Source organism: Schistocerca piceifrons, chromosome 8 (assembly GCF_021461385.2).
Source record: "Schistocerca piceifrons isolate TAMUIC-IGC-003096 chromosome 8, iqSchPice1.1, whole genome shotgun sequence".
NCBI lineage: Eukaryota > Metazoa > Arthropoda > Insecta > Orthoptera > Acrididae > Schistocerca > Schistocerca piceifrons.
This window is the reverse complement of record NC_060145.1, coordinates 125744580-125805527: the sequence shown is the minus strand read 5'-3', so window position 1 is coordinate 125805527 and position 60948 is coordinate 125744580. Positions and strand designations below refer to the sequence as shown.

The 60948-nt window shown below is 41.9% G+C and overlaps 1 protein-coding gene across 1 annotated transcript; it reads right to left on the bottom strand.

Annotated features, from left to right (window-relative positions):
* Positions 1 to 5420: 5420 nt before the first annotated feature.
* Positions 5421 to 35720, bottom strand: LOC124712503. Its single transcript, XM_047242802.1, has 3 exons — positions 35596 to 35720; positions 11864 to 12156; positions 5421 to 5854 (listed from the first exon to the last, which is right to left on the bottom strand). Coding segments are annotated over exons 1-3 (726 nt in total). The 5' UTR covers positions 35597 to 35720; the 3' UTR covers positions 5421 to 5422.
* Between the last annotated feature and the right edge of the window lie 25228 nt (positions 35721 to 60948).

The following is a 60948-nucleotide window of genomic DNA, read 5'->3' as shown; positions in this document are numbered from 1 at the left end:
CCACAGTGCCTGTTCGTTTGCACATGCATGCATGCGGTACTCGAACCCGGATTTTTCGCTTATCGCAAGCCGTCGCCTTACCATTTGGCTACCCGTGCAAAACTCACGGCCAGGCATGCATATCCAAAGTAACTTTGCATCGTAATCAGAATGACACAGGCACAGCAACAACGTAAACCTAGCGGTATTCAGGTAACGTTTACAACAAATTTTTTAAAGACAGAATTAGTATAGTCGTTGTGTAAGAATCCACATAATTTTAGTGACATTCTACGCATTCATTAAAGCCTGTACTAAGCTGTACGGAAAAATTCGCGTGGTTAGCTGCATAACATAGCACACACCTGTACTGTGCACACTAGAGGTGAGTCGTTTGCGAGGGAACGGGTCAAAAGAAACGTTTCAGTCAACTGAACGGGAGGACTGAGGACTGAGAATGAATGATCGCCTGCGGCCTCTTCAAGTCGGTTTCGTTCTCGCATCGGCGTCTTTCGGTCGGTCTCGTTCTTTCTCTGATGGTCACACATTCCTCATTGCAGTCCCACCGTTTCTCGTTTCCGTCTCGAGACAAATCCTCCGTCGTTCACTGCGTTATCACTTCCCGTTCAGCTGCGAACCGTACACCAAATACCGATTTCTAGTTCTTTGTGTACGCCGGTTAGCGTCCAAGACCGGTATAACTCTGTTATACCGGGTGATCAAATAGTCAGTATAAATTTTGGAAACTGAATAAATCACGGAATAATGTAGATAGGCACACATGCTTGGAATGACATGGGGTTTTATTAGAACCAAAATAAAATACAAAAGTTCAAAAAATGTCCGGCAGATAGCACTTCATCTGATCGGAATAGCAATAATTAGCATAACAAAGTAAGACAAACAAAGATGATGTTCTTCACAGGAAATGCTCAATATGTTCACCATCATTGCTCAACAATAGCTGTAGTCGAGGAATAATGTGGTGAACAGCACTGTAAAGCATGTCCGGAGTTATGGTGAGGTATTGGCGTCGGATGTTGTCTTTCAGCATCCCTAGAGATGTCGGTCGATCACGATACACTTGCGACTTCAGGTAACCCCAAAGCCAATAATCGCAGGGACTGAGGTCTGGGGACCTGGGAGGCCAAGCATGACGAAAGTGGCGGCTGAGCACACGATCGTCACCAAACGACGCGCTAGAGATCTATCACGCGTCTAGCAATATGGAGAGGAGCGCCATCCTGCATAAACATCGTACGTTCCAGCAGGTTTTATCAGCCAGGCTGGGGATGATGCGATTCTGTAACATATCGGCGTACCTCTCACCCGTCACGGTAGCAGTTACAAAACCAGAATTACGCATTTCCTCGAAGAAAAAAGGCCCGATAACAGTAGATGTGGTAAATACAACCCATAGCGTGACTTTCTCGTCGTGCAGTAGAGTTCCCACGATAGTTCTAGGATTTTCGGTAGCCAAAATCCTGCAGTTGTGGGCGTTGACAGACCCTCGGAGCGTGAAATGAGCTTCGTCGGTCCACAACACGTTAATCAATCAATCGTCATCTTCCGCCATCTTTTGAAACGCCCACGCCGCGAATGCCCTCCACTGCACTAAATCGCCAGGTAACAGTTAATGATGCCAATGGATTTTGTACGGATAGCATCAGAGGGTACGCCTAAGTGCCAACCAAACAGTATTGTATGGAATGGCGGTGCGACGTGCGACTGCACGAGCGCTGACTTCCCCGTGCATAGACGAACCCGCTACAGTCTCCACTTCTTCTTGAACTGTCTCAGCAGCATTACGCCTTGTGCTCGGTCGGCCACTACGGGGTCTATCGTCTAAACAACCCGTGGCTTCGAACTTCGAAATCATTCCCGCCACAGCTGCATTTGTCAACGGACCTTTACCCGTTCGAATCCACTTCTTATGGCGATAGGATCGTAACGCTGAACTAGTACATTCCCCATTCTGATAATACAGCTTCACTAAAAGCGCCTTTTCAGGCGTCAACATGCTGCGACTGCTGGCGCATCTGATTCTGTCTCTCATTAAAGCTCCTTTTATATACAATTGTCATGCGCAGTGACTAACGTTTTGCTGTCCAGCGCCATCTGTCGGACATTTTGTCAACTTTTTTTTTTTTTTTTGTTTCTAATAAAACCCCACGTCATTCCAAGCATCTGTGTCAATTTTTACCTCTCTATCTACATTATTGCGTGGTTTATTAAGTTTTCAAACTTATACTGACTTTTTGATCACCCGGTACTGTGATTCTTTATTAAAATTGCGAGGGCGTGCTGATAATTGGTGTCTCCGAATTTTTCATGTGCAAACTCTTACAGCTTCTTATATATAACAAACAGTATTAATATTCTACTTCTTTATTGTTCATTTCCACATATTTATTTTTCAACATAGTCACCTTGGCGTCGAACGCTTGTTTCCCAGTGAGAGCTCCCAACAAGAGGCCCCTATTGTTGATATCATCACTGTAGAATGTTAGGCTTTGTTGGCAAGGCATCTGATTGTTGCAGATGACGCAGCGCTCGTGCGGTTGGCATTGTCATGCTGAAGGAGAGGATGTCCCACATTTGGACGAACAAACTCTTTGAATTCGAAACTGGATTACAGTACTCCGTTTCTGACACACCACCATAGTTATGTCACACGTCGCCATGTTACACAATACAGTTCGAAGCCCTCCAGCAGCAGAGGACTGCAAATACGTAGACATGAAAAATAATAATGAAGACTGTTGACAACGTTCGTTTTACTTAAAAAGCTTTAAGAGTTTTCATATAAAAAATTCAGGGCCATTACTTTTCAGCACGTCCTCGTGAAACAGAAAGTCTCGATTTACTCGAACTCGCTTATCGACATGCTAGTCCATGTTTCTGAAAACAATGTGCCCATGATTTCCGCTTCAGCTTTCACAAATAATATTTATCAAACCACTCACTTCGCAGCACAGTGGAAGGTGCATTCTGGAATATTTATCAATGACAACGTTTAAATTAGTGCAAAATTGTTCCTCGAATTGCTTAAAAAGTAAAATTTTAAAATGGAATAAAATTAATTTATCAAAACATTTCCCAGATCCATTTTCACTTTCCAGCTACTGAGGCACCGTTTGTAATTCTGTGAAGGGATTAGAGGGCGGTCTGAGTACCTGGAGTTAATTCTGTTTCGTTCGTTCAGGTCACCAACTGTTTCTATTCGAGTTTTGAAAATTTCTGATTCCAGTTGAATTTTACGTATGTACAGTATTTCTCTAAATATCTCAATTTTTAAAAAGACTACCTTTTTGCTATCGACATACGGTTTTTTTAACATCTACATCTACATCTACATGATTACTCTGCAGTTGACACTTAAGTGCCTGACGGAGGGTTCATCGAACCATTTTTGTACTACTTCTCTATCATTCCACTCTCGAATGGCGCGTGGGAAAAAGGAACACCTAAACCTTTCCGTTCGAGCTCTGAGTTCTTTTATTTTATTATGATGATCATTTCTCCCTGCGTAGGTGGGTGTTAACAAAATATTTATGCATTCGGAAGAGAAAGTAGGTGATTGAAATTTCGTAAATAGAACTCGCCGCAAAGAAAACCGCCTTTGTTTCAATGACTGCCACCCGAACTCGCGTATCATATCAGTGACACTGTAACCCCTATTGCGCATAACACGAAACGAGCTGCCCTTCTTCGCACTTTTTCGATGTGCTCCGTGAATCCTACCTGGTAAGGATCCCATACCGCGCATCAGTATTCCAGCAGAGGACGGACAAGTGTAATGTAGGCTGTCTCTTTAGTGGGTTTGTCGCATCTTCTGAGTGCTCTGCCAACAAAGAGCAGTCTTTATTTCGCCTTCCCCACAATATTATCTACGTGGTCTTTCCGATTTAAGTTGCTCGTAATTGTAATTCCTAGGTATTTAGTCGAATTGACAGCCCTTAGATTTGTGTGATTTATCGTATACCAAAAATTTATCGGATTTCTTTTAGTACCCATGTGGATGACTTCGCACTTTTCTTTGTTTAGTGCTAATTGCCACTTTTCGCACCATACAGGAATTCTCTCTAGATCATTTTGTAATTGGAATTGATCGTCTGATGATTTTACTAGAGGGCAAATTAAAGCGTCATCTGCAAACAATCTAAGGGGGCTGCTCAAATGCCAGATATCACTTCTGTTCTACTCGATTGATTTACCGTCCATCACTACGAACTGTGACCTCTCTGAGAGGAAATCACGAATCCAGTGGCACAACTTAGACGATACTCCATATGCAAGCAATTTGATTAATAGTCGCTTGTGAGGAACGGTTTCAAAAGCCTTCTGGAAATCTAGGAATATGGAGTCGATCTGAGATCCCTTGTCGACAGCACTCATTACTTCACGGGAATAAACAAGAACGATATTTTCTGAAACCGTGTTGGTTATGTATCAATAAATCATTTTCTTCAAGGTGATTCATAATGTTCGAGTACAGTATATGCACCAAAATCCTACTGCAAATTGAGGTCAGTGATATGGGTCTGTAATTCAATGAGTGTACTTGCCTCGAGAGAAAGAGTTTTCAACTTTTATGAACTTCATTTTTTTTAAAATTCTGCTATAATTGTTATCCGACATTCAGGATTCACCACGAAAGTAGTATGAAATGCCCCAAACCATGCCCACCTCGTCCCCCTCCATTGTTCAGAGTCTTGGCTCTCTTTTGTTAGGATATGATACTCCCAGTTTTCATTTTCACTTTTTTTTAAGACCCCTACAGCAATACGAACTCAGGTAAAATAAAAAGAACAGTGAAGAAGTAAAAATAAATGGGTCTGTAAAAGAGCCGATCACCAGTGAACTAGTTCTCAAAGATGAACTAGTTCAGCCGTCTCTAGCTCGCACATGGCGTCGAGTTCTAAGAAGTAATCAAAAGTTCTTGCTTTTTCTGCAGCCATTGCATCTAATGCCGTCACAGTGATCAAAACTAAGAAGAAAAATGGTGATTATGGGCGAAGTAAAGGATGATCAGATGGAAGAAAGGTGAAAGCTTTACATTTCTTCAGAAAGAATTGTTACAGGACTAATATTAGTTTTGAACTAAATTGAGGACGTGCAAGAATAATTACCGGTTCATACTGGAACTGCTGCAATGGAAATTAAGGAATTAGCTCTCTGTGACAGGAAATGCAGTTATTCCTTTCGAGAAGTAATCCATTACTCTATGAGTCCTTACCACCCGTAGACACTACCAAAATATGGAATATTGGCTTCTGGTATCAAAAGCAACATTACGCCATGTGATACGTAAAGGTTTTGATACTTTTGACACACGGTAGAAGCCCTTAAGAACGATTATTTGAAAATGAGTGAAAGAAAACCATAAAAAAGATTACTGAAGTGATAATAATTATTATTATGTGACCACTACCCCACAAAATTACAGACTTTGTTCCAGTGCATCAGAATATGTCGTATATACAATATCCTGTGATGACTGGAAGTAGGTTACGTCTTCTTTAGGTGTTATTGTTGCAGGTGAAGCTTGAACTGTAGAGACCAATCTGTGGGCTGTACTTGGACCAGGTGGGCAGAGAGTAGACGATGAATTTTGACAGCCGGTTTGTGAGACTGTCTTGAGGCTCAGAGCTGACTGCTTCCGCATTCCCTCCGTTAATGCCAACATAATATTGGCCTTTGTTTCCTGGCGTACTTCACAGCACATTTGCCGCAGTTCTGATGCAACAAATTTGCAAAATAGATCTTCAGCACTCATAGTGCCACTGTCTGTGATGCTATTAGCATATTGTGATGCTCCTCGTGCGTCATCGAGCAAAGGTTCTTTGCTGCGCTTCTTTTTTCGAGGCTGCACCTGGTAACAAAAGATCATACTGTTGAGACATAACTGATACGCTTGTTGTTATCCTAATACAGTGTAATGGGTTTCCTTTAATTTACGTCTATGGTCACAATCTTTTCTGTTTAACAGATTACCGGTTTCGGTCTTTAATGACCATCATCAGATCTGTCTCATAACAACGAAGTCCTAATGCACTGTAGCCATATTGGCATTAGTGCATTAGGACTTTGTTTTTATGAGACAGATCTGATGATGGTCATTAAAGACCGAAACCGGTAATCTGTTAAACAGAAAAGATTGTGACCACAGACGTAAATTAAAGGAAACTTATTACGTACACGGGTCATTAAAGACCGAAACCGGTAATCTGTTAAACAGAAAAGATTGTGACCACAGACGTAAATTAAAGGAAACTTATTACATATACGGGTCACTGTGTCTTTTCGCGACGATGTCGCAGCTTGTGAAACAGTGTAATGGTTTCAGAAAGGATGTCTGGACAAATATTACAGAAGCGTATTCTAATGCACGGAGGCAGTTCCCCCAGCGTTTTTGGGCCTTGCATGAAACGCGTATCACATGCAATGGTCTATAGAGGGGGATGGATCGGTTTATTTCAACTACAAGGGAATGAACAACACAGTTTTATTAGCCTCAGTTGATGCACATTATAGATTTCTGTATACTGAAGTACGTTGTTGTGCTAGAACTACGAAATGTAGGAATATTTAGAAGCAGCGACTTGACATATCCCTTGTGAAAAACGCTGATCGGTATTTTGCAGCAAATAAAACTATTGGAGACTACAGAAAAGTATTGTAAGTAGGCTGTTTAGGTTTTTATGTTGGTAACGCCACGTAGCGCTCTGTATGAAAATCAGTGGCTGTGCTGTGTGCAGTCTGTGGCTGGGTGGCATTGTCGGAATATTCGCTATTGTAGTGTTGGGCAGTTGGAACACTATTAAGGTAAATACATTGTCTGTTCTCCATCAAAATCTTTCCTTTGCTAACTATGCCTATCAGTAATTAGTGCCTTCAGTAGAATCTTTTATTTAGCTGGCAATATTGGCGCTCGCTGTATTGCAGTAGTTTGAGTAACGACGATTTTTGTGAGGTAAGTGACTCATGAAAGGTATAGGTTATTGTTAGTCAGGGCCATTTTTTTGTAGGGATTGTTGAAAGTCAGATTGCGTTGCGCTAAAAAAAATATTGTGTGTCAGCTTAGTGTTGATCAGAATAAGTAAAGAGAGAAATGTTCAGTTTTGCTCATCTGTTTGAAAAGCAAATAACGCAGAGGTTTTCCAGCACTGTCATTTATAAATTTTTCTAAGGGGGTGTCTCAGTATCTCACACTGAAAGGCGTCTGCTGCCAGACTCTGTTCATGTTGTGCATTCACGCGCATGTCGACAGGCACTTATGTGTCTCAAGAATTTAATCGTGTGCTAGGGTAGTACAATCTTTGGCTGAAAACCGTAAAACATATCTCAGCGAGTCGCATTTTTCTGTTTTCTTTTTTTGGGTAAGGCAGTCAACAGGAAAGCTTTGGGCAGTTTGCGCTGTGGAGGAGGGCAAAACCATTCGTTTCAGTGATCAGATCAGGAATGGAATCGCTCTTTTTCGTGACTCAACACTCGCCATTCACTTACAAAAATAAAGATAGGAAGGTACCTTGCCCTTTCAACTTCCAGTCACTCTTTTGAAGTAACATGGGAGAAGTAATAAGTTTCCTATGACGCTATTAGTTTTTAGATTTAAAGGTTCTGCATTGCATCTGCTGTAAAAATTAAAGATACTACGGCAAAATTCTATATTTTTTATGAAATAGAGGAATTTTAAAAATAAGGCTAATTTCTGTTGTGGTTTCATACTTTTATTGGAAATAAAATACAGTATAAGAATAATATCGTAATTGTAATTCACTTAAATATTTATAGTCGTCATTTATAATCATTATGGCAATACAGGGTGATTCAAAAAGAATACCACAACTTTAGGAATTTAAAACTCTGCAACGGCAAAAGGCAGAGCTAAGCACTATCTGTCGGCGAATTAAGGGAGCTATAAAGTTTCATTTAGTTGTACATTTGTTCGCCATTTCAGCCAATAAAGTTTTTGGTCCCTTTTTCTTCGAAGGTGCTACTGTAACTGGACTACAGTATCTGAAGATGTTAGAGAATTGCCTGTTCCCTCAGCTCGAACAAGAAGCACAACAATTCATATTTCAGCAGGATGGAGCGCCACCACATTGGCACTTATCTGTCCGTAACTACCTGAACGTCAACTACCCGAGGCGATGGATCGGCCGCCAGGCAGCCCGTGACAGAGCACTTCATCACTGGCCTCCAAGAAGCCCTGATCTTACCCCCTGCGATTTTTTCTTATGGGGGTATGTTAAGGATATGGTGTTTCGGCCACCTCTCCCAGCCACCATTGATGATTTGAAACGAGAAATAACAGCAGCTATCCAAACTGTTACGCCTGATATGCTACAGAGAGTGTGGAACGAGTTGGAGTATCGGGTTGATATTGCTCGTGTGTCTGGAGGGGGCCATATTGAACATCTCTGAACTTGTTTTTGAGTGAAAAAAAACCTTTTTAAATACTCTTTGTAATGATGTATAACAGAAGGTTATATTATGTTTCTTTCATTAAATACACATTTTTAAAGTTGTGGTATTCTTTTAGAATCACCCTGTATATTCCCCAAAATTGTAAAGTTAATCAGCATTGTGATTTGTATATAAAATTTAATTTATTTTAGTCGAAGTGAGTTGGTTTCTTCTCTCAGTGGACATTTTTTCTGCTTTTGAAAAATACTCTCTAAGGGCACTGACGTAGCTGGGACACACAGTACTTTCAGAACTAGTTGGCACAGCATGGGGTACAGCAATTTTCTCGTTCCTCATCAACTTAAGGGGATAGCTTCTTCTAGGCATTTCCATAATTACTCCGCAAATCCCAATTAAGTGCCTGGAAGAGTGTTCATCAAACCATCTTCAAGCCATTTCTCTACTATTCCACCACCGAGCTGAGTGCGGGATGAACGAATGAATAAATCTTTCCGTGCGAGCTTTGATCTCCTGTCTTATTATGATGACAACTTCCCCTATGTGGTTCGGCGCCAAGAAAGTATTTTCACGTTTATTGGTGAAAGATAGTGTCTGAAATTTCATGCCGCAACGAAAAACGCCTTTGTTTTAACGGTTCTCTCCTCAATTCGCTTATCACATCCGTGGCACTGTCCCCCCTGTTTCGCGATACCTCAAAACGAGCTGCCCTTCTTTGAACATCCTCCGTCACTCCTACCTGATGCGGATCCCACACCGCACAGTAACACTCCAGAAGAGGATGGACAAGCGTAGTGTAGGCAGTGTCTTCTGTACACCTGTCGCATTTTCTACGTGTTCTGTCAAATAATCGCTGTCTAAGGTTCGCTTTCCCCCCGACAGTATCTATGTGATCGTTCCAATTTAAGTTATTCGTAATTGTAACCCCTAAGTACTTAAAAGGGAATCGTACGAAATTTCCGTCTCCAGTTTGATTCATACTAGGGTGTGTAGGACAAGACCAGGATATCAACACATGTAAACAGGAAGAGGCAACTCTCAACCATTTTCGACAAAATCGAGTTTGAAAATTTTAGGGGCGCTATATACTTCGAATGGAAGCTAGTATTCAATGTTTCTGCAGCCGAGCGAGTAAGCACTTAGCTTCATAAGTGCGAAGTGTGTGGTTCGAGTGTCGCTGTTGTTACTTTTTTCCCCACGTAATTCTAACAACAGATACGCGTGATACGTCATGAAATTGTATGATGACCGAGAACCGGTAATGAATGTAAACGAAGTTTCTTTTGCCACATACACACTGAAAAAAGCCATGCATATGCAAAAATCATTTCTTTCAAGTGCTGCACTTAGCAACAATTATTGTTTCTTATGCTTTTATGGTCAGTATCATCCTGTATCGTGCAGTGCTCCATAGGCTACACATTATACTTGTAACAAGCTCCATAGGCTAAACATTGTACTTGTCACAAACGTAGAAATAACATTATAAATAAAATGACTACACTGATTTGATTGAAAGTTCTTGTGTATCCCTTTCTCATTTTCAGTCTCCTTACGAAAATTTCTTTCTCATTTTTCAGGATGAAGATAATCAAAATAATAAATGACTCATTCTGTAATGGTAACATGCACAGTCGTAATAATTCTGTTGTTAGAATTACATGGGAATGAAAAAGAAAAGTGAGTGTCGGGAGAAGGATTCGACCCCTGGATCTCGCACTTCTCGGACTGTGCATTTACTGGCTCGGCTGCCAACTCTTTCGAACTCTAACGATTTCGTCGAATATGATCGAGAGTTGCATCCTGCTGTTTACATATGTTGAAGTCCCTGTCGTGTCTACATCTACATCTCCATCTGCATGATTACTCTGCAATTCACATTTAAGTGCTTGGCAGAGGGTTCATCGGACCACAATCATACTATCTCTCTACCATTCCACTCCCGAACAGAGCGCGGGAAAAACGAACACCTAAACCTTTCTGTTCGAGCTCTGATTTCTCTTATTTTATTTTGATGATCATTCCCACCTATGTAGGTTGGGCTCAACAAAATATTTTCACATTCGGAAGAGAAAGTTGGTGACTTAAATTTCGTAAATAGATCTCGCCGCGACGAAAAACGTCTTTGCTTTAATAACTTCCATCCCAACTCGCGTATCATATCTGCCACACTCTCTCCCCTATTACGTGATAATACAAAACGAGCTGTCCTACACATCCGGTCAATAAGAATCAAACCAGTGAGGGGAAGTGCGTATGGTCCTCTTGTTAGTTGAATTCACAGTCCTAAGATTTGTATAATTTGTCGTGTAACCAAAATTTAGCGGATTCCTTTTAGTACTCATACAGATGTTTTGACATGGGTATTCAATGACCTCAAACTACTCTCGCAACCCTTTAATCAAACTATTAACTGATGAACCTATTCCTCGAAGACATTTTTGTCATTGAAAAATTTTAGTTGCCATACCATTAATCTTGGCAAGATTGTCATTTTTGACAATGAGACAGTTACCTTTCAAGACACGTCTTTAGTTACCTCATCGAAAACTTTCAAAATCTATATGGCCTATTGCATTATCCCCCAGCGTGTGCCCTTTAACTCTAAAGTGATCGATTTTTCATCGACAATAACAAGACAAGAAACGATGTGATGTTTTACCAGTGTTCCATCCTCTGGGATATCCTTTCAGAAAATTTGGCTAAGGCCAAGGCACAAATATAACTGGTCTTTTGACCTTGTCAACGTTTTTCTGTATGGACTTCCATACTGTGCGGAGCGCAACGAGGTTTCATAACTGTGTAAGTATGGGATATGTGAAAATTTCAAAATCAAGGCAGCTGATTTCATATTTAAATCAGTCTCTGTTATTGTGGCGGCGATTTAAACATTAATATTACAGCTGTTGATAACAGTCTTTCCTCAATTTCTCTGTGGTGTTTATTCCTATGAAGTGTAAGCAGTCTAAAAGGTATGATTGTTGTTTTTCCTTCTCAGGTATAAAATGTACTTTAAGTGCATAGAAATTAATGTTATTTATACTTGTCCACCTGTCAGACGAAAGGGAAACTATCTTTGCAGTGGGTAAATCATTTTTAATTTTATCACTTAATCGCGATACAAACTGGGCATTAAAGAGCTTGATAACGTTTTCCACATGGTGAATTATAATTTAGGCAAGTCATATATATGATCTTTTTTTTTTAAACTCTGCGTCTTCAAATACAGAAAAAACATGGTTTCTTTGCAAATCAGTTTTAAAAGTTGAGGATCTATTGCTGTACTGTTATTTAATTTGATGAGCTTTACAATATTAACAAATTTATTTACGGGTTCTTGCAAATGAAAAGCGATTTGGCGTGAGGGCGTCACAAAAGAAAATAAATCAGAACTTGTTCCAGAATCACATGACAACGGCCGGCTGGATGCAGCGTGAGACTCAGTTTGACTTACTTCATCTGAGGCAGAAGCAGACATCATTGAAGACGTTTCGTGAGAAATCATCTCTTGAATTTCTGCATCAGTTGATGGCGAACCTGAGCGATTTCCTGACACTCGCATTTCCAAATACGCTGTTGGATGCTTCGATTTTAGATGTCTTTTTAGGTTTGATGAGGAGCCAGCAGAACAGGAAATTATCTGTGGGCAATAACGGCATTTTCCTTTTTTTCCAAGTTTGGTAAAATATTGCCATACAAGGCTTGTGGTTCTTCTGGGAGTCGATGTGGCTGACATATCCTGCTCCACTGAAAAGTAGATTGGGAAAATTAAAATATTTCCTTTTAGGATAAAATTTTTTAATAATAAAAACTTACAATTAGAATAAATGTACATGCACAGGTTTTACAATCAGAAATTATAGAGTGATCATGGGACATTGTGATCTGTGGTAGCTAGGCTCACAGTTGTGAAGCATGTATCATATAGGAAAAATCTGAAACCTTCATAGTGAAAAAGAAATTCGAGAAGACAGGTCTAATAATATGTAAGGATCTCACTTCTGAAGGATTAAGAATTTTGAATAGTGTGATATCTGAATTTGGGCTGTCCAATGCGTGGACAAATGATGGCAGGATAATGGCGAGGGTAGAAGCTGTAAAAATGTTGTTAGTTGTGGTAATGAACTTTAAAGCATGTGCTTTAGGAGCTAAGAAGTCAATTCATACAGCCAAAATGTTCCAACAGCGTGTCTGTATTGTTACTGTAGAAGACAATTAGCCATAATGTACTCATGTATTTGTTGATTAACTCATTGATTAGCTCATTTTTCTTACTGTGCTAATTCATGTTAGTTTCGTTTATTGTTCAGCAGTTCTTTATGACATCACTAGCGTTACTTGTCATTAGCACCACTAACATTAAGAATACTCTTTATCATCATTCTTTTAATTTTGTTTATACTAGTGTTATGTGGAGATGAGTTTTGTTCTTCGGAAGATCAGGTTTCTGTCTCTCCTTTCTGCTTCCGTCTTCCGTTCCAGCATCTTTCCAGTGCATTCACTATCATCTCCCCCTCTCTCTCCTCTTTTTCATTTTTTAGTGCTACATCTAAACACACAATTCTCCATGTTTCAAACGTGAATGTTCTATCACTGCCACCTCATCTCGACGAACTTTACCATATATTTCAAAATATAGACATCCATGTAATGCTTCCGTTGCTGACTTGACTCAAGCCTAGCTAGACTTCTCTAGCACTTTGGCGATGTTATGGTGCTTGTAGAGTTCTCTTAATTCTTCATTTCTTCTTATCCCCCACTCCATGTTATTTTCATCGTACACAGGTCAAAAAACTTGCCTTCCAAATACACAGCTCTACGACATAAAAATGGTTTTAAATTTATTAAGTGATTTTTATAGTGTTTTCAACGCTGATTTCGGGAAAAAATTCCATCACATACAGTTATTTCACAAACTGCTTGTCTAGTTTTAGCTTTTTTCGATATTTCAGCACTCTAGTGAGTTTGAATTTTGGTTTTTAGGATCTCCATAAACTGTTATTTAGCCGTTTTTACACTAGATATATGTAAAATAAATAGTAATTAGGAGAAACCAGCAGTATTTTCATGTTAGTGCCTGTCCATTGTGCTGCCCCTTCCCCCACCATCACCAAGTAGTGAGGTTCTGCTATTGTCCTTCACTCTGTGCTGTTCACGTGTTGTTGTTACTAGTGCTTTAAAGTAGTGACTGTTTTCTTGTGTTGTGGAGCTGTTTTATGGACAATGACTACCACAGGATGCAAAACTCGCCAGATTGCTTCTGCTACATTTGTGATAACTGTACCATTAAAAGGCAACAAAGAAACATTTCCTATTTTGTTGAAAAAGTATATTTCGCCTATTTTGGTATAAAGTTAGGCGATCAAGATAAGCCTTGGGGACCACACAAAGTTTGTTCAATGTGTGTCGAAGAACAGTGGCAATAGTTTCAGCGTAAAAAGCAGTCCTTACGTTTTGGAATACCAGTGGTTTGGAGGGAGCCCAAAAATCATAGTGATGACTGCTACTTTTGTTCTTGCAACATACAAGGTTTCAATTTGAAAAACAAAAAGGATATTTCTTACCCTAATATTCAATCAGCCATTCGCCCTGTTCCTCATGGACCTGAAGTACCAATACCCTCTCCTCCAGATTCTTTGGATGATATAGATGATCACGAGCCATTGGCTCAGCAATGTGATAGTGAAGAAGACAGAGACTGAAAATCGGCAGAGGTTTTAGGATCTAGATTGAAAGATAAACATAAGTTAGCTCTGGGTACATCTTTTTCTTGGTATCGATCGAGGGAAAAGGGAGTTTGTATATTTCTTCTCTCAGGAAGGAAGGAGACCTGGTGTTGTGCAGTGATGTTCCTGGACTTATGGCACGTTTCAGAATAGAATATGCTCCTGATGAGTGAAGACTTTTTATTGATTCTTCAAAAAGAAGCCTTAAAGCAGTACTTCTACACAATGGCAATAAGTATGCTTCTATACCAGTTGGACACTCGGTTTACTTAAAAGAATGTTACGAAAAGTTGAACTGGTTTTAAGCAAACTCTGCTATTCAGACCACAAATGGACACTATGTGGTGATTTAAAAGTGATTTCAATGCTGCTTGGTCAACAAAGTGGCTATACAAAGTTCCCTTGCTTTCTCTGTGAATGGGGCAGTAGAGACAGAAAGCAACACTACATAAAAAAAGCTTGGCCCTTGAGATAAAGCTTACAGGTAGGGGTTAAAAATGTTGAGAGGAAAAGCCTTGTGGATTCCGAAATGGTGTTATTCCCACCACTTCATATTAAGTTGGGGCTAATGAAACAATTTGTTAAGGCACTGCCAAAAGAAAGGGAGTGTTTCAGATACTTTGTGGACAGTTTCCTGGTTTATCGGAGGCAAAGCTAAAGTAAGGAATCTTTGTCGGACAAGACATTAGAAAACTAATGACAGGTCCCTACTTCGTGGACAAAATGGAAACAAAAGAAAAGGCAGCATGGGCGCCTTTAAATTAGTTGTTACTGGTTTCCTAGGAAACAAAAGAGATCCAAACTACAAGACAATCGTCGCAGACATGCTCGACAACTTTGAGAAGCTGGGCTGTAACATGAGCATTAAAGTTCATTTTCTCCACTCACATCTTGACTACTTCCCTACAAACCTTGGTGATGTAAGTGAAGAGCAGGGCAAAAGATTCAACCAAGACATCAAAGAAATGGAAAGAAGATATCAAGGAAGATGGAACGTCAACATGATAGCGGACTACTGCTGGATGATAAAAGAAGATGATCCTCAACGAGTCCACAGCCGGAAAAGAAATAAAAGAAGCTTCGACAGAAAACGAAAGCGTTATTATAAGGACTTATGAGAAAAATTGAAATGGAAGTGTACCGGAAATGTAGTTTAGAACATGATTTATAAATAAAATAAAATTTTACAACGTTGGGGAAAATTTGATAAATTGGTTAAATTTTGTTATTATAACAATATTATGGAAATGGAAAAGGATGTAGATGAAGATGAAATGGGAGATACGATACTGCGTGAAGAGTTTGACAGAGCACTGAAAGACCTGAGTCGAAACAAGGCCCCCGGAGTAGACAATATTCCATTGGAACTACTGACGGCCGTGGGAGAGCCAGTCCTGACAAAACTCTACCATCTGGTGAGCAAGATGTATGAAACAGGCGAAATACCCTCAGACTTCAAGAAGAATATAATAATTCCAATCCCAAAGAAAGCAGGTGTTGACAGATGTGAAAATTACCGAACTATCAGCTTAATAAGTCACAGCTGCAAAATACTAACACGAATTCTTTACAGACGAATGGAAAAACTAGTAGAAGCCAACCTCGGGGAAGATCAGTTTGGATTCCGTAGAAATACTGGAACACGTGAGGCAATACTGACCTTACGACTTATCTTAGAAGAAAGATTAAGAAAAGGCAAACCTACGTTTCTAGCATTTGTAGACTTAGAGAAAGCTTTTGACAATGTTGACTGGAATACTCTCTTTCAAATTCTAAAGGTGGCAGGGGTAAAATACAGGGAGCGAAAGGCTATTTACAATTTGTACAGAAACCAGATGGCAGTTATAAGAGTCGAGGGACATGAAAGGGAAGCAGTGGTTGGGAAGGGAGTAAGACAGGGTTGTAGCCTGTCCCCGATGTTGTTCAATCTGTATATTGAGCAAGCAGTAAAGGAAACAAAAGAAAAATTCGGAGTGGGTATTAAAATTCATGGAGAAGAAATAAGAACGTTGAGGTTCGCCGATGACATTGTAATTCTGTCAGAGACAGCAAAGGACTTGGAAGAGCAGTTGAATGGAATGGACAGTGTCTTGAAAGGAGGATATAAGATGAACATCAACAAAAGCAAAACAAGGATAATGGAATGTAGTCTAATTAAGTCGGGTGATGCTGAGGGAATTAGATTAGGAAATGAGGCACTTAAAGTAGTAAAGGAGTTTTGCTATTTGGGGAGCAAAATAACTGATGATGGTCGAAGTAGAGAGGATATAAAATGTAGGCTGGCAATGGCGAGGAAAGCGTTTCTGAAGAAGAGAAATTTGTTAACATCCAGTATTGATTTAAGTGTCAGGAAGTCATTTCTGAAAGTATTCGTATGGAGTGTAGCCATGTATGGAAGTGAAACATGGACGATAAATAGTTTGGACAAGAAGAGAATAGAAGCTTTCGAAATGTGGTGCTACAGAAGAATGCTGAAGATTAGATGGGTAGATCACATAACTAATGAGGAAGTATTGAATAGGATTGGGGAGAAGAGAAGTTTGTGGCACAACTTGACCAGAAGAAGGGATCGGTTGGTAGGACATGTTCTGAGGCATCAAGGGATCACCAATTTAGTATTGGAGGGCAGCGTGGAGGGTAAAAATCGTAGGGGGAGACCAAGAGATGAATACACTAAGCAGATTCAGAAGGATGTAGGTTGCAGTAAGTACTGGGAGATGAAAAAGCTTGCACAGGATAGAGTAGCATGGAGAGCTGCATCAAACCAGTCTCAGGACTGAAGACCACAACAACAACACCCAAAAATGTTCCCTTTTTTGTGAGGAAACTTGACGTAATAGAAAAAATGGATTGCATTTTTTAAATCAGCGCTGTAAAGTACACAAAAGTCAGTTATCAAATTTGAAACAACTTTAAAAAAATTTTTTTTTTCTTGCAGACCTGTGATGTTAACAGTTTTTCTTCATCTTTCTTCCTAAATATTAATGTTTCACATCTGTACAACCTTACGGTATTATGGTGTGGCGCATAGGTGTAACACTGGCGCCTGCTGTTGACACCACAAAGACGCTCCTTGCTATCGGAACATTGCTGGCGACACCAGTGAGACGTAAGTAGCAAGACACGCCCACAGAAGTTCTCTGTGCTGTCTTGAAACAGACCTACACACGGACGTGAGGTCAGTTCCACGCCAGAACACGTTCCACTCAACGCCTAGTCTACAGCAAAGTTAGAGACAACCAGCTAAACTCTCCAAGTTAATCTGCAAGTCCTTGCATATGTTTGTGAACTTGGACTGTGAACATCGCTACGAGAAAGAGTTTCTGTTTGAACAGTGCTTCGGACTGTATTACCAATGACAGTCAATTTCATCACATGTGTTAGACTGGTTCTATCACTGCATATTATTGTACCTAGTTCTGACGCACAATAACAGCAAAGAAGACGTTGTATAACAAAAGATAAGTGTTCATTTTCACTGTAAATATATTTCAATCCTTATATTTTACGCATGCAATAATCGTATCGTTTATTACTGGTTAAATCCCAAATCATTTCTGACAACCGAATACAACAGATATATTAGTTGACTGATACAAGAGAACTTTAAAGATAGTAGTAAATGATCTGTATTTTCTTTATAATTTTGATGAAACTCAAAAGTGTTATGTACTCCGTTGCTAGACAGGCATCTATTTTCATATCCGTTCTATTGTTGTTCTGAAAAGACTTGCTATGTACTTGAAGTGGTCAACAGTCTTGAAAGTGAATGCATCTACAGCCAAACGTGCATCACTTCCAATTTCCTTATTTATGCCCCGGTATTCTGTCGTTTTTCCATTTCGTAAAAGTTTTGAATCAATCTGATTCTGTAATGAAACTACTTATTAATGCTGCATCATCTACGTAAGCAAATCTAATAATGTTCACATCCTGCAGTTAGATCACTTGTGGATTACTTTTAGTAAACTCTCTGTCTATCTTCTCTAAGACAAAGTTTCATAAATTAGGTGAAATGGCATCCGCTTCTCTCAACCCAGAGGACACCTTAAAAATTTCAGTTTCTCCTACTGGTGTCTTTATATGCCATAAAGTTCCCTGTATACTCATTTTAACTAATCTGTTTAATTTTGAGGGTCTTTTTCTACATCTACATGGCTCTCCTGCCAATAAAACTTAAGTGCCTGACAGACGGTTCATCGAACCACCTTGACAGTACGTCTGTTATTCCACCCTCGAACAGCGCTCGGAAAAAACGATTACTTATATCTTTCCGTGCGAGCTCTGATTTCCCTTATTTTATTGTTGTTGTTGTGGTCTTCAGTCCGAAGAATGGTTTGATGCAGCTCTCAATGCTACTCTATGCCGTGCAATCCTCTTCATCTCCGAGTAACTACTGAAAACTACATTCTTCTGAATCTGCTTACTGTATTAATCTCTTAGTCTCCCTCTACGATTTTTACCCCCAACGCTTCCCTCCAGGACTAAATTTGTGATCCCTTGACGGCTCAGAATATGTCCTACCAACCGATCCCGTCTTCTAGTGAGGTTGTACAACAAATTTCTCTTCTTCCCAATTCTATTCAGTACCTCCTAATTAGTTACACGATCTACCCATCTAATCATCAGCATTCTTCTGTAGCACCACGTTTCAAAAGCTTCTACTCTCTTCTTGTCTAAGGTGTTTATCGTCCACGTTTCACTTCCATACAAGGCTACACGCCATAAAAATACTTTCAGAAAGGATTTCCTGACACTTAAATATATGCTCGATGTTAACAAATTTCTCTTCTTCGGAAAAGCTTTTCTTGCTATTGCCAGTCTACACTTGATATCCTCCCTACTTTGACCAACACCGGTCATTTTGCTTTACAAATAGCAAAACTCATCTACTACTTAAAGTGTCTCATTCCCTAATCAAATTCCCTCAGCATTACCTGATTGAATTCGAATGCATTACATTATCATCGTTTTGCTTTTGTTGATGTTCATCTCACATCCTCCTTTCAAGACACTGTCCATTCAGTTCAACTGATCTTCCAAGTCGTTTGCTGTCTCTGACAGAATTCAAAGTTTTTATTTCTTCTCCCTGGACTTTAATTCCTACTTAAAAATTTTCTTCTGTTTCCTTTACTGCTTGCTCAATATATAGATTGAATAGCATTGGGCATAGGCTACAACCCTGTCTCACTCCTTTCTCAATCACTGTGCCCCTCAACCCTTATAGCTGCCAGCTGGTTTTTGCACAAATTGTAAATAGTCCTTCGCTCCCTGTATATTGGCCCTGCCAACTTTAGAATTTGAATGAGAATATTCCAGTCAACATCGTCAAAAGCTTTCTCTAGGTCTACAAATGCTATGAACGTAGGTTTACCTTATTCTACTATGATGATCGTTTCTCCCTATGTAGGTCGGCGTCAACAAAACATTTTCGCATTCGCGGGAGAAAGCTGGTAACTGAAATTTCGTGAGAAGTTCCCGTCACAACGAGAAACGCCTTTGTTTTAATTATGTCCACCCCAAATACTGTATCATGTCCGATAGTAAAAAAACGTGCGGCCCTTCTTTGAACTTTCTCAGTGTACTCAGTTAATCCTATCTGGTAATTATCCCACACCACGCAGCAGTACTCCAAAGGGTACGGACAAGTGTAGTGTAGGCAATATCTCTAATAGATCTTTTGGATCTTCTTTGGTTTGCCTTGCCCCCCCCCCCCCCCAACATTTCCTATGTGTTCTTTCGAATTCAAGTTGTTCGTAATTGTAATTCCTATGTATTTAGTTGATTTTACAGCCTTTAAATTTGATTGTCGTGTAACCGTAGTTTAACGGATTCTTTTTAGCATTCTTGTGAATGACCTCACACTTTTCATTATTTAGGGTCAATTTGCCAATTTTCGCACCATACAGGTATCTTATCTAAATCGTTTTGTGGTTGGATTTGATCTTCTGATGACTTAACTAAATGATAAACGACAGCATCATCTACAAATGACCTACGACAGGTGCTCGGATTGTCTCCTAAATCGTTTGTATAGATAAGGAACAACAGAGGACCTCTAGCACTATCTTGGGGAGCACTAGACATCATTTCTGTTTCACATCATGATCTTCCGTCATGTACTACAGGCTGTGACCTCACTGACAGGAAACCACAAATCCAGTCGCACAACTAAGACGATATTCCATAAGTGTGCAATTTCATTACAAGCTGCTTGTGAGGCAGGGTGTCAAAACCCTCCTGGAAATACAGAATCAATCTGAAATTCCTTGTCGATAGCATTCAACGCTTCGTGTGAGTAAAGAGCTAGCTGTATTTTACAAGAACGATATTTCTAAATCCGTGTTGATTATGTGTCAATAGACTGCTCTCTTTGGGGTAATTCATAATGTTCGAACACAATACATGTCCCAAAATCTTGCTTCATATCGACTTTAATGATATGGGCTTCTAATTTAGTAGATTACTCCTATTGCCTTTCTTGAATATTGGTGTGATCTGTCCAACTTTCCAGGTTTGGGTATGGATCTTTCGTCGAGCGAGCGGTTGTATATGAAGCTCTTATTTCAACAGTGGTACAAGTCCATTTTTGTTCATTTTGAGATACAGAGTCCTAAAGTTAAATGAGCGCTGAAAAATCTGCAGTTGAGATACAGGAAATATTCAAGCATATGGCTTCTTGGTAGAGATGAACCTTTCTTTCTGTTTGTTTGGATCATTAATTTCAGTAGCATTATAGGCAGAAAAGTGGAGGTAATGGACTTGTACCACTACTGCAATAAGCCCTTCATGTGATTGTTAGTATGGAACTATTGTATCATTAGACTCTGAAAGGAACCTAACTGGTGTAAAATCTGGAGCGGAGGACGTGCTTTTATTAAGTGATTTAAGTTGCTTCACTACTCCAAGGATATCTACGTCTTAAGTTAAGCACGTTGGCAGCTGTTCTTGATTCGAGTTCTAGAATATTTACTTCGTCTTCTGAATTGTTTCTGTTAAAAACTGCAGTTTTAGTTACAGTTGTGACCCTCCATTTTTTAATGACTGTGTGTATCCCGTCTTCGCCACAAGCCTTGTTATTGTTTAACTTTTTACTGCCTGCTGTATTTCGTTTTCTGATGGGGTGGTGACATGTACATCAAGTGTATCAGGTTCTTGAAATTTAAAGTATTACTTTATCACTGAAGTTGAGTTGTTGTGAAAAGTATCTCTACCATCTTTCTTGTACGTTAGTCTTGTCAGTCAGCATTTTCCCCCGCTGATCCATATTTACCAGGTTTATATACACTCCTGGAAATGGAAAAAAGAACACATTGACACCGGTGTGTCAGACCCACCATACTTGCTCCGGACACTGCGAGAGGGCTGTACAAGCAATGATCACACGCACGGCACAGCGGACACACCAGGAACCGCGGTGTTGGCCGTCGAATGGCGCTAGCTGCGCAGCATTTGTGCACCGCCGCCGTCAGTGTCAGCCAGTTTGCCGTGGCATACGGAGCTCCATCGCAGTCTTTAACACTGGTAGCATGCCGCGACAGCGTGGACGTGAACCGTATGTGCAGTTGACGGACTTTGAGCGAGGGCGTATAGTGGGCATGCGGGAGGCCGGGTGGACGTACCGCCGAATTGCTCAACACGTGGGGCGTGAGGTCTCCACAGTACATCGATGTTGTCGCCAGTGGTCGGCGGAAGGTGCACGTGCCCGTCGACCTGGGACCGGACCGCAGCGACGCACGGATGCATGCCAAGACCGTAGCATCCTACGCAGTGCCGTAGGGGACCGCACCGCCACTTCCCAGCAAATTAGGGACACTGTTGCTCCTGGGGTACCGGCGAGGACCATTCGCAACCGTCTCCATGAAGCTGGGCTACGGTCCCGCACACCGTTAGGCCGTCTTCCGCTCACGCCCCAACATCGTGCAGCCCGCCTCCAGTGGTGTCGCGACAGGCGTGAATGGAGGGACGAATGGAGACGTGTCGTCTTCAGCGATGAGAGTCGCTTCTGCCTTGGTGCCAATGATGGTCGTATGCGTGTTTGGCGCCGTGCAGGTGAGCGCCACAATCAGGACTGCATACGACCGAGGCACACAGGGCCAACACCCGGCATCATGGTGCGGGGAGCGATCTCCTACACTGGCCGTACACCACTGGTGATCGTCGAGGGGACACTGAATAGTGCTCGGTACATCCAAACCGTCATCGAACCCATCGTTCTACCATTCCTAGACCGGCAAGGGAACTTGCTGTTCCAACAGGACAATGCACGTCCGCATGTATCCCGTGCCACCCAACGTGCTCTAGAAGGTGTAAGTCAACTACCCTGGCCAGCAAGATCTCCGGATCTGTCCCCCATTGAGCATGTTTGGGACTGGATGAAGCGTCGTCTCACGCGGTCTGCACGTCCAGCACGAACGCTGGTCCAACTGAGGCGCCGGGTGGAAATGGCATGGCAAGCCGTTCCACAGGACTACATCCAGCATCTCTACGATCGTCTCCATGGGAGAATAGCAGCCTGCATTGCTGCGAAAGGTGGATATACACTGTACTAGTGCCGACATTGTGCATGCTCTGTTGCCTGTGTCTACGTGCCTGTGGTTCTGTCAGTGTGATCATGTGATGTATCTGACCCCAGGAATGTGTCAATAAAGTTTCCCCTTCCTGGGACAATGAATTCACGGTGTTCTTATTTCAATTTCCAGGAGTGTATATATATATATATAGGGTGGTCCATTGATCGTGACAGGGCCAAATATCTCACGAAATAAGCGTCAATCGATAAAACAGGAAGTGTTCAGCCGCATGTGAAACGTCAACCACGACCTGCAACAAATAATGATGCTCAAGTAGGTGTTTTAGCTGCTGTCGCGGATAATCCGCACATCAGTACCAGACAAACTGCGCGAGAATCGGGAATCTCAAGAACGTCGATGCTGAAAATTCTACATCAACACCGATTGCACCCTACCATATTTCTATGCACCAAGAATTGCATGGCGACGACTTTGAACGTCGTGTACAGTTCTGCCATTGGGCACAAGAGAAATTACGTGACGATGACACATTTTTTGCTCGCGTTCTATTTAGCGACGAAGCGACATTCACCAAAAGCGCTAACGTAAACCGGCATAATGTGCACTATTGGGAAAACCCACAATGGCTGCGACAAGTGGCGGGTTAATGTATGGTGCGGCGTTATGGGAGGAAGGATAATTGGCCCCCATTTTATCGATGGCAGTCTAAATGCTGCAATGTATGCTGATTTCCTACGTACTGTTCTACCGATGTTACTACAACGTGTTTCACTGCATGACAGAATAGCGATGTACTTCCAACATGATGGATGTCCGGCACATAGCTCGCGTGCGGTTGAACCGGTATTGAATAGCACATTTCATGACAGGTGAATTGGTCGTCGAAGCACCATACCATGGCCCGCACGTTCACCGGATCTGACGTCCCCGTATTTCTTTCTGTGGGGAAAGTTGAAGGATATTTGCTATCGTGATCCACCTACAACGCCTGACAATATACATCAGCGCATTGTCAACGCATGTGCGAACATTACGGAAGGCGAACTACTCGCTGTTCAGAGGAATGTCGTTACACGTATTGCCAAAAGCATTGAGGTTGACGGACCTCATTTTGAGCATTTATTGCATTAATGTGGTATTTACGGGTAATCACGCTGTAACAGCATACGTCCTCATAAATGATAAGTTCACAAAGGTACATGTATCACATTGAAACAAACGAAATAAAATGTTCAACGTACCTACGTTCTGTATTTTAATTTAAAAAACCTACCTGTTACCAACTGTTCGTCTAAAATTGTGAGCCATATGTTTGTGACTATTACAGCGCCATCTATCACAAAGTGAAAAAAGTGGTACAACTAAAACATTCACTACAGCTGCAGCACCATCTAGCGGGCCAACCATAGCGCCATCTGGTTTCCCCCTCCAAGCTTGACAAGTTTCGTACTTTGTAGTTTTTTCGTTTGACGCTTATTTGTGAGATATTTGGTCCGGTCACGATCAATGGACCACACTGTACATATTGGTCTTTCCCTGTGATGCTTAAACTCATCCTCTGCTTCTCTTATCATATTGTAATATTACATTTTTTCTTGTGCTAGGGTACGATGTGTTTCCTGATAGATTTTATAGTATCTTTCCTTCACTGTCGTATTGTTCCTGTCTTGAATCCATGGCTTCCTCATGTTTCTTCTCTCTAGCACTTTTTCTTGGTACTTTATGTTCAACCAGATTTTGTTACGTCGTTTTCTTCTTCGTATAACTGTGATAATTACTTCTTAAATACTCCATTTGATTTCGACATTTCTTTGTTACCTATTGCGTAGTCTATTTTTGTTAGGTTTTTTCCATTTCTTTTATAAAGGTTCGTTTGACATTTTCTTTAATCTTATTTCCTATGTTTTATCCAATAATTTCAATTCTATTTCCGTTTAGTTCCTTTTCTAGTTTTATTTTTAATATTATTAACATTTGGTTTGGTCAGAATCCGCAACCCTTAATGTTCTAACATTTTTGAAACTGTTTTGGAATCTTTTTTGTTAGATATAGGATTAATCTGACATTCACTGTTTCTCCCTCTGGTGATATCCATTTCCCTAAATGAATGTGTTTGGATTGAAATTTTTTGCTACTTAGCATGAGATCGTTTGTCATTGCATGGCTTATAAGTCGAAGCCCATTACCTGAACTTTTCTCATGTAAGCTAAAATTGCCGATGATTGTAAATTTCTTTGTTTCCTTCTTTGGTATCATTTCCTGACTCTACTTTTACATTCAGCCTGCTTATCCAGATGGGTGTGTGTTCCAGTTGACTACAGTATTCTTCTTTCATATCATACTTATATTCCGCGGATGCATGTGCATTTAAAAATATAATGTCTAGCCACTGACTGCGAACTATGTGATATTCGATTGTTAACATTTTTGATTTCCTTTACTCAGCTATTTATTGATTTATAAAGGTAGAAACCGGGTAGAAATTCCTAACATTCACTGCAATCACCGTACATTATTGTTCTATCTTCTATTTTCAGCGATTCCGTTCCTTGCCATTTTACTTCTCGGAGAGTTACCAGTTGTACCCTGCATTTCCCTAACCTTGGCTCACAGATCAGCTGAAGCAGCTTCTGAATCTCAGAGACGCTGCACATCTGACTTCCAAACAAAATCCTAGCCTTGAAAATCGATTTGATTACAAGCAGAAAGGGAACAGAGTCAGTCAGTCTGAGAAAAACGATAACTCGCGCTTGTCAATACATTAACAGACAACAGACAGACCTGCGTAGTCAAATTAGAGGCAAAATAAGAGCTGCATCTGATCCCTTCGGCCCAATCGGGAAACTAAACTAGCACTTCACTTTAGCGACTATCGTCATTGAACTGAAAACAGAATATAAGACTTTTGATTATTTCATGAAGGTCAGTGATGGTAGCAGCGAAAAATTCCGTCTTACGCATATTGCTTGCGACACCGTCGAGAAACCCGTCATGCGTTTTAGATCAACATCTTCTGTACAAGATGGCAAATGATCAAGCTTCTTGCTGACCCAATACTACTCATAATGACTGCTCGTATCTTCCCCATGCCTTAAGCCTCTTCCCTGGACAACACAGCAGAAACGTTCTCATCACAACAAAACACTTTCGTTCAACCACAGTCACTTGGTCGTCCTCTGTAAGTCGTTTTCAATATCAGAAACCTTACTGGAACGATCTGCCTCATTATATCAGAGAGCCTGACAACACATTCTGCTTCAAAAGACAGCTAATGACATATTAACTAACACAACAATAATGTCAGCCTCTGTTCCATACACACCTCTGACCCCTTACAAGTACCCAACAGGTATTTCTCACTTCCCAAGCATTGCATTTGATTTTCTCTCCCTCAGGTCTAGCTCTGTTATAAAATCCCACTTTTGAATTGTAATCCTTTCAGTTGCACTCTGTGGTGCTGAATGCTGACCTCCAACAAGAGAAATGGAACAACGACTTGGTGTCGTGGAAACAAAAAGGTGCTCAGGTGATCATTTGGATTAACAGCGCACAGTCATTTCACAAATGATGAAGTTCTTAAGTTATATGGAATAGTACAAAAAGTATACGAAATGTAAGAAAGCCAACTACGATGGCTTAGGCATGTCCTCAGTGCAGGTGCAACAACAAATAATAAAAGGCCAGTGGGACGACCTGGGTAGCAATGGCTTGAAAGCCTGCTTGAAGATCTCAAGCCTGCACCATGATCAGGTGCAACCTTGGATAAAATGGCAACAGACAGCCAATGAAGTACGCTAATGAAGTAGAAGAAGTACACCCATAAATACCTTTTTGTATGATGCACTGTTGTGATTGTTGTCATTATTAGCAGTATTAGTAGTATTATCGCTAGTATCATTGCTCTTAGTCAGACTTAGTATTAGTAATCCAAATGGTATTGATTAAATTCAATTGCTCTTTCTAACTCTATTTTATATCATCAGTGCTTATTACATTAAATGTACTATGATTTTTAAGTACCATAACTGTGAAGTAATAAGTTTTTTAATCACATGTAAAACTCTTGTTCGATGTGAGATCCTGAAGGCCCTAATCTGATTGCGTTAAATAAATAAACAAAAAATAAAAACAAATAATATATACAATCAATAATATACACATGCAGGAGAGAACAACTCTCACAGATTTTCCCGTTCAGTGCAAGAGTGGGGCAAGGCGACGTTATTTCATGTATATTATTTATAGTCCAGTCAAATGGTGCTCAGAAAGGCCAAATGGTGGAAAGTATTGTAGAAGTATTTTTGACAAGTTTTCTGTATTTTTTCGAGGGTCCTGTACCAGAATTTTCAAAGCGCCAGCAAAATTTCGGCCTGGACGTAGGTCAAAAACGAAAAAACCACGAAAAATTGTGCTTCTTTATGTTTTATGCTTATAACTCGGGAACGACACTATTTAGGCAAAGTTGAGTATTTATGAAAGTAAAGAATATAAAATTTCACAAAAATTACGTCTCATTGACCTTTTCGTCAGATCGATGATAACACGTGTCGCCCAGATAAAAATCCTCTCTAATTAGGAGAACAGGAATCACTTAATATCACTGTTAATGCAGAAATTGGGTAAAGCAGACACAGCTTGCAAGCAAGCTGTGGATGATGCTGATACTTTGATTATCAGCATCGCACTATCTTTGGCTCCCACACATTCAACCGTCGTAGCTGTTAGGGAAGACGTGGTCTTGTTGTCATACTAACAGACCTCTGTCAGCAAACTAATTACTAATGAAACCAGGGGGAGGTAAAATCCCACAACAGCTTTTATCTCCTCACGCAATTGGCCTCCTTGCCCGAGAGAATATATATATATATATATTTTTTTTTTTCATGCAGTCAGTGGATGTGACACTACTCACGCTCTTTACAATAATGGAAAAGTGAAATGCTTCATTACGCTATGGAAAAACCCTTAATTGCAAAACGACATGCAAATATTTAAAGATCTGATCCGAACAAGGAGGCTTGTGCTAAACTCAGCTTGCCCATTTCGCGCATGACATACTGCTAACTGCGGATGGAGGGTAACAGGCTGATTCCATGTTTCTAGATTTCCGGAAAACAGTCCGCCTCCGTAGCGTTGCGGTAGCGTTACCGCCTATCACGCAGGGGGCCCAGGTTCGATTCTCGGCAGGGGACTGGGTGTTGTGTGTTCTTCATCATCATTGACTCGCAACTCACTAAAATAAAGGACTTGCAATACGGCGGTCGAACTCCCCCGAATGGGGCCTCCCGGCCAACAATGCCATACGATCATTTCATTTACTTCCGGAAAACGTTTAACATGGTGCCCCATTGCAGGCTGTTAACGAAGGTACGAGCATATGGAATAATTTCACAGATGTGCTAGTGGCCCGAAGACCTCTAAAGTAATAGAACCCAGTATGCTGTCCTCGACAGCGAGTGTTCATCAGAACCGATGGTATCATCAGGAGCGCCCGAGAGAAGTGTGACAGGACACCAGTTGTTCCCTATACAGGGTGAGTCACCTAACGTTACCGCTGGATGTATTTCGTAAACCACATCAAATACTGACGAACCGATTCCACAGACCGAACGTGAGGAGAGGGGCTAGTGTAATTGGTTAATACAAACCATAAAAAAATGCACGGAAGTATGTTTTTTAACACAAACCTTCGTTTTTTAAATGGAACCCCGTTAGTTTTGTTAGCACATCTGAAAATATAAACAAATACGTAATCAGTGCCGTTTTTTGCATTGTAAAATGTTAATTACATCCGGAGATATTGTAACCTAAAGTTGACGCTTGACTACCACTCCTCCGCTGTTCGATCGTGTGTATCGGAGAGCACCGAACTGCGTAGGGATCCAAAGGGAACTGTGATGGACCTTAGGCACAGAAGAGACTGGAACAGCACATTACGTCCACATGCTAACACCTTTTTATTGGTCTTTTTCACTGACGTACATGTACATTACCATGACGTGGAGGACGCATAAATTGGCCAGCCCGTTCTCCTGATCTTACACCTCTGAACTTCTTTCTGTGGGGCACGTTAAGGGAGAATGTGTACCGTGATGTGCCTACAACCCCAGAGGATATGAAACGACGTATTGTGGCAGCCTGCGGCGACATTACACCAGATGTACTGCGGCGTGTACGACATTCATTACGCCAGAGATTGCAATTGTGTGCAGCAAATGATGGCCACCACATCGAACATCTATTGGCCTGACATGTCGGGACACACACTATTCCACTCCGTAACTGAAAACGGAAACCACGTGTGTACGTGTACCTCACCCCTCATGGTAATGTACATGTGGGTCAGTGAAAAAGACCAATAAAAAGGTGTTTGCATGTGGACGTAATGTGCTGTTCAAGTCTCTTCTGTACCTAAGGTTCATCACCGTTCCCTTTGGATACCTACGTAATTCGGTGCTCTCCGATACACAAGATCGAACAGCGGAGGAGTGGTACTCAAGCGTCAAATATAGGTTACAATATCTCCGGATGTAATTAACATTTTACAATACAACAAACGGCACTGATTACGTATTTGTTCATATGTTCAGATGTGCTAACAAAACTAACGGTGTTCCATTTAGAAAAACGTAGGTTTATGTTAAAAAACATACTTCCGTGCATTTTTGTATCGTTTATATTAACCAATTACACTAGCCCCTCTCCTCACGGTCGGTCTGTGGAATCGATTCGTCAGTATTTGATGTGACTTACGAAATATATCCAGCGGTAATGTTAGGTGACTCACCCTGTATACATAAATGACTTGGCGGACAGGGTAGGTAGCAATATACGGTTGTTTGCTGACGGTAAGGTATCGAGGCTGAGCGACTGTAGGAAGATACAAGATGACTTAGATAAAATTTCTAGTTGGTGTGCGCCGGCCGCGGTGGTCTAGCGGTTCTAGGCGCTGCAGATCGGAACCGCGGGACTGCTACGGTCGCAGGTTCGAATCCTGCCTCGGGCATGGATGTGTGTGATGTCCTTAGGTTAGTTGGGTTTAATTAGTTCTAAGTTCCAGGGGACTGATGACCTAAGATGTTAAGTCCCATAGTGCTCAGAACCATTTAGTTGGTGTGATGAATGGCAGCTAGCTCTAAATGTGGGAAAACTTAATGCGAATGAGTGGGGAAAACACACATGTAATGTCCGGATACAGCATTAGCAGTGTACTGACTGACACAGTCACATCGTTTAAATATCTGGGCGAAATGTTGCAAAATGACGTGAGGTGAACGAGCGTGTGAGGATTGTGGTAGGGAAGGTGAATGGTCGGCTTCGGTTAGTTGCGAGAATTTTAGGAAAGTGTGTTTCACCTACAAAGGAGGCCGCACATAGGACGCAGGTGTGACCTATTCTTGAATACTGCTCCAGTGTTTGGGATCCGTTCCAGGTCAGATTGAAGGAGGTCATCGACGCAGTTCAGAGGCGGGCTACTAGATTTGTTACCGGTAGGTTCGAACAACAATGAAATATGACAGAAATGCTTCGGAAACTCAAATCGCAATCACTGGAGGGAAGGAGATGTTCTTTTTGAGGAACACTATTGAGAAAATTTAGAGAACGGACATTTGAAGCTGACTGCCAACTGACTACTGCGGCCAACGCACACTGCACCAAAGGACCACGAAGATACGAGAAATTAGAGATCGTACAGAGGCATACATATAGCTGTTTTTTTCCTCGCTCTGTTTGCGAGTGGGAAAGGAAAGGAAATGACTAGATGTAGTCGAGTGTTGTAAGCGATTCCTCATCAGACTATGCTGGTGGAAGCGAAGAATCTCTGAAGTGCCTCAGATACAGAAGCTGCATCTATGAGGGCTATTCAGAAAGTAGGGAACGTTTTGGCATTAAAAAAAAACACTAAGTACAAGAAATACATTTTATTATATACATCTGAAAGAGTGACTCACATACTACTTTTCCACATAGTCACCAAACACATTGAGGCACTTATCATAGCGGTGGACAAGATTTGAAATACCTTCGTGTAAAATTCTGCCACCTGAGACTTTAGCCAATGAGTCACGCCCACCTGGCGTTCCGTGTCGTCATCAAAGTGCTGCGTTGGAAGACAGTCTTCATCTTTGGAAACAAGTGGAAGTCGCTTGGTGCAGGGCAGGTGAGGGAAAATTTCCCATTTGAATGAATTAAGGAGATCTTAGTGCGGCTTGCTGTGTGAGGTCGGGCATTGTCGTGCCAAAACAAAATTTTGGACGTTAGCTTTCCTCAGCGTTTGTTTTGAACTCCTCTTCTACGGCTGTGCAAAGTTTGACAGTAGTGGGCAGAATTTATGGTTGCTCCACTTTCGAGAAAATCAATAAGAAGCACACCTTGCCTATCCCAAAACACTGTCGCCATTATCTTCCTTGCTGACAAGGTTTGCAGCCATTTTCTATGTTTTTGCGGAGACCTTGTGTGCCCCCAGCCCATGGACTGTAATTTTGTCTCGCAATTGACGTGTTTCACCCAAGTCTCGCCACCAGTTACGATTCGATCCAATAAAGAATCACCATGTTTGTGGTAAGCCTCTAGAAATGTCAACCTTACCTGTGTGTAAGCATTTTGGGCACCCATCATGAACAAAATTTGTGGTAGCCTAGCTTTTGAGTGATAATTTCAAACAACAAAGTTGGTGCAACTTGTGGAAAAGAAAGCGAAAGCTCCGTAATTTTGAATCGACGGTTTTCACGAATCGTTCCATCAACTCTAGCGACAAGATCGTCAGTCACAATGCTCGGACGTCCACTCTTCTCTTCATCATGAACGTTAGTTCGGCCATTTTGAAACCGAAAGCACCATTTCCGGACGGAACATTCACTCATTACGTTCTTTCCGTACGCTTCGCACAGATCACGATAAATTTCTATAGGTTTTAGGTTTATTGCCACCAAAAACAGTATCACAGACCGCACCTCACAACTGGCGGGGTTTTCGATTGCAGCTCACATTTCAAATTCGAATATCGAAAGAACCAGAAGCGCAGAGACGTTTCCACTATCACGGTTTGATGCCGACTAAGCTGCCAAGCACACAAATACCAAAATATACGCGATCGACGCGCGTCTAGCGGCGTCAGATTGGAACGTTCCCTACTTTCCGAATAGCCCTCGTAATCGGCATTCAGAGCAACTGCCAACATCGTTTCTCTGCCACCAACTGAGAACGCTGCTTTCCAGCATATTCTCCGAGTGTACCATAAGGTACAACAGTGACTGTGCGGAATGGGATTGGACGAGAGCGAAGGATCGCCTGGTTCCAACCACTATGCTTCAGTCGCCAGCACCCGATGTTATTTTGACCTACATCTTCCGCAAATGCAAAATTGGCTGTCGTGGCTGCCCTTGTAGCTGCCGAAAAACGGACCTCCACTGCTGGAAGCGCTGCGTCAGCTGCGATATAGTTGGCGAGAATTACAAGACTTAGTAAACGCCGTTTTTGAAGTAGGGGATGGGCAGGAGACGGAAACCAGGACTTCTACAGATCGCGATAAGCCATATTTCACATTGTTGTTATTGTAACTTCCCGTTGTGAAATTCCATGACCTTGTTGTTGTTGTTGTGGTCTTCAGTCCTGAGACTGGTTTGATGCAGCTCTCCATGCTACTCTATCCTGTGCCAGCTTCTTCATCTCCCAGTACCTACTGCAACCTACATCCTTCTGAATCTGCTTAGTGTATTCATCTATTGGTCTCGCTCTACGATTTTTACCCTCCACGGTGCCCTCCAATACTAAATTGGTGATCCCTTGATGCCTCAGAACATGTCCTACCAACCGATCCCTTCTTCTGGTCAAGTTGTGCCACAAACTTCTCTTCTCCCCAATCCTATTTAACACCTCCTTATTACTGTGATAAAAACTATACGTTGGTTTCTACTCTAATTATTTATCTATTATATGGCACCAAATGAAATTAATGATGCATTAGCTTTAACATACCCGTATTCATATTGTCCCAAGAAAACACCGACAAACTTTAGCGACTGCTTCCTTACACCAAAACAAGCAAGAAATGTCTAGTAAACAAGGGCTGTAGAGTACATATCTTAAGAGACATCAGCACTTGTTCATCTTCGATACTACGAAACACATCTCTTAAACTGCAAGCTCTTATCTTTTCATATTTTTGAAGGAAGTAGTATGGACCAAAACAAGAAAAACAGTCTAACAAACATGAGCTCTAAATTCATTGTCTTAAGAGAGATGAGCACTTGTTGGTAGAAGAGATGTGTTTCACACTAGTGAAGATGAACAGGTGCTCATGGCTCTTGAAGTAGGTATTTTAGACCCCATTTTAGCTAATACTTCCTCCTTCCAAAATACTGAAAGCAAAGACCTTCTAGTAGAAGAGATGTGTTTCATAGTATCGAACAAGAACCTGACACCTCTTAAGGTATGCAATTTAGAGCCTAACTACTAGACATTTTTACTTATTTCTGTATAAGGAAACTGTCCTTAAACTTTGTCGGGTTTTGTTTTTTGGCACACCCTGTAGCCTATATTCTCATTTTCGAATCAAGTGAACAAGACTTTAGTAGAGCGCGAAACGCAAAGAGGATAAAACTACTCTGATGTGACTTAAAAATTATTATATTAATAATATAAATATTATTATTACCAAATGCCAATAAGTGAAGCATAATTTTAGGCCATTTAGATAAGTTATTCGAACATATTTTAACTGCAGGCTTGACGAAATCTTTTATTTTGACGTTTGAACGAACATCATAACATACTGACGGACGAGGAGTTGGGATTTTATTGCACCAGAAATTACATTAAGTTCAACACGCACTACACGCCATACTGTTCGTCTGACGAAAAAAATCACCAATACTTATTAGGGAGAAATTTTATTCTCTTAATTTTCATAAATAATCAACGTTGCCGAAAATTGCGTTATTTTCGATTTATAAGCGAAAAACCCAAAAAGTCCTCTGTTTTCGAGTTTTTCTTTATTTTTAACCCATTTTCGGGCTGTAGTTTTGGTGGTACTTTGAAAATTCGGTTTCAGTACCTTCGAACACACATGGAAAGCTTGTCAAAAAAACTTTTGCACAGCGTTCCACTAAGAATCACTGTTTACAGGACTATCAACTGTATCCTGGAAAAAGTCTTCGGCGAATGGACCACCGAACGTTAGATCAAGGATGGAATCGAAGCAGGCAGCCTATGGGTTCGACGCCTGGCTTTTATTGATAACCTGATAACCTACTGGCAAGCGACATGCAAAAGGCTTCAATGCAACTCCAAACGCTACTTTTGATATAAGAGGAAACAGGTCTGCGGATATACATCGCAAAGGTCGAATTCATTACGAACACTAGACTCCCCCTAGAACAATGAAAGCGCCACCAATCATATCAAGAGACCCAAAACCGTAACGTACCTTGGAGAATGGATCTCTGTAACACTGCAGCTCTCGAACAAAAGAAAATCAAACTAGGTAGGGCATACTTCCTTGCAGAAAACCGTGTCTAAACGGCGGTCTAAATGTTTCCGATTCAGAACGTTGCTGCAGTGTACATGCAACCTAGGCAAGGGATTAGTTTGACATTCGTGTCTTTCAGACGTGCGCACAGTAAATGCAGAAACTTGAACTATGGTGATGTTATTTCCAAACCAGCATGCACAGTGTTTCACCAAACAGGTATCTTCAGCCTGGTGCGTTCGTGGGGTGATCGCCTCAATGATCACGACGGTTCTGCCTGTCTGGAATACCGATTCTGGACTGTACGTCCCTAGTACAAAAATTTCTTTCTTCGCATATTATGCCTGGAAACATGCATCGATTAATACAAAGAAAGACATTATAACACAGGAGTCAGTGAGTCAGTCCTCTGAGCAGCAAAGCGCCTGCCCTAGCCAAGAAGACCCTAGAAGAGTCCCCAAATTACAAGAAAATAAATGTAGAGGGCTAAGGATCCTACCACTACTACTACTACTACTACTACTACTAGTATCACTTGAGTCTTGTCCCACAGTTACACAGGGTCAGCTATCGTTAATCGGATTTGGCATGTTAAATGTTCAGGGGGTGGCCGGATGCCCTTCCTGCCGCCATCCCATGCCCCCTGGGATGGAATTAGTGTATGCCAACTGTCTGTGTCGAGTGTAATCCGTGGAATAGTGCAAAAGTGTACAGATGTCTGCGAGCCGTGTAACTGTGACGGAACATGGGGACCAGCACAGTATTCTCCTAACGGGATGTGGAAAACCGCCTAAAAACCACATCCAGGCTAGCCAGCACATCGGTCGTCGTCGTTAATCCGCCGGGCGGATTCGATCCAGGGCTGGCGCGCCTATCCGAGTCCAGGAAGCAGTGCGTTAGCGCTCTCAGCTACCCTGGCGGGTACTAAGGATCCTACCACATGGTAACATAAAAAATCAAATCTTGAACTGCACCAGCACCAAGAAAATCCCACCATTATCGTTTCTACGGCCATCTGTACAGAATTGACTGTCTCAGGTTGTCTATAAGGTCTTCAAAGTAGCCAACAAGAATAACACCACTGGATTCTTGTGGGGTCAAGCAAATAGAACTTTATAGTAGGCAATATATAAACTAAAAGGGGTGACTACAATTTTGCTGTTGAAACCAGACCCTTTCTAGCCTCCCTTACATAAGTTAACCACAATGGGACCTGGAAATGGTCTAAGGATTGCACAATAGAGTTCAGTAGGAAAATGAAGGAATACTGGCCTAGCAGTAAAGTGGTAAGGTGCTAACAAGAAAAGAGCTACTAAACTTCACCAAGAACAACAGAAGTGGCAGATGACAACAGCACAGCAAAAACAAAAGCACCATAATTACAGGTGGCCTAAATGAGTTAAAAAAAGTACATGCACTATCATATACGAGCAGGATAATTGCATAATATACATACTGTTGTTATTATAAAGAACAATATCCAGTAGAGACGCACTCGGTTGGCGCTAGGTCATGTAAGTAACAGGTCGAGCTGCAAGTTGACAATCTCCTGTGTCGCCCTGCTATCTGCTCCAAGCGAGCTGCAACGTGGCAGCGCTGGCGGGAGCTGTGAGCGACTGGCGAGAGCTAGTTCAATCGCTCTCCGCTAGGAGTCACTTGTGTGCTGCTCCCTCGCTCCCGAGTGAGTTCCTGAGCGCTCTTCGCTCTGTCGCTAGGGGTGAACCGGTGCGGCTGTGTGGGAAAACAATGAGCTTCGAATAAAGATATCACAAACTGTTGCAACAGTTTACAAATAGCCTGTACTGCATATGCGCATCTCAGCGGTAGTTGCAACAGTCAGAACGCGTATTTCGCGTGTTTCGTTGCTCGGCCACTTGTAACGCTAGTTCACATCTTATCCACAGAACAGACAGTATACAACACAGCAGATGACGGCTCCTTTAAACTGTAGTCAAAAGTTGCGCTCAACGCCATATTGAAACCGTGTAAACGCGAAACGATGGCTGCTTGCTACTACAGCTCGAAATAGACTTTCTTACAAAACGGAACTAATACAACCGACTAAATGAAAACTTTTACGAAAGGAAACGCTAGTAAAACTAATTGTGATAAATCTATAGGTAAAAGCTTTTAAACTTATTACTGTTAGCATTTGCAAGCTGTGAAATACCACTGCTTTTATCTTCAGACAGGCCAGTATCTACAGTAATTTCAGTGGACGCAATATTCATATTGTTGAAGGAAAAAATCTTGTTTCACAAGGCTTCTAGCATCCAGTGCACGTTGGTCGTCGATTATTCATATGATTTTGAAACGAATCCCAGTTGGCTTTTGATCATATTTGAACACATTCTAAGTTGATTTCTGAACGAATGTTCAGTTGACTTTTGAATGCGTGCATATTGTATGTGCTGTCTCTGCCAGGCTAACTTCTGTCGCGTCTATAAATAAAAAAACTTTCCCGCAGACAAAAGGGGATGGAGCTATAGGAACTGAGCCTAATAAACCCGTACGAATGAATGCCAATCACCGTTTGTTTATATGGTTGATTGGATGTGCGAATGATCAGCGTTGTTATAAGTATTAGCGAAGTCCTTAGATTCAGACTACCAGAGTGGAAATTTCTTCTCGGTGTATCCAAGAAGATGAAAATTTTTGCCAGAACGTCACACTACTAAGGACTAATTGTACAGCCTCCGGTTAGCAGTCAGGTAAACGCGTTGTACGAATGCGTAATGACACCTAACCGAAGAATAAACAGAAACTGCGATTGTGGCAGCGTTAGTGAAATCAACTGGAGAATAAGTTTTGACAGTGGTAGGAATAGTTACAGAATTAGTGACGACAAGATTGTTTGTTAAAACGAGGAAGGAGAAGAAATGGGAACATCACATAAATCATATGGAAGAATATGGCGATTCCAAATTAATATACAATTTTCGTAATACTGTTTCTCGAGCTCACGCCTGAGAAACTGGAGCATATGAATGAAATGTGAAATTATTTTTTAACATAAAACTGTTTGCTCGTAGTACGCCTGATAGGCAACTGATAATCGTACTTCGCGAATCGTATTCTGTCGTGTTATTTATGTAAATAAGGTACATAAAAATGGGCATTTGTGCGAAAACAGACTCGCTTATTTGGCGTGCGTCAGAATTGACGACAAGTTAGAAAGGACTGTTTCGTTTCATCTAACAGACAGTGACAAAATAGACGTCATCAAATCAAGAAACCACGCCACTCTTGGGTATTGTTCGTATTAACAGCTTTTTCAGTATTAGACAACAACATTTTGATTTTTCATGTAGGAAAACATTTGACGAACTTTGATTAGGTAATAGATTCATTCGCAGAAAGGCTGTAGCAAGAGTGGAGGGAAAAAAATGCATGGACCTCAGGATTGGAGAAATGCGTACTTTTCCTTTCTTGTCTCTTGTCTTTACTGGTTTTATGTTTCCTATATTTAATTTTGTGTCACACAAAAGAGAACGTATTACCTAATAGACAATAAAGAGTACAAATTCAATGAAGATTTCTTATTCCCCTGGTCACAAATAATCCCTCCCAGTATTAATTGTGAATTATTTTTTTTTTTTTATGGAGGTAGGATGTCAAACTGGCCGATTGGGAGCAGGAGACATTTTAATCTCCGCTGTCCTGAATAGAGGTTTGATGGCTTCTATTACAAAACATATACGTTGAATTCCACAGTGTGAAAGACTGTGACGTGCGATAGAAGAATTCTGTGGAGGGAGGTGTGGCATTGCACTTAGGCAAACTTAAGATTGAATAACATGTCTTTCATTTCCTCGAACACATATGTTTTATATATCAAACTTCACAAAGGTGTGCGCTACAAAATGAACACGTTTTTGAAAAATCAATTTTTAAAAAACTTTTGACGTCCTATCTCAAACGCTTGGGGGGAGGGGGGGGGGGGGCACCACTGTCAAGTTTTTGCCCCGGTTCGGAAATATCGTAGATCTGTGCCTGGCTTCAGATGACACTGAACCTACTTTGTTCTGTAAATATTGCATTTTTCCTTATAGAAATTTCCTATTACTTCTTAATTTTTCTTTTCTGGCACTTAGTGCTGATAAAATCAGCTTCAGTATCAGAGCCGGTACTTTCTTTCACGTTTCGAACCTGAAAGTAATGTAAGTAGTACTTTAAATGGTTACATTAACCTGCATTAAAATTTAATTAATGTAAATGTTTTGAACTGGGTCCAGACCTGTAAGGCCACTCCAACATATTATGTTAAACGAATCATATTCATTTAATAAATACCGTCTGATAGACTGAAGTGTACGTGTTGCAAACAAACTGTTGTCAAGCTAAATGAGATACGTTTCAGCTTTTCCAGTATGTAACTGTTGGTGTGGAATGTCTTCTTCATTGTCGTCGTCCAGCAGCAGGTACAACAGTACAACAAGAAATCCTGATGACTAATTTGAGAAACGTGCGTCTACTTACACTTAACGCTGACAGTCAGCTTGTAAATGATCCAAACCTGAAGTAGCCATTTTTCACTGCAAGCCCTTAAATTTTATGGTGCAGAACACTTGGAAATTATGTATGAGAGTAGCTATGACCAATATCGAAAAAATAGACACATCAACATCGAGCTGTGATATGAAACTTTAACGTACAAAAGACATAAATTTTGCGGGCCAGTTAGTTTCTTCAGAATCGAATGATAGGTATTAATATACAGCAGTGAAGTCGCTTTTAATTGAAAAGAAGAACCTCTAACAAAAACTAAATCCAGGAATTCAGCTACTTTTGCTTCATTTACATACAGTATTTTTTCCAATTTGATGAGTTTCATTGTTTACAGTAAGAAAATCGGAAAACTAATTTTTATCACGTACTGTAGCCGGCAGCTTTGTGCTCGTTACTTTCCCTCTTACTACACTTCATTAAAATATTTTCAGCTTTTACGGTACATGAAACAACTCTTTACTTGCAGGTAAGCCCAGCAGTTAAAATGCACAGTTAATAAAATAAACAAAACGTATCCATTAATCTTTGGCTTCAGACTCAAAAGCTGTTTACTCGGCTTCGACATGGCAGATTTCGTTCATGCACTCCAAATTTTGGCACATAGATTGCAGCCGAGTTTCCAACATCACACCTGGTACGTATTTCTTTCATGCTTAGCACTGCGCATTTCGAGAATTTACTCTCATGGTCAGGTACAAATATTTAGGTAAGTATTTTGTGTAATGTTTGTACGTGTGTTGTGCCTGTCTTTGCACTGTACTGCATGGTCTTTTTGAGGTTACAGAGTACTGTGCACCATCCATTATGGAGAAAACCACACACTCGGTGTGAAATCCTGCACAGTATGAATGGCGGGTTGCGTGTGTGTAGTTTTGTGCATGAAGTAGGATGCACACTAACTTACAAGCTCAAAAACACGACATGAGTGGCCGAAGAACACACAGAATACTAATGTAAATACGAGGGTAATCCCAAGAGTAAGGTCTCCTATTTTTTTATAAGTAAATAGATCTGTTTATTTCTACAACGGTTTACATCAGTTTACAGCTTGAACATTCCACTATTTTTCGACATAATCACAATTTCTGTCGAAGCATTTTTGTAGACGCTGTGGCAGTTTTTGTATGTCCATGTCATACCAGCTCGCCGCCATGCTGTTTCTGGACTCAACTGTCACGGGTGACGAAAACTGGGCATACCATTTTACACCTCAGACCAAGCAACAATCACGCCAGTGGCGGCATTCTTCTTCGCCAAAGCCGCGGAAATTCAAACACAGTCTGCCGGTAAAGTCATGACAACCGTGTTTTGGGATCGGAAAGGGGTGTTGTTGGTCGACTTTATGCTCACTGGGACCACAGTTAAAGCTGACAGGTGCTGTGAGACTCTGAGAAAACTCGAACGGGCATCTCAGAACCGGAGAAGAGGAATGTTGAGCAAGGGCGTACACATTCTCCATGACAACGCTCGCCCACACATCGCTCGGCAAACTGTTGCTCTCCTGTGTCAGTGGAACATAATCACCCACCCACCCTATAGTCCTGACCTGGCGCCTAGTGACTATTACCTGTTCCGAAGTTAAAAGAACATTTGGCTGGAAAGCGATTCAGCTCCGACGACGAGGTGAAAGAAGAGGTTCATAACTTTCTGAACAGCGTGGATGCGAGCTGGTATGACTTGGGCATACTAAAACTGCCACAGCATCTATAAAAATGCATCGACAGAAAAATGGTGATTATGTCGAAAAATAGCTAAATGTTCAAGCTATGAACTGATGTAAATCATTGTAGAAATAAACAGGTCTAAGTGCTTATAAAAAGTAATAGGAGACCTTAGCCTCGTATTTGATCATGACAATGCGTCGTGCTCAGCATGAAAAAAGTACGTAAATGGTACAGTGTTTCAGTATTCACAGTTGCAGGCTTTCGAAAAAAATCGATTATGATTAAGAAACTGAGCCAAATGTTTCTGCTTCCCAGTTGTGACTGGCACTTCTAGGAGGAGCAGTGTCACAAAATGTTAACTGAAGAAATTGTGAATTATTTCTGCCATCACTTTCGTCATCAACATTCTGTTCTATTTCAAATACTTAGGCTGGAACTTAAATAGTTGCAACACTTCTTTGGAGACTCTATGCAATGGAATCTACTAATGTCGCTGATAGCAAACGTTGTTGACATACCGCCGCGCGGGATTAGCCGAGCGGTCTCAGGCGCTGCAGTCATTGACTGTGTCTGGTCCCGGTGGAGGTTCGAGTCCTCCCTCGGGCATGAGTGTGTGTGTTTGTCCTTTGGATAATTTAGGTTAAGTAGTGTGTGAGCTTAGGGACTGATGACCTTAGCAGTTAAGTCCTATACGATTTCACACACATTTCAACATTTTTTGTTGACATACCTACCTTACCTCCAAGCAAATGGACTCGCCCGTCCCACGTCACCGGCGTCCACACAATCGAGGGAAACGCAGTCAATTGTGAGCGAACGGCCTAACGTAACGGTGTCCCTATGTTTTCGAAACAGGAACAACGGAGTTGGATCAAGATTGAATGTGCCAGAGGTCGTACAACACGACAGTGTCATCAAGGTCTTCAAGAGGCGTGCGGGGAATCGGCATAGCCGTACAGAACAGTGGCTAAAAGTTGGTAAAAGGCTTCAACGAAGGTCGGCAAACTGTGGCAGACATGCAGGTCCTCGTAGTGTGTCTGAAGAAGAAGTGCCTGCTGTTGCCGCGTTAGTGGACAGTGGTCGACGCCGTACGATTTGTGATCTCTCCCACGAAACCGGATTAGCGCATACGACTGTGCTTCGCATCCTGAAGGAACGCCTGGGCACGCGAAAAATTACATCACGATGGGCTCCGCATGACTTGACGGAAATGCGGAAATGGATGCGTTACGACGCTGCTCAAACGCACTTGGAGCGCTATAAGCGCGAAGGAGAGGCTTTTTTACGTCGTATCATAACACTGGATGAGACATGGGCCACATTGTACAAGCCAAAACTGAAACGCCAGTCCAAGAAATGGCGCCATTATGGGTCGACGCGAAAGTCGAAAGTGCGTCGTGTACGACCGTACGGTGTTATCCTAACGCATTACGTTCCTCCACGGCAGACCGTCAATGCACAGTATTACTGTTCGTTTTTGGATTATCGCCTGCGACCAGCTTTGCGAAAGAAGCGGCGAAACTTCCTGCGCAACCCACCCATCATTACGCACGACAATGCACGGGCGCATACAGAGCAAGCTGTGGTGGCTCTGTTCGATCGATGGGACTGGGAAGTACTGTACCATCCACCATACTCGCTGGACTTAGTCCTTGTGACATTGATTTGATTCCGAAGATGAAGGAACCACTTCGTGGCATTCGCTTCAGAACTGTTCCAGAGATTCGACAGGCAGTGAGACCGCTCCATTCGCACCATCAACAGAGCAGACCTTGCTAACGGTATACTACGCCTTCCACATCGTTGGCAACGGTTCTACACAACGCTGGCGACTACTTTGAAAGAGAGTAACAGGTGCAAGCATGTAATCTTTTGTATCGTTTGTGAATAAATAGTTGCCATTATTTAAGTTCCAACCCTCGTATTTTGATTGTATGCGTATGGTGTCAAATAAACTTGTCTCATTGACTTTGATAACACAAATTTTGTTGTTGACTGACAGTACATTGCAGATAGTTAGTACCAATGTTGATAAGCTAAATGTAGCAATTACAAAAAGTCGGAAATTCCTTAATTCGGAAAAAAATTATCACTGCTTTAGTTGGTAGGGAGTACCTGTAGTGTGTCTAGCGCTTATGAACGTGGTATGTAGCTTAATTTAGCTATTAACCTCACATCTGTGAACAGCATAGAACGCATATTTCAACCTATGCCACCTACGTGAGACAAGTTAATGTAACCCTGTCGTTTATAACAGCGAGTACGGTAATTGATCCACAATTATCGGCTCTTTTGATGCGATCTTTGTATGGAAGAGGAAAAGTTTATTCAATTTTGAAAGTGAAGTCAACAGAGGATAGTGAGCTTTTATTGCTTTTCTGCAGAAAAATCCCTGAAGAAAATAAAACTGCACTAACACGTATTTAAATTTTCAGTTTTGAGACGCGCTGTTCCTTTAAAGGCTACCAGGAAACTGACACTTATTTTCTTCAACAGGAAAACTATCAGACTGAACGCAGGGAGCTTTCCGCAGGCTTATCTCTTTGGAGCAAGGTTATTATAGGCTTTGGAGTTACCAGAAGAAATTCCTTTGGTCATTCGAAACTAAATAGGTTCGTTCCAGTAAAGATGTCCGAACGGAATAAAACCGTTTTCAAACTGTCTCTACTGCGCGTGCGCAGCTTCGCAATAGTTTCGACCGTCAGAACCCTTTGGGTTTACTCGAACAAATGTTTCGCATGTTTTCGTTGATTGGTCACCAATAGCTCTAGCTGGCACATTCGCTCTCCTCGCGTTACTCAAATGATTGTGACTTAAGGGGAGCCGGAGGTGGTCAAATCCAAAGAAATTACGTTTTTTTTTTTTGCTACCAAAAATTAATTGGAACATTCCTCTTTAATGTTAACTTTGAATTATTGTTCTACTCGCCCTAGAAGTGGAGTTATTACCATTTTCCCCCATGCCTGCAGAGGAAATGGGCGGCCGCTGAATGCATCAAACACCCTCTCGTGACTTCCTGGCGAACTGTTTGGGATTTTCTCGGTCTGTTACGCATACAGCGCCTTATGTTACGCATACAGCGAGTGTGCAAGGGTTGGCTACATTGTTTTCTGTGACAAATATTACCCGCATTTCCTTACAGCTTACTCCTATTTTCCTCAGAATTTCGAACATCTTGCTCCATTTAATATTGTCGTACACTTTTGTTCTGGTTACGATGTCACGTTTTAGTAACCGTGTATATAAGAAGAGGAAGAACGTAGGGAAAAGAAAATTAACGCTAATACCAAGTTGCGATACTACAATGAATAAGAGCGCGGAACATCGTCTCTTTGCTGTTTACCGTTTCGAATTAGTTCAGTGTTGCGCCTGTTGTTGGTAGTATTATACTTCTTGTGTAAAGCGGGTGATATGCAGTATGTACAAGAATCAGGAGGGAACAATAAAACCAATTTTTCATGACTTAGCACAGCCAGAATTGTTAGACAGATGTCTACACGGAAAGACGCAGAATCCTAATGAGAGCGTAAACAATTTGATTTGGAAAGTGATTCCTAAAAGGGTGTTTGTAAGCATAAAAACACTGCACTTTGGCATTTATGATGCAATAGCAACCTACAACCAAGGGAACAGTGTGAAGTGTGAAGTTCTGAAGGCATTAGGATTTACAGCCGGGGTGAACACTGTACGAGCACTAAGAAATATTGACAGAGAAAGGATAAGAGGAGCAGAAAGAAGAGAAAGGCATATGAAGTATGATGGAACAACAGGCCAGAAAAGAAGACAGAAGAGGAAGCTTTTGGAGGATGAAGAAGAAGACCCTGATAATCCATCCTATAGTGCAGGAATGTATTGAGAAAATTTGATAGCCATTTCCCGTAAATTAGAATTTTTCGAATATAAGGACATTTTCTCAAAACCCACTCAAGCTAGAGAGATGAAATTTTTATACAGCACTCCTAGTGGTCAAACTTACATTGTAACACAGCCATTTGACAATATGTTCAGTAGTTTCATTTCAGTTTAATTATAAAGCAATTATTTGTAAAAAAATTTGGGCCATTAATAAAAAAAACAATTGGAAGGAAACTAGAAAAGATACTCCAAAATCCCTCTGTCATAACTGCAATACTAAACCACTCTATATGTAAAAAAATCAAATTTTTCTATTTGGTAGTTTATTCATAAATGTTCCTCAAACTTAGTGAGTTTAACATGGGCAGCATAGGCACCTCCGGCTCCCCTTAAATAATGAAACAGTGCACCCTGTACGTACGTTTTTCATGCTTAGCATTATGTATTTCGAGGAATTATTTTGACATTGTGAGGTACTGTACTGTGCCTCTTACATTATGCAGAAAAGTGTGAAAACCCTCACAGAATGAGTGATGGTTTGCCTGTGTCGTTTTTTGCACGATGGAAGAGGCACGGTACCTTACAATCTGCAAAAGACGACTACAGTGCAAGACAGGCAGCACAACGCACAAAATGCTAGTATAAACATTTCAGCGTAACAATGAGAAATTCTCAAAATGCGTCACACTAAGCATGAAAAAAGTGCGTACGTTATACAGTGTTTATTTAAATAATGAATGACGCAGTTGCAGGCTTTCCAAAAACATCGATTATGATGAATGAAATTGAGTCAAACGTTTCTGCTTCCCAGTTGTTATTAGCTCTTTCTGGAGGAGTGATAATACAAAATGCTAACGGAAGAAGTTCTCAAATATTCCTGAAATTTGCCACTTTCCTCATCAACATTCCGTTTTCTTTTACATATTTTGATTATATGCAAATTATGGCAAGTTTGATAAGCTTGCAACGCAAATTTTATTGCTGATTGACAATAATACACAGTAGATAGTAGTAACGTTAACGAACAACTACGTGGTAATAATGTGATCTGAAAGAAAATTATCACTACTTTAGCTGGTAGGGATTGGCTGCAATGCATCTAGTACTTATCAACATGGTACGTAGCTTAATTTCACTAATATGCTCGTCTCTATAACAACATAGGACGCGAATTTCTACCTACGCATCTTATGTTAGCCAAGTTAATGTACGCATGTCATTTACAGCAAAGACTATAGCGTGCGATGCACAATTATCGGCTCGTTTGATGCGATCATTGTGTGGAAGAGAGAACGTTTATTCAATCTCAGAGTAAAGTTAACAGAGGAAATGAAATAATTTTGCTTTTGATATCCCAAGCTTTAAATATGCAACTCATTTCCGCAGAAAAATCCCTCAACGGAATAAAATTACACTAGTTCAAAATGGTTCAAATGGCTCTGAGCACTATGGGACTTAAATTCTGAGGTCATCACTCCCCTAGAACTTAGAACTACTTAAACCTAACTAACTTAAGGACATCACACACACCCATGGCCGAGGCAGGATTCGAACCTGCGACCGTAGCGGTCACGCGCTTCCAGACTGAAGCGCCTATAACCGCACGGCCACCACGGTCGGCTAATTACACTAGTATGTATGAAATTTTCACAAGGTTGAGATGTACCGTTCCTTTTGAAGGGGTAGCAGGAACCTAATGCTATGAGACTGATCACAAAAAGCTAAGCACGTGCGCACGCTGATATTTTTGGAGCATGCTTATTAAATGCTTTGGAGCCAGTCAGATGAATTTCCTCTGATCGGTCGAAACTAGTTGCAACTGTCCATTGGCCGCCAGTTGAACGGCTTTCACCCAGACACAAACCACGGGAACTGGGAGAATGCCTACGTCGAACACATTCTTGTGGCTCCAACGGTTGCAACCGTATCTCGAACGAACCTGATGTAACTGCCATTGGCCGCCACTCGAACAGCTTTCAACGAGTCATAAACCACAGGAACTAGGAGAATGTGTCGAATGCATTCCCGTGACTCTAGCCGTTGCAACCACTACTCAGCGAACGAGTGGCAGCCATGTTGGGTCTTTCTCGCTACTGCTAGCACAATGATCACTACGATGTTTTTATCTGGTTTTATTAAGGAAGCGAGCTCAGAGACCTCACGCAGTACTAAGATAGCGCACAAGCTAGAAACCTAACGTCTGTCATTTTTACCAACAGAATGTGGAAATATAATGCGTCGAAAAAATATCTTCTCCCACTAGGCCAAACTCCAGTTCTTGTCATGGTAACATGTGTTAACAGCGGTAGCGACAGCTTCGTACAACCTATTATAACAGAAAGGACTAATACGTATTGTTGCCGTAAGTATCTATAACTTTCAACTGAACATCTCTGAAGTAGAAAAGGTCGTAAACACCCTTTCCACAACAAAATTTGAAATCTCCAGCACAAACACCGGAATCCTTGAGCAGTTGCCATGACAGTTTAAAAGAAACTAACGAAACCAAGCCACATAGAGGTACAGTAGCCATGCTTGTCTGCCAACTAGGTTTAAATAAAAGACCAGACTGTAGATCTCCTGCGACCTATTTTATTACACAGCTTTCATAATCGCTTTTACCAGGTGTACCGGTAGGAAATGAGCGTTTTTTGTGAAAATGAAACACTAATTTTGAATTGAAAAGAAAAAACATTTTATTCAAGGTACTGACCATTGCTTTCTATACATTTTGACCACCTTTCTGGCAATTTGTGAACAGCACGCCAACAGAAATGTTCGTCTTTTGAAGCAAACCAATCCGACACCCAATTTTCGACTTCTTCGTAGGAATCGAAGTGTTCCTCAGCCAATGCGTGTCCCATTGTTGAAAACAAATGGTATTCGGAAGGACCAAGTCTGGTGAATACGGCTGGTGGGTTAGCGGCTCCCAGCCAAGTGTTTTGATTGTATGCTGAACCAGTTTTGCTTTGTGTGCAGGTGCATTGTCGTGTAAAAAAATACTTTGCCATGTCTCCTGGCCCATTCTGGTCTTTTTTCGATCAATGCATAGTTCAAATTGATCATTTGTTGTCTGTAGCGATTAGTATTCACAGTTTCACCGGGTTTTAGAAGCTCATGATACACCACACCTTTCTGATCCCACCAAACACAGAGTATTGTCTTCTTGCCGAATCGATCTGGTTTTGCAGTCGATGTTGATGGCTGTCCCGGATTAACCCATGATTTTTCCCGTTTAGGATTCTTAAAATAAATCCATTTTTCATCGCTAGTAACAATTCGATGCAAAATTGATTTTTTTTCATGTCTTTGAAGCAAAATTTGACAAATGGTTTTTCGGTTTATCCATCTATCTTTCACTAAATTCTTGTGGCACCCATTTTCCACAGTTTTGGATCTTTCCCATAGCTTTCAAACGGTCAGAAATTGTTTGTTGTTCAACATTTAGCATTGCTGCCATTTGCTTCTGACTCAAAGTATCGTCTTCATCCAATATTGCTTGCAATTCTGTGTCTTCGAACTTTTTTGATGGTCTTCCACATTCTTCATTTCTTACATCAAAATTATTATTTCTGAACCGTTGAAACCATCTTCTGCATGTTGGTTCTGATAGAACATGATCACCATATGGCTCGACAAGCATTCGATGCGACTCTGCAGCGCTTTTTTTTAAAATGAAAACAAAAAATTAATGCTTTCCGCACATCATCACTTTCTGGTACAAAATTCGACATTGTTAACACGATGAAAACATATGATGTTGTTTGTTCCATTCTTGATGTACACTAAATACCTTTGACAGATGTCATACCAACCATAAAAAAAAAATTAAGACTTGTTCGCAACAAATGTTCCCTTTCGACACATTTGTATCTTAACGCTCATTTCATACCGGTACACCTGGTATTTGGCTCAAATGGCTCTGAGCGGTATGGGACTTCTGACGTCATTAGTCCCCTAGAACTTAGAACTAGTTGAACCTAACTAACCTAAGGACATCACACACATCCATGCCCGAGGCAGGATTCGAACCTGCAACCGCAGCGGTCGCGCGGTTCCAGACTGTAGCGCCTAGAACCGCTCGGCCACTCTGGCCGGCAATCGCTTTTATTATGAAGACAGAGTCACAGCACGAGAACGAAGTCTTTCGCGATGGCACTGATATGTGAAACATTCTCGGTTTTATTGTCTCGTCAATTCGGGATATAATCTCAAGCTTTCGACGGCAGCCTTCATCGTCATCGTCAGGAGCAACAGACTGTGTTCACCACTGACGTATAGGCTTTATATAGCCCGTCGACAGCTTCTGATTCCATCCATTCTCGGGGGTTGGATCCCCTCGATTCGCAGTGTGGAAAATACACTGCCTGGGTTACACTCAGGGTGGAATGAACGCATCTGGAACAGCGCCCTGCCCCTGCTGCTGCCGTTATCTATGTGCCGGCCTTCGCTTGCCTTCGTTTGCCCGCCACCGCCACCCCCACCGCAGCCGCCTGCCATTCGTCCGCCGGCCCGTCCGCCAGCCGCTGCCGCCGTCGCCCGGTCCTCGCTGCCGCCGCCCCCTGCCGTGGATGCTGGGCCACCCCTTTTGCCGTCGCCGTCCAGCCGCTGCCCAGAGGGATTCGCCGGACCGCCTTCACCACCTGCCGGAGGGGCTGCCCCCCACCCGTTCGCTGAGGGCACCCTCGTCGCCTCCACCGCTGCTGCTGCAACCATAGCCGCAGTCCTTCGCCGCCGCCATTGCCCTCGATGCCGCTGCCGTTTCTCGTCCCTGTCGCCGTCGCCGTCGCCGTCACGACCATCCCCATCTTCAGCTCCTACTTGCTGCCACCTCATTCTCATCTCCCCCTCAGCTAGGTAGGCTCTTAGAAGAAACAAAAGCAGACATCGCCTCTTCTGCGATGCGGGAAGATTTCAGGGCTCCCCTTACATTATATCACAATAACAGGTACACCAAACGCGAAAGCCGCGGTAATAGTAGTTAATAAAAACCTCATAGTAACACAGATCACCCATTATTATTTTCAGCCATAATGGCTATGTCTGTCAACCGTGACTGTGTGGGATAATTATTTATTTCAAGTTTCTGCTGCCAGTCACTTTTTATTTTATGCTTAATCTAACATAATGCAACGCGTTTCGAACATGTTCTGTTCATCTTCAGGCATTTATACATACATATATTCATAGAGAACTGTTACTTAAAATAAACAGTCTTAAACTAGGTTAATCTAGAAAACTTTGTCCATTGTTTTCTACTGTAGATGCTGTTGTGGCATTTGGGGGGAAGGAAAGGGGGCCGGCCGTGGTGACCGAGAGGTTTTAGGCGCTTCAGTCCGGGACCGCGCGACTGCTACAGTCGCAGGTTCGAATCCTGCCTCGGGCATCGATGTGTGTGATGTCCTTAGGTTAGTTAGGTTTAAGTAGTTCTAAGTTCTAGAGGGCTGATGACCTCAGATGTTAAGTCCCATAGTGCTCAGAGCCATTTGTAGGAGGGGGGCAGTGTATGGCTGCCCCCTTCCTTCCCCCCAAATGCCAAACCAGCAGCTACAGCAAAAAACAATGGAAGAAGTGTTCTAGATTAATCTAATTTAAGATTGTTTATTTTAAGTAACAGTTCTCCATGTACATATGTATGTATAAACACCTGAAGATGAACAGAACATGTTCGGAACGCGTTGCATTATGTTAGAATAAGCATAAAATAAAAAGTGACTGGTAGCGGAAACTTGAAATAAATAACAGATCACCCAGTTTTGCTCTTAACACATCGCCACAGCAGAAATAACAGATGGCCAGGATGTATGGCTCATGTCGTCTATTTACGCTCAGTACTCGCATGATATACAACCTTTCTTTGACAAAATATAAGACATTTCACGACACTCAGAAAGAAAAATGATTCTCATTCTAACCGATATGAAAGCGAAATCCCTCTTATGGAACTCAGATAGAACTAAAGACAGAGAACAACTAGTGGTTGACGTGGTAAATGAATGCAACCTCTTCATACTGAATAGAGAGGGTGCACCTACCTACTTCAGAGATGCCGGTGGTGTATGTAACATAGACTTTTCTCTAGGGAACGCAAGATCTCTTCCACTAGGAGGGTACTGGATATAGCTACACACAGCGACCAGAACGCAATCGTCAGAACCACAGACAGATATGTCAATACACATAACATAGACTATGAACAGCAGCATTTACTCATAGGAAGAGCTGACTAGGAAAAAGTTGGAGATATTGTTGGGGCGTCGTCATTACACACTGTTCAAGGCAGTATAGATTACAAAACGCATCTACTGACAGGGGTCAGACAAAGAGCACGGGAAACAGATATACCACATGCACAAACTGAGTGGGGACAGAAACAACCGTGGTCGACAGAACTGGCAAGATTAAGGAAGGATTCACGGAACAAAAGAAAGTACTACCAACAAGCAAAGACAGCTCCTGAAAGACAGATAAGACTTGACCTGTATCGTGACGCTAAACAAAAATATCAAAAACAACTAAAGATAACAAGGCAAGACTACTGGACCAATTTCGTCAAAACCCAGATACAGACCGATATCTGGGGACAACCTTTCAAAATACACTACTGGCGATTAAAATTGCTACACCACGAAGATGACATGCTACAGACGTGAAATTTAACCGACAGGAAGAAGATACTGTGATATGCAAACGATTAGCTTTTCAGAGCATTCACACAAGGTTGGCGCCGGTGGCGACACCTACAACGTGCTGACATGAGGAAAGTTTCCAATCGATTTCTCATACACAAACAGCAGTCGACCGGCGTTGACTGGTGAAAAGTTGTTGTGATGCCTCGTGTAAGGAGGAGAAATGCGTACCATCACGTTTCCGACTTTGATAAAGGTCGGATTGTAGCCAATCGCGATGGCGGTTTATCGTATCGCGACATTGCTGTTCGCATTGGTCGAGATCCAATGACTGTTAGTAGAATATGGAATCGGTGGGTTTAAAGGGTAATACGGAACGCCGTGCTGGATTCTATTGGCTTCGTATCACTAGCAGTCGAGATAACAGGCATCTTATCCGCATGGTTGTAACGGATCGTGCAGCCACGTCTCGACCCCTGAGTCAACTGATGGGGACGTTTGCAAGACAATAACCAACTGCACGAACAGCAGGAGCGCCTGCGATGGTGTACTAAGCGACGAACCTGGGTGCTCCAATGACAAAATGTCATTTTTTCGGATGAATCCAGGTTCTGTTTACAGCATCATGATGGTTGCATCCGTGTTTGGCGACATCGCAGTGAACGCACATTGGAAGCATGTATTCGTCATCGCCATACTGGCGTATCACCCGGCATGATGGTATGGGGTGCAATTCGTTACACGTCTCGGTCACCTCTTGTTCGCATTGACGGCACGGTCTCCGAGCTGATAGTCCATGCTGCTGCAAACGTCGTCAAACTGTTCGTGCAGTACGACCGCATGTTGCAGGTCCTGTACGGGCCTTTCTGTATACAGAAAATGTTCGACTGCTGCCCTAGCTAGCACATTCTCCAGATCTCTCACCAATTCAGAACGTCTGGTCAATGTGCCAATTTCATCAAAATCCCCCTTTAATGAATGTGTAGAATGTCGCTAAAATAATTTTATGTGGATTCTTACACAACGACTACAATAATTCTGTCTTTAAAAAATTTGTTGTGAACCTTACCTGAATACCGCTAGGCTTACGTTATTGCGGTGCCTCTGTCATTTTGATTACGATGCAAAGTTACTTTAGATACGCGTGCCTGGCCGTGAGTTTTGCACAGGTAGCCAAATGATAAGGCGACGGCTTGCGATAAACAGAAAATCCGGGTTCGAGTACCTCATGCATGCATGCATGTGCAAAGGAACAGGCACTGCAGCGACCAGAACCGCGCTGATGTGATCCTAACCTCTCCCAACCTCCTTGGACGCATCACTGTGGAAGTCCTTGACCTAATTGGCAGCTACCATGCTCCTGTCTTCCTCACTATCTCTCATGATCGCCATCCCCACCCATTCCTCGCCCTGACATTCCTCCTAAACTTGTCCACAATTACTTCTGCACCAACTGGGATGCCCACCGGGACTCCATACAAACCCAGGTCGAACGCCACAACCTTACCCTCCACTCTCCCAAAGACATCTCCCAAACTGCTGTCTTTCTCCACCAGACCTTCTCTGATGCTGTAGCCACCCATATCCCTACCAAAGCCATCTACCCTCACCGCCCAGCCCTGCCCCCAAAGGCCGTCCTTCTTCAAGAATCCCATTGCCTGTAATGATCCTTCCTCCACACTCATGACCAGGACAGACTAACCTGCCACCGACAATTACAACGACACATCCGCAACATACTTACTGTGAAGAAATGCTGTGCCTGGCGACACACATGCACATAACGCCACACTCCCAATAAACTCTTCCAAGTATTGGTTTTCCACTATCTTACTGGGAACCACCCTACCCAACAGTAACCTCTCCTCCTTGATGACCATCCCTTTCCTGACAACCTCAGTATGGCGAACCACTTTGTCTCCCACCTGTCCAATGTCTTTTCCATTCAAGATGATCCCCAATTTGATTATTCCCTCTTCCCCGATGTCATTGAATATACAGATACCTCCACTCCTCCTCTTGCTCCTAGCTTCCAGTACTTGGGCCACACACAACCATCAGAACAACACTGCCATCACTACACAGAACATCAGCCTCACACTCCACACTAAATGCAACACCACCCTGGCCACGACCATGTTACCTACTGCCATCTCAAACACTGCCCTCCCTCCTTCCTTATAGTCCTTGCAGCCCTCTGCAACTTAATCCTTGCCACCGGCTTCTGCCCCAACCTGTGGAAAACCTCCCGTATCTGATGTTCCCCAAACCTAACAAGCCTCCATCTGATGCCTCTTCCTATCGCCCTATATTTCTCACCTCGGTGTTCAGCAAACTCTTGGAATTTATCCTTACCCAGAGCATCCATCACCACCTCCACCGACAGCACTTCCTCCCCAGCACCCAATGTGGCTTTCGACCTTCCTTCTCTGCCGATGACCAACCCCTGCGCTTCACTCATCTCCTCTCTTTCCAGCTTAACTCCCATTGCTTCACCAATTTTTCCTCCCTAGACCTCGAAAAGGCCTGTGTTTGTGCTCCCTCCGCCCCTCCTATGTTACCATCCACAATGCCAATTCCCACACCTTCTACCCCTCTGTGGGTGTGCCCCAGGGCTTTGTCCTCTCCCCTCTCTTCTACCTCCTGTACACAGCAGATATGCCCAAACCACAATCAACCCTTTGTTTTTATATTTTCACTTCGCAACTTTTCGCCATGTTACAGTTTTAAACAGTCACAGTTTTATCGCCTGTTTTCATTGTTTTATTATCTCCGCATTATTTTTTTAGCTCTTCCATAGACTGCAGAGCGGAATATTACGCTGCTGCCAGCCCACCCCCGCCCCCACTCCCTCGGGGGGGGGGGGGGGGGGGCAATGAAGAAGAAAAAAAGCTTCTGATTGCTAGGCTTGTGATTGGTCGGCGATTACGTACTGCTGTCGCACATAGTGTCAATGTCAGCGCTGGTGGCGCCACCGCTTCCGTGAAATGTAAACACTGCAAGGATTGTCTCTGCAGCTTCTCTGCATCGAGCGCTCGTTTCCATGCACTGCTCAGATCCGCTATCAGGGTTAAAGTTCTTCTAGCTCATTCTTATTCCAACAACCTCCATAATAACAGAATCCCAGTATGCGAATGCATGTGACAAAACTTTTGTTTCGTTATACAGTATTTTATGTTTGTTCGTGAGGCTGTGCTCCGCCGCCGTTGGTGTTCTGCACAGCGGTCGGAAACGGTACGAATGGTCTGACCTATATAATTTCTTGCACACTCACAGGGGATATTATAAATTCCAGGGACCCTGAGGCCGAGACTGTCCATAACAGGGCGCATCATCTGCTTAGGAGGACGAAAAATCGGTCCTATACCCCATATACCCAAGACTCTTCCTATTTTGTTGGATATAGTGCCACAAAAAGGAAGAACCGTAATCGGTGTTTCATCCTGTGAGTGTGCAGTATTTTCACGTCTCCTTTTCTTGGAGATAGCTGCCTTTATATCGGGTGCGCCATAGCCATTCTTTCGGAACACGTACTTCAGATGGTTAATTTCGGACTCCAAGTGGTCCTCGTCAGAAACATTTTTTGCCCTATATACCAACGTGTTCAAGACGGCTCTCTTCTGAATAGGATGATGGAATCTCTGTGCATTCAGGTATAAATCGGTATGCGTCTGCTTGCAGTACACGGAGTTCCCGAGACGCCCGTCCGCCTGTCGTTGTTCTAAAATGTCTAAGAATGGCAACGTTCCTTCCTTCTCCATCTCGACAGTGAACCGGATGTTCGGAAGTGTGCTGTTCTTGTGTTCCATGAATTGTTCGAGAGCTTCTGCGCCGTGTGTCCAGACCATAAATGTATCGTCAAGCCCGCATCTCGTGGTCGTGCGGTAGCGTTCTCGCTTCCCACGCCCGGGTTCCCGGGTTCGATTCCCGGCGGGGTCAGGGATTTTCTCTGCCTCGTGATGGCTGGGTGTTGTGTGCTGTCCTTAGGTTAGTTAGGTTTAAGTAGTTCTAAGTTCTAGGGGACTTATGACCACAGCAGTTGAGTCCCATAGTGCTCAGAGCCATTTGTATCGTCAATATAACGATAAAATAAGGATTGTTGACAATGGTCTGGCCACACGGTGCAGAAGCTCTGGAAAAATTCATGGAGCACATGAACAGCATACATCCGAACATCTGGTTCCTGTTGAGATGGAGAAACAAAAATTTTGTCCCATGTCTCCACATACTGGGGTTCCGTTGCTAAGGAGGCTGTTGAAATAAGAATGAGCGAGAAGAAGTTTAACCGTGATAGCAGATACTATCTGTACGGTGCATGGAAACGAGCGCTCGATGCAGAGAAGCAGCAGAGACATTCCTTGCAGTGTTTACGTTTCACGGAAGCGGTGGCGCCACCAATGCACACATTGACACCGTCTGCGACAGCAGTACGTAATCGCCGACCAATCACAAGCCGACCAATCAGAAGCCGTCCGCGGGCTATATAAGGCCACCACAGCAGCAGTGAAGACAGTCAGTTGCGCCTGACGATGACGATGGAGGCTATCGTCGAAAACTTGAGATTATATCCCGAACTGACGCAGCAAGAAAACCGAATATGTTTTACGTAGTGTCACAGCATGTTACGTATTTTTGTATGTAGTAAGAGTTCTGTATTTCTGGAAAGAAATTTTTGCCCTAGCAAAGTAGTGTGGAAAGCAAATGCAATATGGATAAAGAGGAAATCGATGTACACTATCCGCTTTACAGACATGTCACCAAATCATTAAGAACTCACAACCTCCTTGTTTGGCAGCTAAGAACACACGTACATATCTTGGCTATGGTGTAACTGAAACGTATTTCACGTACAGCACACATGTGATGCTACCTACAAGTCATATGTGTGGGTAGGAATGAAAGTGGTGACAGACGTACGTAACAGTTTCGTGAGGCTTAATGGTCTGGCCAAAGTCTTTCAATTGGATGCCACTTCACCGACCTGCGTGTCCCTATCAGTTGTTGAAACGAGGAAAGTGGACCTACAGTTTAACGTGGAATCCGAACCATGTGTTAGGGACCGATGACCTGAGCAGTTTGATCCCATAGAACTTACCTCAAATTTTCAGAACTTCCGAACCATGTGTCGTTTCTAGCTAATCTTCACGTCAATGAGAGGTGAATGGTAAAACAAATTGAAAAGAAAACTGGATGGCTCTACTGGAACTTGATACTGCGAACAGTCAGTGTTCAGACACGCACTCTAACTCAATATTTTTGTTAAATATGTTATTCTACTGAAACACAATGAAATGCAATGCCTTTAAAAAAGTTGATACGACTTAAGCACTACCAACACGTTCATCAAATTATTACCTAAACCAAGTTATTAAGTGAAAAGAACAGTTATTAAGCAACCGTATACTAGTTTCCATTTATGATTAAACAGCCAACCGTTTGCCCATAAACTTTAGGTACATTGACCTAGGTTTCGACGCCTACTACGGGTGTCTTCATCATAATGAACAGTTGCTGAACCCCATAAAATACTACACAGAGAATCAGGTATGACAACAAACACATTAACAAAGATGACAGTTTTCATGACGCACAAACGTTACTTACGTAAAATTACATTGCTAAAAAGCAATAATCGGAATTTGGAGCAACTGAGCTCAGGTCAAAAGTAAAACAAAGCGTTGTAACTTTTGTCACAAGCACGCAGCTGGGAACATCACCAGAGTGATCGGCCCAGTGGCTTACATTGCTGCCACGACAACAATACGAGTTGCGCCGCCTATCAGTCGTGGACAGAACCATGTGCCCCTTTGAAACATTATAACAAAAATAATTGAAAAAAAAGACAGTTAATTTTATGTCTTTTTGAAATTATACATTAGTCAAACACATTAAGGACAACAGAACCATCTGTTACGCTTTACAAAAATTACTATTACGTAAAGGACAGAATGACATGGAAAAAAAAATTTACAAACAGCTGCACAGACTAGAAAATATATGCATGAAAAATGGTTCAAATGGCTCTGAGCACTATGGGACTCAACTGCTGTGGTCATAAGTCCCCTAGAACTTAGAACTACTTAAACCTAACTAACCTAAGGACAGCACACAACACCCAGCCATCACGAGGCAGAGAAAATCCCTGACCCCGCCGGGAATCGAACCCGGGAACCCGGGCGTGGGAAGCGAGAACGCTACCGCACGACCACGAGATGCGGGCATATATATGCATGAAGATAACTTTAGCGGCACGTATCTATGACAATAGAAGAAAATAATCTTTCGGAATCAGATGCAGGAAAAATATAGTAAAAATAGAGGAATCAAATTCCGCGAGCAATGGATTGAAACCATTGGAAAAACTTTTGTTACGCAAATGTAATTGTTCATCCAGGATGAGTCCATCGTTCTTAGAAATATGCTCGATAATCTCTAGCTTTTGGAGTACATCGAGCCTATCACGTTTCCTTTCCCTACGTAAAACGTAAATTTCTTCAACGCGTTTCGGTTTGGGTCCGGAAATTAGTATATGATCAGCAAAAGTGGAATTCTGTCCATTAGTACCTCTTTTTTCCGACAAATGTTCTTTGTACCTGACACTAAAGGACCTTCCAGTTTGTTCTACATAATAAACGGGACTCAAGTGATTTTATACACTCCTGAATTGTGTTTCGGAGCAGCTGTGGACTTGAGATTGTGGATGAGATTTTTCTGTAAGTTATTGTTCGTGGAAAAGCCAATTTTGCATATGGATTCATTTTTAATCAGAAGACGACGAATTTTATGCGAAATAGGGCCTAAAAATGGAATCAAGCAAACATTTTTATACTCGTTACTGTCAGGAATAGCACTGCTGCCTAAAGTGGTCACTTTAGCGTCAGTTTTAACTTTGAAGATCTTGTCAACTAAGGTGGGATCATAGCCGTTATTAAATGCAATACCTTTTGTTATGTTCATATCTTCATTAGGCTTGTAAAGTGACAAAGGCACGGAGACTGCACGATGAATGACTGAATGGAAAAATAATTTCTTATAGGAATGAGGACGCACTAAACTAGCGGGCACAATTTGATCTGAATCAGTGGCTTTTCGAAAAATACTGAAAGAAAGTCTGTCGTTGTTAGTAGCAATACTGAGGTCCAAGCACTTGAGCTGACGGTCGTCATTTTCTAATTCACAAGTGAAGCTAATTTTTTCAGGAAAACTATCAAAAATTTGAAACAAATTTTGAATTCCTTTCAGGGCACTCATGTGTATGATCAAAATGCCATATACGTACCGAGCGTAAGACAAAATACCAAGATGAGCAGATGAAAAAAAAATTGAACAATTTCTCTTCCAGAGTATTAATGAAAATATCGGAAGAATTTCTCTTCCAGCCAATTCACGAAAATATCATCCAACATGCCTGCCAGTGGGTTATCCATTGCCAGGTCGTCAGGCTAATGGTATAATTTGCAATTGAAAACGAAATAGTTGTATTTCATCATTACTTTTAGCAATCGAATTAGGTCAGAAATTACGTAAGTTTTTTCAACCATGTCAATGCTTGGTTGAACAGTTACGTTAGTATAATGAAAACAATTTGGTATCCTGGTCGCACTGTATAACATTGATTTTACTAACTGGAATTTGACTATTGACGACGTAATAATTATTTCGAAAAACAAAGGAATTTTTTGTTTTATCGTGGAGAAAACTTGCTAGCTCATGATATGCACTGTCCATAGTGCTTACTATGGACTGGAGATACTAAAAGGTATCAGATAGATTATATAATGGTAAGACAGAGATTCAGGAACCAGGTTTTAAATTGTAAGACATTTCCAGGGTCAGATGTGGATTCTGACCACAATCTATTGGTTATGAACTGGAGATTGAAACTGAAGAAGCTGCAAAAAGGTGGGAATTTAAGGAGATGGGACCTGGATCAACTGAAAGAACGAGGGGTTGTAGAGAGTTTCAGGGAGAGCATAAGGGAACAATTGACAGAAATGGGGGAAAGAAATACAGTAGAAGAAGAATGGGTAGCTCTGAGGGATGAAGTAGTGAAGGCAGCAGACGATCAAGTAGGTAAAAAGACGAGGGCTAGTAGAAATCCTTGGGTTACAGAAGAAATATTGAATTTAATTGATGAAAGGAGAAAATATAAAAACGCAGTAAATGAAGCAGGCAAAAAGGAATACAAACGTCTCAAAAATGAGATCGACAGGAAGTGCAAAATGGCTAAACAGGGATGGCTAGAGGCCAAATGTAAGGATGTAGAGGCTTGTCTCACTAGGGGTAAGATACATACCGCCTACAGGAAAATTAAAGAGACCTTTGGAGAGAAGAGAACCACTTGTATGAATATCAAGAACTCAGATGGCAACCCAGTTCTAAGCAAAGAAGGGAAGGCAGAAAGGTGGAAGGAGTATATAGAGGGTTTATACAAGGGCGATGTACTTGAGGACAATATTATGGAAATGGAAGAGGATGTAGATGAAGATGAATTGGGAGATACGATACTGCGTGAAGAGTTTGACAGAGCACTGAAAGACCTGAGCCGAAACAAGGCCCCGGGAGTAGACAACATTCCATTAGAACTACTGACGGCCTTGGGAGAGCCAGTCCTGACAAAACTCTACCATCTGGTGAGCAAGATGTATGAGACAGGCGAAATACCCTCAGACTTCAAGAAGAATATAATAATTCCAATCCCAAAGAAAGCAGGTGTTGACAGATGTGAAAATTACCGAACTATCAGTTTAATAAGTCACAGCTGAAAAATACTAACGCGAATTCTTTACAGATGAATGGAAAAACTAGTAGAAGCGGACCTCGGGAAAGATCAGTTTGAATTCCGTAGAAATGTTGGAACACGTGAGGCAATACTAACCTTACGACTTATCTTAGAAGAAAGATTAAGAAAAGGCAAACCTACGTTTCTAGCATTTGTAGCCTTAGAGAAAGCTTTTGACAATGTTAACTGGAATACTCTATTTCAAATTCTGAAGGTGGCAGGGGTAAAATACAGGGAGCGAAAGGCTATTTACAATTTGTACAGAAACCAGATGGCAGTTATAAGAGTCGAGGGGCATGAAAGGGAAGCAGTCGTTGGGAAAGGAGTGAGACAGGGTTGTAGCCTCTCCCCGATGTTATTCAATCTGTATATTGAGCAAGCAGTAAAGGAAACAAAAGAAAAATTCGGAGTAGGTATTAAAATTCATGGAGAAGAAGTAAAAACTTTGAGGTTCGCCGATGACATTGTAATTCTGTCAGGGACAGCAAAGGACTTGGAAGAGCAGTTGAACGGAATGGACAGTGTCTTGAAAGGAAGATAAGATGAACATCAACAAAAGCAAAACGAGGATAATGGAATGTAGTCAAATTAAATCGGGTGATGCTGAGGGAATTAGTTTAGGAAATGAGACACTGAAAGTAGTAAAGGAGTTTTGCTATTTAGGGAGCAAAATAACTGATGATGGTCGAAGTAGAGAGGATATAAAATGTAGACTGGCAATGGCAAGGAAAGCGTTTCTGAAGAAGAGAAATTTGTTAACATCGAGTATAGATTTAAGCGTCAGGAAGTCGTTTCTGAAAGTATTTGTATGGAGTGTAGCCATGTATGGAAGTGAAACATGGACGATAACTAGTTTGGACAAGAAGAGAATAGAAGCTTTCGAAATGTGGTGCTACAGAAGAATGCTGAAGATAAGGTGGGTAGATCACGTAACTAATGAGGAGGTATTGAATTAGATTGGGGAGAAGAGAAGTTTGTGGCACAACTTGACTAGAAGAAGGGATCGGTTGGTAGGACACGTTCTGAGGCATCAAGGGATCACAAATTTAGCATTGGAGGGTAGCGTGGAGGGTAAAAATCGTAGAGGGAGACCAAGAGATGAATACACTAAGCAGATTCAGAAAGATGTAGGTTGCAGATGAAGAAGCGTGCACAGGATAGAGTAGCATGGAGAGCTGCATGAAACAAGTCTTAGGACTGAAGACCACAACAACAACAATGTTTACTATTGGACATACCGGATGGTGGCTTTTATGTACTTTAATCTCGGAATGAAATTTAGGGGCCTGTGGATTCATATTATTAAGCTGTTTTTTTATGAAATGGTTTGAGCAAATGCGTAGCGCTGTTAACGGATAGCCTAATTTCTT

What these genes read in the sequence shown, in the direction of transcription:
- LOC124712503 (XM_047242802.1), bottom strand. An exon ending in CTGCTTCTGCCTCAGATGAA is followed by an intron (nt 5,855 to 11,863) that starts GTAAGTCAAACT and finishes TTTTGTTACCAG; the next exon opens with GTGCAGCCTCGAAAAAAGAA.